Source organism: Plectropomus leopardus, chromosome 18 (genome assembly GCF_008729295.1).
Source record: "Plectropomus leopardus isolate mb chromosome 18, YSFRI_Pleo_2.0, whole genome shotgun sequence".
Taxonomy (NCBI): domain Eukaryota; kingdom Metazoa; phylum Chordata; class Actinopteri; order Perciformes; family Serranidae; genus Plectropomus; species Plectropomus leopardus.
The window spans coordinates 23,258,487-23,330,575 of record NC_056480.1 but is presented as its reverse complement, the minus strand read 5'-3'; the positions used below and the strand labels follow the sequence as shown (position 1 = coordinate 23,330,575).

The 72,089-nt window shown below is 41.5% G+C and overlaps 1 protein-coding gene across 1 annotated transcript; it reads right to left on the bottom strand.

The window, feature by feature from the left end:
• Positions 1–23,804: 23,804 nt before the first annotated feature.
• foxo6b (forkhead box O6 b) lies at positions 23,805–71,757 on the bottom strand. The gene is made up of 2 exons (XM_042506654.1): positions 70,301–71,757; positions 23,805–26,195 (listed from the first exon to the last, which is right to left on the bottom strand). The coding sequence occupies exons 1-2, from the start codon at positions 70,796–70,798 to the stop codon at positions 24,534–24,536; spliced, it is 2,160 nt and encodes a 719-aa protein (XP_042362588.1). The 5' UTR covers positions 70,799–71,757; the 3' UTR covers positions 23,805–24,533.
• Positions 71,758–72,089: the final 332 nt, after the last annotated feature.

The window sequence follows — 72,089 nt, the reverse complement described above, 5'->3', positions numbered from 1 at the left end:
TGAGTGCAACATTCACAGCCTATCGGTCCCCAAACTTAGGGAACGGCTTGCTGTTGCTCTCAAAACAAGTTGGAGGTGCTCGAAGTTATGGAAAAAGCAGGTGACATCACTTACACTTAATGATGCATAAAGCAGGTTAGGACATCTTCATCAGGAAAAACTTAAATAATCTTATGTTTGCAAAATGTCCTCAAATAGAAGCTGGACAGGACTGTGTGTACAACTGTTTTTAATGAGACACTTCAGCTCTCATCACTGGCTATGTTCGATTTTGAGGTTAGGTATGGTGAGGATCCTGCAACTATCCAATTCGGAAATCCAGCTCTAAGGGGAGATTCCTATTGAAATTTCCACCTGGAAATTTGACAGCACTGAGACTGAATTAAAACAGTAAATTTGCAGGCCTCAAAACCAAAACAATGAGCTTAAAGAAGGTAAAAGGTACCACAGAGCTGAGGGGACCTGCGCGGTAAGCCCATAATGCTCTGTGTGGTTGTCACTATGAGAAACACCTTTCAATTCACACACAATCGTCTCTGTTTACATAAAAATAGCGATTAATGCAGCTTTAAGTTATGCAGCACTTTAAAAAAAATCTACATCCTTTTTGTTGGAGGCTTCTTACTGGCACAGTATTTTTGCTGAAAGTCTTTATTTGACTTTCCATCCGTAATGTGTTATTCGAAATAAATTATCCATTTGTTTCCACTGAAAAGGTGAGCCGGCTCACACTGCCTGAGGGAGTCTCAACCTCGGGAAGAATTTTATTCATATGGAGAGCTTTTGACTCCCAAGATGCTCTGGATATCCCCCACCTGTGAGACCCACCCACCCAGAGCCATTCATGGGGGTCAGAAGGACAAATGAACAAAGAGAAGAGTTGAGTGGAAATCAGCCTGCTTCTATCTGTGGGTGGGAGGCTGCATGTAATCTGTAGCTCTGCCAAGAGGAGGGTCCACCACCTCAACTGGTGTCTGCTGTGTGTATGTGCACATACGTGTCCATGAATATGCATGTGTATTTGTGTGTCTGTGCCGTGGTTACCTCTGAGGGAGACGGCGGTGCTGTCGGCAGGTTAATCCAGCCCTCAGGCAAAGCATCAAACTTTCAGATCAGGGAATCAATAATTCAGACAGCAGCTTGTCAGGATCTATCACAGAACACAGACTGAGAGGCAGGCAGCGGCACAACAAAGGCGCAGAGGTACAACTCACATACATACAAATAAAGCCGGACACAGACTCACTGCGTAATTGCGCGTTACGCTTGCCACAATCACAGAAACGTAAAGATAATGCTCAAAAGCAAGGTAACATACGAAAATTCACTCACACATCAAGAGCCATACCTTGAATTTGAACCCGAGAGATATTACAGTACGTGTTGGGAAAACACTGATTGATGGTCAGAAAAACTTTTTGATTCCCAAAGATCAGAATCAAAACTCATTCCAGACTACGGCACGTCACAGATCCACTGCTGTGCTTAAGATCCACCAGCTAGCCCTTGAAGCATATACCACCCCATTAATATGGCCGTGGCACTGTTGTAAATCCCCTGCAAATCAGAGAAACACAGCAACAAACCATGTCTGTTTAGTGTGCGTTGTGGGGGAGTGAGCTGGTAGGGGGTAAGAGAAATTGAGGGATATTTTAGCGCGTGGGTGTATAATGGCTATCAGAGGTGACTTTCAGTGGGATCAACTCAAAACACTCGCATACAAACACACAAACAAGCTTCTCTTTTTTTTTTCCTTTGCTCACACAGCCACAGACACAGAACATTAGCTTATACAGATAACCATATCAAATGATCATGCAGCAGCAACTAGCAACCTCTGTGGGTGTATGTGTGTGTCAGAGAGAGAGAGTGAGAGTGTGTGTGTGTGTGTCTGCATGAGGCAGTCATGAGGCGAAAGTGCTGACGCTCAGAGACATTTTCTTGGAGTTGAGCGAGCCCCTGCAGGCCTGGTAACCTTGAGTTCCATGCCGTGTGTTTGTGCTTGTGTCTATATAAAGTGCAACCAATAGCAGCTCCCCTCGCACCCACAGGTTGTCACCAAATTGTAACCCTTTACAAAGAGGCTGTGACCTACCTTTTTAAACATAATGATGGCGGGGGGTAATTGTGATTTTCATCTTCAAAATCTTGTGTTCAGTTTCATTTATTCACTAAAATCAGTCTAAAACATGTCCCCTTACTGTTTATCCATCAAAATCCAGAGGAAAGAAGCTCAGAGTTCATAAAAATGTTGATAAGCTCACCTGAAACGTATTTAATTTTATGTACTAACAGTTGTATTTACTGCTTTGTTTTGGTGGGAATCACCAGAGGACACGCAATATATTATCATCACGATACTTCAGCCACAATTCAATATCAGTGTGTTTTTAAAAATGTTGGGATATGCTGAGTATTTTTGATAACATAGGCTATGTTGCAATATTGCCATTTATTATCTTTTTTCAAGTGCAAATTATGTCACTAACTTCACCAGCTGTTTTATCTAATAAAACCAAGTTTTCAGACTGTTCATGTCACTTTAATCACTTTTATGCAGCAAACTATCCAGCATACTGAAAAAAATGAAAAACTGTTTTTAAATCATACTTGCCATCCATGCAGTGGTAGGATATTGGCATGTAAAAACATTGTGATAGTAAACTGAATCAGTTTTGAAACCCTGTCCTAAAAGACAGTAGATTTTAACATCAGAGAAAGTAAAGTCTTATGCTAATTTTACATTTTTTTCACCTTCTAAAGGTAAGAACCTCCCTTCAAAACTCGGTGCCTTAATTCAGTTCAGAATCTCAAATCCAAATGGCTTCGATCAATAGAAAAGGGGGTACTACTTCCGGACTCTTTCTTCAGTCCACTGTGTTCCAAACCATTTTCTTATCAATTAAGGTGTAGATAAAACGTTTTTAAAAATCTGCAGTCCACTGAATTGTATGAAACATAACAAGGGTCACTGTCTGACCAAACAAATAAAGTAAAGCAAAGTGTGTGGGAGGAAGAATACCCTCTCTGCTGCAACACTAGTCTCTGGGAAACCCATCATTATCCACAATGCTGTGCAGATGCAGAACTTTTCAAATGAAACAGGCTGTAGAGACTCTTCACGTAATCAAGTGGTGAAGTGTGCGCTGTCTGTTAGTGCCTTAGTTTGGTGCTTCACCATGCTAACGTGAGTCTTTTTCATGATCAAATTTTCTACAACTTAAACTTTGGCTTGTAATCTTTCTATTACGTCTATTAAATCTAAAATATGCCCAAAGTCTTGCCTCTATTAAAGATGAAAATTGGATAACTCGTGTGTGCACATGGTACACTGTCTGCATGCTGCGCTAAGTAAAAGTAGTTCTGCCTTTTCTGTTCAGTCAATGTAAAATCACAACATCTTTAAACCCATCGGCTATTGGTCTAACGATGAAAAAGCTAGGCAAGAGCCAATATTTTGGGCTGATCCATTGTAGCCAGCGGATGGACTTCCTCTTCTTTGTGCAAATGTCTGCATATGAATGCAGACATTTTTTTTAAAAGCTAACTCGTTGTCAGACAATCGCCCATGGCTGAAAGTACCAAAAAAATACGGTTGTTTTTTAATGAGACATCACTGCGTTTCCAGCCTGGATTGTGCCACCAAAATCGTATATTTCCGGCCAAAACATGTTTTTTTTCCCAACTATAACCATTTGTGCCTAAACCATGTCAACCACAGCACTGCTGAAACATAAAGTTTGGATGTATCCCCTACATAATAGCATTGAAATGAAACGTGTCTATGGTTTGCGGAAACGTATAACACCAATATTTATTCTTGCAATTAGGTTGACATTTTAGACAATACTGTGCTTCCAACTTTGCAGGAGTTTGTGTTTGTTTCTTTCCTGTTTCAACATGGGAAGGCCTCCTTACAAAAGGCTAGGTTTATAAAGAAATGGTTTTCTTAGGTTGGTGTTGAAGAATTTGACTGCCTGTTCAGGGAGCCCTACCTAACAACTTTGATATGAGCATTGAAATAGGTATATGAGGAGCCAGACCTCATCATCCAAGACCAGTGCTGGACCTCATGAATGATCTTGTGACTGAATGCGGGCAAAACCCTGCTGCAAGGTACCAACATCTGGTGGAAAGCCAAAAGTGGAGGCTGTTCATATCACGGTTTTGGTACACACTCAACAATCTGAGTTTAGATTTTCAATAAAGGAAGTTAGATGCCCTCATAGGCTAGTTTTGGTTGTAAAGTGTGGTATTGCCATATGTTTGATTGTTTTTGTTTGTTTAAAGAACTTTTACTTCATTGTGTCACCCTGCTTTCGATAGCTGCAGCTCTCTGGACTCAAGATGAAGAGAGTTAGAAAGAGAGAGAGAGTCAAAGTGAGCAGAGGAGAGAGAGAGATAGAGAGAGAGAGGGACCAATCTGACCTCAAGAGGAGAGGCAGATAAAGAGATAAAAGGATAAAGAGGGATGAGAGACGAGATGGAGGATGCAAGAGAGGAAAAGGAAGGAGCAGCCTGCTTGCTTCCTGTGTTCATCTATATTTCACAGCACTTTCAATTAGTACCAGTGTGGCTGCAGAGCGGCCCAGAGAGATAAAGAGAGAGAAGGAGCGAAGGAGGTTTGCTCCAGGTCACTGTGGCCTGGTAATGGCCTCTCTCTCTCTTTAAAGGTGTTTGCAAACACAAAGTCTGTTTGCTTTGGCCCGGAGCAGGGCATGAGCTCTTGGTTTGTTACATCTACATATTTCACAGGTTATTATTACAATAACTTCAAGCACGCTGGAATTTATCAAGAGAAGCCACATGGAAAAAGTCTTTTCGTCAACTGGTTTGGAGAAATTGGTAGAAGGAATTTTTCTGGGGGGAACTCCATCTAACAAACTTTTTCACTAATCCTGGTGCACGAGGAGGTCAAGTTCAAAGTACAAACAAACACAAGTCTCTGAAAATGATATTAAGATATGGTAGGAATTCATTTTGAATAACTTTGAAAACTGTTTGCAGCTGATAGTAGAAAGACTTTATGCCCTGAGTTCGTCTGATGCAGGTAGAAGTCCTTGACAAATGTGGGCCTCATCTTCCATTTTTGTACATTTTGTACAAGTTTGTACAAGTTGAGAGCAGTTGGTGTTTAGGTGCATACTTGTTTTCTAAAGTTTTAGGAATACACCTACTCCTGCCAAAGTTAGATTAGAAGATAACCATTATGTTTAGTATAAAACTGAAGCCAGGAGGAAATTAGCTTAGTCTAGCTTAATGTAAAAACTGGAAGCACGGGTGAAAGACCTCACTTAATGCTCTCCAAAGTTCCAAAATATGCCTACCAGTAAATTTACTACTTGGCATATCGTATCTCATTTGTTGTTATTATATTTATTTTTTAAAAATGAGAGAAAACAAAAAAAAAAAATCCAGAACGCTATATTCATGATCATAAAATTTAAATGATGCTACAGGAATAATATATAATTATTCTAATTTTTTTAATCTCTATTTCATTATCATTTCTTCTTGTTTTTTTACAATTCCCTTTTTTCTTATTTTTAGGTAATTATCTTGTAAATGTATTTTATTTTTCTATATCTTATTTGATTTTATTTTTTACCTTTTTCTTGCTCATTTTGGGCCATGTCTTGTTAAGTTGCTCACTGCCTTCTCCCCATCATTTTGCAAGAAATCCAACCAGTTTGTTCAGGTTTCAATGGCTTCAGGCCAAATTGTTATTTCTGTGGTCTGAGACAATCCAAAAAATAATGAGTTAACAGAGAACTCTCCCCCAAATCTAAAAACTTGACTGCTACAACTAAAATTTAGACAATGGGCATAGACAATGAATGGTGAAGGATTATATTGATGGCACTATGAGCACCCAGGGGAATGTTCTGAGTAAATGGGCACATTTTCTGTTTCAGAAGTGAGAGCATTACAACAGAATAAAAACAATGAAACCAAACATTATGTGGGTCCAAAAATCTATCTCCCATTCATTGTGTATGGAGCAGCTTCAGACTTTATGACATTGCAAGCTGGAAATTTACCTCTCTGGTTTCTGGCTTTAGGAGAGTAGCTCATGTTCACAAATATTGACTGAACTTTCCTGGGCCATGGATAATGTACTGGAATTCTTCATTAAGGTGGTGTTCCCCTTTCAGAACTTAAGAGGAGGTTACTGTATTGAGAACTCAGACCATCTGTCTCATTGCATCATTTGATCCATCAGTCTTAAAAGTATCAATGAGAACAGTAAAATCAAGCATACAGTCACTTTAAAACTACACTCACTGCCTGTGAGTGGTATGCCTCTGCCAACCATGCAAGTTGCAGTTTACATCCATGTCTGTCCAAACTCATATGTAGCCATGACAGCAGACAGTGCTTCAAATACAGATGTTTCTATTAAGAAGCTAAACAACTGAAAACATGGGTGCCTCACACACATCTTCAACCTGCCAGCACGGAAGATCTATACAATCAGCACAGTTTTAAGGGGGACAACCAAGATTAGTGTCACCAATTCAGTATCTGACCAAATGTCTCCCCTATTATTCCTGAGATATGGCATTCAATACTGGACAGTTTGGGAACCATTATAATGTTACAATGAAGTTGACCTTTGATCTTTTGGATATAAAATGTCATAAACTCATAATCTGATTCTATTAGACATTTGTGGGAGATTTTTTAAAAATCAGCATTTTAAATTTGTGAGTTATGGTCAAACAACATTTGTAGCCTTTGACCACCAAATTCTACTCAGTTCATTCTTGAGTACAGGTACTTGAGCACAGACATTTGTGCAAAAAATAAATAAATAAAAAAAATAAAATCCCCTCAAAGTGCTCCTTTAGATATCGTATTCACAGGAATTAGATGCATGCATGGTCATACTTACCTTGACCTTTAAACTCCCAAAATCTAATCAGTTCATTCTGGAGTCCAAGTTATTGTTTTTGCCAAATTTGAAATAATTCCTTTGAAGCAATTTTTAGATATTGCGTTCACAAGATTGCATGCATGGTCACAGTTACCTGAACCTTCGAGCTCCAAAAATCAAATCAGTTCATCCATGAGTTTATGTGGATGTTTGCACCAAATTCTAGATATCGTGTTCATGAGACTGTTACGGATGGATGAACAAAAAGAAGACCTGAAAAGGCATGAAAAGATGTTTTGCAGTGCTCCCTGTAGTGAGTCAGATCAGTCACACCAAGCACACTAAAACTTACATCTCACCAAGGCCCACTGTATGTCCAGTTCTGTGTGATCATTGTGCTTATGGCCGGTTGAACCCCTCTAGAGTCAGAAACAACTGGGCTCAACCAACTAAATACAGAGGAGGCTGTCAGCCAAATGACAGGCTTGTTGTCAGAGCAGATCAGAGGTAGTGAGGCAGCGCTGATGCTCCCTCATCTGACCTGTCTGAGGCTGCAGCTACCTGCTCCGACTCCTCAGCTGGATATCAATAAGATCTGAGCATCAGCAGGGCTTTACTGTAACCACTCACCTCAGTGACACAATTCCCAATCAGACAGGGAGGGAAGAAGTCATCACTGAAATAAAACCATGTTGTTTTTGTTAGAATACAACTCTGAGGTGACCTCAAGGCTAAGAACACCAAGTTGAAACATTTACTCCTGTGGAGATGGTTTCCTTGGAGAGAACAAACCAAGCTGAGACCAGAAAACATCTTTACAGTTTGAGATGGACCGCATGCTGGATGTCGTGTCAATTTTTTTGAGCGGGCTGGATGAAAGACTTTAGTTTTACAATGAGCCAATTTTCACACTAAGCGTCTTCAGTCCATCATCAGCAAGTATGTTTCATTTAACCCTCTTCTCTGCTTTCTTTTGTCTTTGAGTTATATTTAGAACTTTTTAGTTTGCAAAATGAAATTGGCAAATCTCTGTTTTTATTAGGCTTATTAGAAAAAAATAATAAAATTACAAAACAAAAATCTGTGTTAAAATCTGACTTTAAAATTGCAGCTGCAAACACTTTTTAGTCAAAACATTGCTTCTACATACTTAGCGACTCATAATCATCAGCTTATCCACATTTTTCTCACATTTTTTGCACCTGTGACAAAATTATTTTCTGAGCTGTCAGTGTTGCAAAAGAGGCCAATTTATTGTAACCAGTGGTAGTCAGTGTCCTCTTCTGGATGCATAATGACATGAAATTGATCTACTACTTAAAAAGAAAATGATGCAAACAATGAAATGGAATCATATTCGCAATGAGAGATATGCTGCCTTCAAATGGAGCTTGTGTGTTTTTGTTTTGCACATGGGAAGTGAAGTATACTTTATGCCTCATATACAAGTAAGTACACTCATGAGAACAGCGCTGCTAGATGGCTGAAAACAAAAACATATGTCATGTAAAGGCTTCTTTTTTCAAGCAGAGTCTGCAGCGATGCTAGCAGCCCTGTGAGCCTGTAATGCTCATTTAAAGAAAAACAAAGAATTAAAAAAAATTAGACTTTCGCCTGATAATGGAGCTAGATTCACCCTTTAAAACCCGGAGCAACATCACTTTTCTTGCAATATTTTCAGAAGCCTTCCATAAGTATTTAAGCCTTGGGTCACAAATTGGTTCAATTTCTTTCAAAAACATAGAAAAAGAGATGATTGGCAACTTGGTGAGAAATATTCCACAAATTGCAAGATATTACTAGATTCAGAACTATGTATTTAAAAAAAAAAGAAAAGAAAGAAAAGCTAGGAAAATTTCTAGGGTAAAAAAGAAAAAATATATTTTATCACTACAACTATATTCATAATTACCATAATAACATAGTTTAATTGATGTTTTGGGTCATTTCCTTGTTTGTTGGTTTTGTTGTTGTGATTGTTTGCATTTTTCTTTTTCTTTCTCTTATTTTCAGGTAAATATGTTGTAGTTGTTTTTTTTGTTGTTTTTTTTTTTACAAATTGCTTGTTAATTAGGGGCTCATTTCTTGTTGAGGTGTTGTTAAGGTGCCTTCCTTCCATGCTTTTGAAAAAAAAAAAAAGTCAAATTCATTCAGGTTTCAACGGGTTAAAGGTCAGGGGATCAAAGCGACTGAGATAAGTCTAAATTCTTGCTTGTGTTGGACGTCGCTTTGGATAAAAGCGTCTGCTAAATGAAATTGTAGAATTGTAGAATTGTAGAGATTGACCATTCATGGCACAATTCAGATGGAAGCCAAAAATGTTTTACATCTCACCATGAACTACCATACATATACTTTCTGAAATAAGGTCCCACTGTGGTCAACCAGAAGAGGAGGGACTTTGTGTTTTGATGGCTTCTGCCATTTAAAAAAAAACAAAAAAAAAAACATCTGTGTGTCAAAACTCACGAACTATCAGATCATTTTCTCTAACAGAGTCATGAATACGACAAAAGAGGGACACTCTAATGAAACCGTGGACTCTCTGATGGCACCAGCAGGAACATGAAACATGGGACTGAAGACATGAAAGAACAAGAATTAAAAAGACCTCTGAGTCCTCTTGGGCCTCGTTGGCACACTTCTGGAAACCACTGGAGTGCTCAGTGAACTGGTTGGACTGGGGACAAGGGGAATTAAGGTTGCATGGGAGAAAAGACCATTGCTGCTGCATCCAGCAGCTGTTATCTGGCACCACCTGTTTCTCCAGGGAGCCAAGGCCTACAGAGAGGGGACAGCAGCCCTCAGGCTTAACCCCGGGCGATGTATGTCAGCCATATGCCCGGCCTGCTGCAGGGACCAGTGTGACTGGGAAAGAATGACTCCAGTGTTGGGGCTGAGACAGAGAGACACTGTCATGAGGGGCTGCACTCTGCCTGACAGCTCGGCTGACGCCAGGCTGGGTCAAACCCAGGCCACGCAGGACGAGGGGCTCACGCTCACCCCCTTTCAGCACTGTGGTCGACCAATTTGATGTCAAACGTCTCTACGTTTGATAAAAGCAGAGCCACGGGACACAGAGTAGAAGATGTGACTGCGGGGAATGACGAGGAGTGACGCATCAGGAAATTAATTAAGGTGGGGAAAGGAGTGAAGCACCTGCCTCTGGGCGTGCAGAGCAGAGCAGCCGTCTGAATCAATGAAGCTGTGCTCTGCTCTCTTTGACCAGCCAGCCAACCTGCGGCGGTTAGCAGCATATGAAAGTGTAATGAGACGTCTATCGCCTGGCTCAACATCACTCCCTCTGATTCAGGCTAGCCAAAGTTGGATGGCAAGACTGATATGATAGCGCCGGCTGACACCTCAGGAATTGCAGAGATTTCACCCCCCCCCCCCTTACAAAAAAATAAGAGAGCAGAGTCTGGAGGCGGACAGTGTTTTGGGGGAGATGATACCTCTGATAGATGCAATATACCTGCCATCCAATCTAACACTCCTCCTGCTCTCTCCTCCTGCCTCTCAGGCTCAGTCTGATACTGCAGGTTTCCTCACACATCCACTTTTAATCAGCGGTGGGACAGAGAAGAATCAGCATTCATCACACCATTTTTGTGGTATGTTCGAGTTATGTTTCATGCAAACCTCAGTTTGCGTAACACACACACACTGTTGCACACACTGTGAATTATGAGCCGGGAAAAAAAAAAATCTGTGATTCTTATTCTGTTTAGTTTGTCTCCATGTTTGGTGCTAAATGCTTTTGGAGGTGTTTTTACACTGTATTTCCCAGAGATCATCAGTCAGTCAAATAGTTTGAGCTTTACCATTGATGAAGCATTAGAGACATTCTTTACTGTTGATTTTGGCTATCCATTTATGCTAATCACTACTTATTCTAAAGAAATGGAAAATAAAAGAAATAAGTTGCAACAGTCTGTAAGCAAGCAGACACAGTTTGAAAAACAGCTGGTGAACATAGTGGAGCATTTAGCAGCTAAAGAGATCTTTCAGGAGTTGATGGAGATAGAAACTTATCTAAAAGGAGAGTGAATATTGAACTTAGATACACTATATACAGATATTTTAGACCAGGCACGTCTGAAGTCCAGCCCAGGGGTCAACTGTGGCCCTAAAACCAATTTTAAATGGCCCTCGGCTTGGCTTGAAAATATTCTACATGTGGCCAGCCACTCAATATTGGTTGTTCAAACAATATCACTGAACAATGGCAAGACTATGATACAGTTTGCAGATACGTATCAAGTGGGAACTATGCAGGCAGAACTGATGTGTTTTCATAAACAGAGACGAGTAAACACACAGTTACCAACTGGCAGACATTTCCTGCTAGGTAGCACACATGGCCCAGGGTTCCTACAGCTTAAACAAAAGTGGGATTTAAGACTTGCCTGGACATGTATCATCAGAGAGTTAGCATTTAGCTGCAAGGATAAAGGTGAGAGGCTGCGTGCATACCTGTTGCCTTGTTGTCTCAGCCTGGAATCGTGTACCATCATTCAGTCAATTTGCTCTCCGTGAACTCAACGTTGCTTTGCTTCAGCACTCTGTTAACAGGTCATTTTTAGACATTAAACACACCGACAATAACTAGAAAACAAAACTTTATGGGAATAAAAAAGGAAACTCCACCGTCCTTCTTCCTCCTGGCACTCAGAAAACATCTCCTCTCAACTGGGGCTCCACACCTGATCTGAATCATCTCTCTTAATTACTTCCACCCACCCTATATCACACTCACATATTCTCTACCTCAGGATAAGCCCAAACCAGCCAGCCTGACAGCCATGCAGGACAGCCAAAGATCAAAAAAGGACAGTGACAAATGTCATTTTGAACTGAACTCTGGGGGCAGCCCTGTTGCCAGAGGAAAATGTTGACATTGCACATTTCTGCAAACCATAAATGTTACATCGCTTGTTACGTATCATATCAACATTTTTAAAGTTAGGTAGAAAATGAGGAAGAGGGGATGGCAGATGGCTTGACATCAAGATGAGATGTCAAGCTACAGACTACTGCAGAATACTGTTTAAGACCAACAATCAACAAAACCGGTTTCTTTATAGCGACCAAATGGGGTTTATGTTGTTCTGTCGCTTTATTTCCACCAAAGATTGTGCCAAAAAGTGGCTGTTTTTTTTTACAGAAACATCACTGTGTTCACAGCTGGGACTGTACCACAAAAATATATAGAGATATTTTGAGCCAAAGCATGATGCTATATGAAACAAATGTAAGATATCTGTAGTTTGTAGACATACAATATCGACATATATTCAGGCAGTAGGGATTGCAGGGATTTTTTGAAGTCATTGCCAAATTCAGGAGGAAATACAACTTTCACTGGTTACAGGTTAAATTACAGTTAAATTTGTTATTAAAAGAGAGTGGAGCTTTAAGAAGACTTTCCATTAGAGATCAGATGTATTTACTCCAGAATGTACTTGGGTCAGAAAGATCTGAGGTTGTTAATCACTTTAAAGTCGGATCATAAGCGAACCACCATCGTGATGGTAGCTGCGAGATGCGATGATGTCACTCTTGTTTGCCCAGTTTGATCTTCTCTGCCCTCCGCTAACACTCCTCTCTCGCAGCTTTTCCATCATCTGATATGGTGTTTCATTGATCTGTTTTCTCTCCTGCATGCTTTGGCATCTCAACATGGAGTCAACAAGAAAAAAGTCCCAGGGGCAGTAGAGAATGGCTAGAATTAGGATCGCAGGATTCAGAGTGCGTTACAAACCAAGAAATTATATACATGCAATCAAGCAACATACAGTTTCACAACATGGCAGTGACTTACAGGTCTCACACAAAATATCCTCTTACATCACATATTGGAATGGTCATCAGGTGTTTGACTGTCTGAGCAGGTACAGGAACACAAGTCAGTCAAGTGAAACTATTAAGACAGCCAGCAACATGATGGTGTAGACGTGCTTTCTGAATGGTTCAATATATACTTGTGTTTTTGTGCGTTTTTTATACCAGCCTAGTTGCCAGAAGGAAATGTTTGCATTGTACATTTCTACAAACCAAACATTCACCACATTTGTACATTTCATACGTATCATAAATGTTTTTAAAGTGACATAGTCAATGAGCGGACTTTGTCATCTGGCGATGGAGGAGGTGGAGGAGATGGTGGAATAATGAGATATGATTTAAATCAGGGGGGAAATGTCTGGAAATGTATGTGTCTAATTCTCTCAATCTTGCAAATCAAAGCACTGTCTTGATGTCATTTTCTTGTGTTTTTTTCTTTTCTTGTTTTTTTGTTGTTGCTGGTGGGTACTTTCTTCTTTCTTTTTTTGTGCTCATTTTCAGGTAATTTTCATGTAACTTTTTTCTTGTTGAGTAGCTTGTCGCCCTTTTCAATGTTTTCAAAGGAATCAAACCAATTTGATCTGTTTTCAAAGGGTTAAAGCAGACACAAATAAATTTTAAAAAATGTTTAAAGTGACATAAAACAAAATTTTTGCAAAGTAGTTACTATCGACCACTGACTTAAAGGAACATGGGCAACTTATTAAATATCATTTATTTGATGCCCAACTCTATTGACTTTTGTATTTTACTCATTACATGTACAGGACCATCAAAACTTTTGTTTTCACAATACGTCTGCTTATGTAACCTGTGCTTCATGATTGCCAATAAAAGCCCTCCTATCCCTTTGTGTCCCCAAAGCCCTCCATCAAAATCCTAGTACTTTACTTTGTACATAAACAGATGATCTCTACTTGTAAAATAAGGGCGTTGCGCTGGGATTATGACAATTATCACATGTAAGACAACAGAGAGTGCATACCAATGAGCAGCTGCAGACAGCAGGCAGGCCAGAAGGTAATAACTGGACAAATGATTTTTTTTCCCCACAGAATAACTGTCAATAGTATCTAAATAAAGACACGCCTAATAAATTTCATTAGACAAAAACTGGGACACCAGTTGATTAGCACCACCCGTGGTTTTGTTTCTTCTGTGAATTAAGGAAATTAATTAATAAAAAGAAAGACCGAAATGAAAAGATTTTTCAGAAAAACACTGAAAACATTTTGGAATTTAAAATATCATGAGTGATCGGTGAGGCAATTGGGGGATTTGGGAGGATTCTTAGTCTCTGTGACAGATGCAGGGAGAGCTTTTTTTAACAAAGTCATTTTATAAACTGCATTATTAAATGAGCTGCTTGTGAAGCATAACAAAAATTAGATTGGGAAGACCACCTTTCATGCTTCCTTACATTATAGATTTTCCTTTTTCGCTTCCAACTCAATTGGCTGAAAAGGTGTTTACTATTTTCTGTTCATCCAACCAGGTTTTGACACAGCCTTTGAGAACCAATCATGTTGTTGCTGTTAAAATATGTTCATTTTTTGGGACGCCTGCTCTATCCACTGAGCCACCAGGCGCCCCAAAAAATGAACAGATTTTAACAGCAGCAACACGACTGGTTCTCAAAGGCTGTGTATAGAGGCTGTGTCCTCGCCGCAGCAGCCACAGGTTCAACTCCAGCCTTGGCCCTTTGCTGCATGTCATTCCTTCTCTCTCCCCATTTCATACTTGTGCTGTCCTGTCAATTAAAGGCAAAAATGCCCAAAAAAAATATCTTCAAAAAAAAAATATGTTCATTTTTCTGCTCCTGTCAGCTGTCATTTTTGTGTCTGAGTGATGGAAACCACCCACCTCCACTTCACTTGCCTCCATCAGAGGCGGACACCCAGTGGGTCCTTCCACTGTGATCATCAGGAAATACACTCTGAGATGGATTTGGACCAGCTATTCTTAAATGTGAAAGTAGGCAAAATGGTGATTGTTTAAGAGTTTCTAGTACATTTCAAGTACTTGCAGTGCAAGAAGACCTAAGTAAATTGTGTAATGTTACACACTGGAGATAGGTGAAACCCTGGTGTGTCTATTAAAGAAGGGTGCCTTTGGCGTCACTATATCACACACTGAAGGCTGTGATAAAGCGACGGGATTTGATGCCCAGCAGATGAAAACGGGCTTATCAATTAACAAGACAAAATTTGTACTGAACAACAGCTAACAAGCGGCTCCTGATCACATCCAACCAGATTTTTCATTTCGAGTCGTCCTTCACTCTTTCACCACCACCAGCATCGGAGACATATTCATGTCTCTTACCCCTGTAAAATAATGATGTCACGATGGGGTCTAATTGCTCACATATCTCTCCAACTTTCTTCATGTGCACATTAAGTCTAATTCATTTTTAATAGCTCTTTAAGCCCTTCTTTCAATTACTCTCTACTGATTTAAAATTACTTAATTTGACTGTATTATTTTTAATATTAAGAGCAAGTTGGGTGTAGGAGGGAATGATGATGAGGAGCAGAGCAATAAAAAAAAAGATATTCCTATTTGCATTTTGTGCCCTCCAAACCTTCACGTATGTTATGCTAATGTCTTTTGTCTTTGTTTTCCTGTAAATAAGACCTGTAACGGTGATAAAATATGAAATATATATATGTTCACACTGAGACTGACCCAGACACATTTCCGTTCGAGAAAAATCTGTTTTTAAGTCATCCCCCCCCCCCCCCCCAAAAAAAAAGTACCAATCAACTTCCAGATCAATTAGCATTCAGTGTCAAATCTCACACAGTATGTACTAAGCCCGAGCTGCATATTATTGAGGGGGATAATTGTTGCCTTGCGGTGGTTTGAAGTCGCCGGCTGACTGACTGACTGCCACTGATACATACACATACATGAACAGTAATTACTAACGAGCACATAAAGACACATAAAGAGTGAGTGACACTGATAATTAACGCACATGCAACACATGCTCTCGTCTTTCTTGTGCCTTTCAGAGGGGCCCGTGTACATCCCAGTCAGAATAATCCATCTCCATCATGTCGACACAGCGCTCTGTCTCTGAGATTGTCACACTCGCTAATTACTCTTTAAGATAATCAGCCTGTGTGGCTGGAGATGCAGCTCCCCTCCATGGCTCTGTCTTCTCGGGGAATGAGAGGTTTAATCTGTGGCGAGATCAGAGCTACTGGGAGCAGGAGGAGGAGGGATGGGAGGCGGATGGAGGGAGGCGGGTGGAAATGAGAAGGAATTTGGGCATCTTAACAAACTCTTAATTACGTTCTCTATCCTCCGCTGGTGGCAGGCGTAAATGGCGGTCCCCGGGGAGCCTCTGATCCACTTTCTGATCTGCAGAATTCACAGCCGAGCTGCTGATCAAAAAGATGGAGCGGCCTAGATGCTTCAAACACATGGGACCTTTTTCCAGCGTGGGACTCGTAGCTTGTCATTGAGCGGAAGTTTGAATTGTTGAAATTCATGCTCAAAAAAGAAGAAAAAAATAAAAGCTCAACTCTCTTTAAAGACAACTAGGGGGGAAAAAAAGAGAATTTGAAGAGAAACAGGGAGTGTTCAATGCTCCATGAATTGATAATGAGCGTTCATGCAACGTGCTGAAGGCGTTTGTCCCATATATGAGGCAGAATTCATTGGAGATGACCTCCACCCACATTCTCGCTGTTCTAATATACCAGGCGCAGCTTTGATGTTTGCCATCAGCTGAATCCCTGGGGAGGCTCTGCTGTAATAAACCGTGGCAGTGAACGCATTGCAACGCACTCGCCAGCAGGAAGTCCCATCAGCCCGTCCCAGTGTCTCTCTGGGAGCTGCATGGGGTCAGGAAGCCGCTGAGACTGGATCACGACACATAACTGTACAGTATGTCCGCTGACCACCAGTGTTACATCCTCTGTGGATGAGAAATTAAATATAAATAGCAGGAAAAAAATGTCGCTCTGGAGAAATGCTTGTGCTTAATTTGATGTTTTTTTTTAAAGTCTGCATGCCATGACCATGACAGAAACTCATTTCTGATTGGCTGAAAGTGGTCCATTAAGATTGCATAACGGCTCACATTACACAAAGCCTTGATGCACAGTTTGACCATTACAAATTAATGCACAAGGTGTATTAAACTGTAAAAGTAACCATAGCAACAATACTTCTGTTTGATAATTCACACTGAAACTGACCTTCATTAACCATCAGTTAAACTAACAACAATGTTCTTTGTAAAAAATGTGATGCCTTACTTGGATTGGCCATGGCACAAGTCTGGTTGTGGATTCAAATGTGTCCAGATGATGAAGATGAAAAAAGTGTCTCTATCTCACCTTTTATTTTAATATCCCAGAGATTTCAGTTTAACGGTATGATATGCAGAACTTTCCCAAAAAAACTCATAAAGAAATAGCCCTTCTCATTACTTATGAGAGTGAGTGTGTAGTGGTGTTTTTATCTGCATTTATCAGCCCTATGCCTTTATTTTCTCATATGCACAGTGCACAGGTGAAGTTGGGACTTGAAAAAAAGGTAGTGACCAGGTGTCAGACCATAATCAGCACGCATCCAAGAGAAAACAATGAAAATCACATATGCAGCACTAGAAAATGCAAATACAGACAATCTAAGGTTGGCTACTAATTTCACTTTTGCTGGTGAGACAGCTGACAAGCAAAAACCGACAATCCCTGCACAGAATAGGCTATGACTAGACTATGATTACAATGGTGATAAACCAGTTGCGGTGCATTATGTTTCTGAGGTTCACGTGAAAACAAAAAGTGCATGAAACCAGCCTACACAGTGATGTGATTGTTGAAAAATGTGTGTAGGTGGTCACTAAGAGTAGTTAGGTACCTGATATCACTTCAGTTTCAACAACCTACCAGCTCAGGAGAGGCAAACCGGGCAAACTTTTGGGACCTCCCCAAAAAAATGTGAAAAGGGGTCCCTGATAGGCACTACTATTGCCACATTTTGAAATATGTAAAATACACAACAAATTGCACCACCATTGCCCCAAAAAAAAACAGAAATGGTAGCTGGTAAAGTCAGCTAGGTACCTGTATCTATCGCACATCAGGGCCTTAATGGGCTTTACTGCCTTGGGCCCCCAGAATCTAGGATCGCTCCTGCCGAATAACCTCGTAACCAGCTCTGTCAGTTGGCATCAGTACCTTTTGCTATGACCATAAATTTGACTGTTATTGGCTGAATTTGCATTACTACATGCAGATACATCAAGAGAGTAATTCCCTTTAATTCTTCATAAGCTGTCAGAAATAATATCTATAAGAAACGTAGTAAGTTTTTGGCCCTGGGTTTGGTTTCCCCTGGCAGGCTCTTATTTCTTGGTTGAGTATTGGTGGAGATTGTTTGATCCATACAGATCTTCAGAAAATACTGATGACTAGAAAACTGTGTCCCTCTTTGTGTTTTTTTGGGGGAGAAATGGCATTTTGACGTGTAATTACAATCTTTCACTAAAAAGACGCTAGAAATTAACGTTAATACGATAAAGGACAGTATTCCTTTTTAGTCTTCTAGTAAAAATACAAATGCAGTATCATTTGTCATTAAGTGAGAGGTCTTTATTGATGAAACTCAATGGGATTTCAGTATATGTGCATTAAGAATACAGCTATGTAGTGAGATTTCTTTTGTTAGACTGCAATTATTTGACTTTTTTTTAAAAATAATTTGCTACTTATTTACAAAACCACACCAATGGACCCTACACATTATACAGCACCATACAGTTCATGCAGATTTCATATATTAGCACTATCAGCCCGTAACCTTTGTCACATCACAAAATTCCGCACTCTGTGAAATACGGGGTCGTCTTTGAAGTGACTGCAGGAGAACACGGGATATTAGGGAGAAAAAGTGCATTAAGATGCTTGGGTTGTAAATATATATGAGAAGGGAGAGAGGGAGAGGGAGTGTAGGTTTTTAAGTTGCTGTCACTGGGCTGTCACCGTGTCTGTCAGAACAGATCCATCATGGCTCTGACACGTCAGGCTTCACATTTGCATGGAGTGCAGCAGGAGCCCGTCCTTATTATGCATTCTGTCTCACACTAACCTTCCTCTCTCTACCAGATGAACTAACTAGCATCCGAGAGGCATATTTTATACAGCGGCATGAGCTGGGGATGATGGAGAGCTGTTATTGGCTTCTGACAGTGTGTGTGTGTATCTGTGTGTGTTTGGCGCTGGATGCCGCCATCTTCCCAGGTGTACAGGGATCAGCCATCTTGTCAGGTGAGCTGCTGCTAACTAACCATGTATTACTTTGACTTTCTCTCTGCAGGCTCACGCCACACACAGAAACGGAGGTGAGGGGGCGATGAGGACACAGCCATGTGTGTACGTGTGTGTTTGTGTGTGTGTGTGAGTGTGTGTCACAGTATGGCGGTGCAGATGCAGTCAGTCCCTCAGTGAGAAAGCCTCCGCTGGGACAGACACAGCTGTGGCATGGCATCGGGTTGCTAACGAGCCTTATCACACAGGCGCTAGACTAGGCACACACACAAACAAACACACACACACTAAAACACACTAAAACACACTGACACACACACACACACCCTCAGACAGTCCCAAAACTGAGATATAGGGCGATATACTGGTGTGTTAAACTCCCCATCATACACACTCTAATAAACACACGTGAACACACCCAGGCACAAAAACACATGTGAAAAACACATTATCTACATACACTTACATTATCTTGTAAACACACCCAGAAACACACAAAAAAACATACACAAACATGAAAAACACAAACCCAGAGATACACTACACAAACAGATAAACACAAATCCATGAACATACACACACATATTGTGAACCTTTCTATAGAAACATTCATACACACACACACAGGCCTCACTCACACTTTCATGTACACACACAAACAGATGCATACACCCCCACACATACACATAATGATGCATCTTGTGATATATCCCCATACTGATGTTGACTCTGTGATATTTTAGCTCCTGTGACTGCTGTCAATGAGAGAGGTGATTTTCACAGTGTTCCTGTTTTTGTAATTTTGGCTGATGTGCAATAACAAAATTGTACTGGTAAAGTTAATTGATGGGTTGTAAACAAACCTTTATTTTGGCCTAATTTAATCTGAGGAGTAAAACGAAGTGAATGATAAAATCATCTGCCAAATTTCATGATGTAAACGTCTGTCACAGCTTACGGGTAGACTGATAGTTCTGCACGAACACCTTTCCACCTTTCAACCTTTATCTCCAACATTTCAGGTGCACTCACTTTCACTTTAACCTCAAAACACGGCGGTTTGATAATCTGATCAAACTGTTGTCAAACCTCAGCCCGTGTTCCTGGCCCCATAACTGTAGCAATCTTACTGTGTTTCCAGATTTCGGTCAGCTGCTAAAAAAATCAGACCTGTTGTGATAAACCAGAAACTTTTCTTTTTCCATTCATTCTAACTATAGGCTATGTTTGCACCTTATTTAAATAATACTGTGATTCTGATTCATATTGTAGTTTTATTATTGTTTTTTCTCTCTCCATCTAAAATATGTTTATCTATCTACCTATCTACCTACATACTGTATCTATTGATCTACATATCTATCTGTCTATTTGCATATCTATCTGTCTATCTTTTGTGATTTAATGTATAAAGCACTTTGCTGGTTTTGATAAGTGCTGTAATAATAAACTTTATTATTATTATCACATTTTTGGCCGTCATATGCCATCAAGGGGGTACTATGATATAAAAAAATGTTTTTTTTGTTATGCTTGTTTCAAAAGAAAAGGACCACAATACATTGACAAGACATTGAACTAAGATAATACCATGTCTATGTAATTTAACCGTAATTCCTGTCTTAATTTAATTAAATACTCATTATGAATGCAGAAAATACATCTGAGGGTTTCCTTTGTTGCTTGTGCAGCCATCTTGGCGGTGATTTATCATAACTCTCACTTTGAAGTGCGCCTCTGAAAAACTTGGGCCTTGTAGCGTATTCACGTAAAGGGATCAGGACTACCTACCTTTAGGCATGAATGCTCAAAATGAACGAGAAGCGCTAAGTGGAAGGAGCAAAGGGTGCTTTGGGATTGAGCCTTAATATGCAGGAGATACAGGGTTTCCACTTGACAGCACTGCACATGTGATAATGTATGCAAATAACAAGACACACACAACAGAAAACATCTATGTTCTTGTTTGTTTTTATTTTACGGTCACCAGATGAGCAGATACATCATTTTAGAAAAGAAATTGATATTTGCAAAAAAATTATAATACAATTTTCTCAATATAGATTATGTACAGAATGAAATGTAGTCAAACTGAAACAGCATTCTGCCTCTCCGTCGTCGAGAAGACAAAGCAGTGAGGCGTCTGAGCGGTCCTCCGTAGACCCATCTCCCTAACCAATAAATATAAACTGTATATATTATGTATGCTGCACTCATCCAGGCATGGACAATACCAGGGCAAGTTAGTTCTCAACAATATTCCCTTAATCATTTCTTGTACATCACTGCGCTACACACACGCACACACACTCGCACACCCACGAGAAGCTTGACACACAAGTGCACACGGGCCAGAGAACAAATTACAGTTGAGTTACAACAATGGGCCATCTTAACTCATGAAAAGGAAGAAGAAAGCAAAAGAAATGTGCATGGAAATACCCGTCATTGTCCTTGATCAGGAGGGAGAAGTGGCTTTCTGGTCAAAGCTCGCTGGAGCTGGCTGAGTAGCACTTGACATTTGGCCTGATTCAAACAGCCAATTCTACAGAAAGCTACCGAGCTGGAAAATCTCTCTCAGTCTCACAGATCCTGCCTACTCATGTCGCTCCCTCCCTCCCGTCCAGTCTCTCTCTGTATCTATCTACCTTTCTTCTCTCTCTTGTTCCTATTTTCTCTATCTTGAATGGGACAGGTGCCAGGACGAAGGTTGGCGAGTGCCCCCTTCCCCTGGTGTCCCTTTGGGGGGAATGAAGAAAATAAAATGCACACGAACGCTTCTATCCATGCTGTATTGAAACAGGACAGACAACTGCACAATCACAGAACGAGCACAAGAAAAGACGACAGCAAAGTAAAGCTATGGCCGGGACGGGGGCGGGGGAACGCTTGTTAAAGGGGATGCTTGAAGGACTCGAAGGACGCTATAAGCGTGCCACTTGCCAGCCGCTTTACCTTGTCGCTGGGCATCACCTCTCAAAAATCACCCTCCTTGTTGTTGGCGGGAGGAAGAATTATGACTTTGCGCCGATGAGCGAATACACACACTTGCATAAATCATCCATCTTGTTTGGCGGTTAATTACTCTTGTTTACCCTCCGAGTAACCTCGGGATGGGGCGGCGTGATAGGAGGGAGCCTGGGAAGAGGAGATAGCACCAAATAGTAATCTGCTGACGCTGTTCATCAGTGTGCAATTCGCGGGAGTAAAAAGCACATCGCGGGCTTGAACCTGGGTGTTAGTGAATTAGACAAGGTTACCTGGGGTCTGAGGACGGCAGCTCCATCAACATCCTGGCCTGACCACAGCTGCTCGGTAAGCTGTTCTGGGGTCAGCCGGTGAAGGAGCCACGCTGAGGCAGCCCAATCAGAGCGCTCCTCAGGATGTACAGCAGGCTCTGATCGTTGCTTATTTCATTATGGGGAAAGCTACATAAATCCACAAAATGGAGAGGAAGAGGCACAGAGGGAATATTTGCATTTCTCCTCTCCTATCATCTCCCCTCCATGCCCCCCCACCTCCGCTTCAACACCACCCGCTTCAATCCCTCCCCCATTTAGTGCAGAGTGACTTTAATCATCACTTTCGCCAAAACACATTAAGCCGGTGTGTCCGGAGTTGAGGAGAGAGGGGGGTGGGTTGAAAAAACACAGAGTGGCGCATTAGATTTGCAATAGTGATGCATCACTCTGGCATTACTTTGGAGATTAAAGAAGGGACGTTGCATTTCATTGGAGTGGCGCTGATGGTTGCCTGATGTATGACTGTCCTCCTGCACTGAACCAAAACAGGAAACACCAATGTCCACCGCATTGTAAAATCTGACAAATTGATCTCACTTAAAATAATCTCGGAAACCGACTAAAAGAAACATAACTATTCATCTTTATTTATGTTTACTAATTGTTAAGTTGACTTAAAATGTAGATGTATTTATTTAATTTTGTGAAGTTGTTGCAAGTTAAAAATGACAAATGAGTGTTAGCAACTTCATAAACTAAGTTAGTCTGACTTGATCACGACAAAGAGGATTTTGACGATGATGAAGTTAGAGGGTCTACCAGTTCTGTTTTGTTAACATGTTAAATGCTCTGAAATCGCAGCAAAACGGCTTGCTTTCTTTAAAAGACATGCCAAGAAGGCAATGAGAAACATAAGAAATGATCTGAAAAAAATTCAAGAAATTAGTTTAAAAAAAAAAATACAAGTAAAATCACCTGAAAATTACACAAAAACAAAAAATGGAGAGAAAAGTGAAAAAAAAAAACAAGGAAATGACCTGGAAAAAATGCTTTAAAAAGTACTAATAATTCTGTAGCAAATATCAAATTATGATACTTTTTTAGGACATTTTTCTCTAGCTTTTCTAAAAATAATTTCTTGAATCCACAGATATCTTCAAATTTGCAATACATTTCTTGGCAAGCTGCTCATTTCTTTTTCCCCCATGTTTTCAAAATCAAATTGCTCAAGGTCAAAAGGCTTAAATACTTGTGAACGGTGTCCAGACACAGCACAAGAAAAGTGATGTCACTCCAGGTGTCATTTGAAGAAAATACAAATAAGATTGACTAGTTTGCAACCAGCAGAATACAGATACATATCACAGTAAACTTTGTTTTGTTTGTTTGAAAAGACTGATTCAACAAATCATGCCATTTTTAAGTTGCAACATAAAAAAGTACATATAACTTAATTTTAAGTTGATTTACCAATTAGACATAAAGTAAACATAAATTAAGTCTTCTAGTTATATTTATTTGCATTTTTCAAGGTAAGCAGTTTCCTGGGTTTTTGTTTGTTTGTTTTTAAAGTAAAGTCAACTTGTCAGATTTTACAGTGCAGGGAAGAGAAGTCACACTGACCCTGGAGATCCCTTTCTTTCTATCCATCCATCCCTTTAGTTTTTATTACCTTGTCTTCTAAAAACCTCCCGTTATTTTCTTCATCCTTAAACCTCAAAGCCTCCCCTGTCTTTTAACCCCCAATCTGGGAGCACCTCTACATTGAAAGATATTTATGCAGCTGTTTGATCATGTTCTCAAGTCAAAAACAACACCTCCTTTGTAGAAGGAGATAATACTGTAAAGTGGATTGCATACATTAAACTTAAGCCAACACACAACGTGACTTTGCCTGGTCTTTGTGTTACTGCATCTGTATGGAAAGGATGGATGTAAAGTGCTTGAGAGCTTAGGACAAGCAGGACGAGATTGGGAGGAGACCATGAAAAACAAACGAGAAAAAAAAACTGAAGGGCATGAACAAGTGGGGCTTTAGGACTGGGCGCATTGGGGGCAGGTTCAATATGGAGACAGAAGGCTTTATAAACAGGGGGGGGGGGGGGGGGGCAGGATGTAAGGGTGTACAGAGTCCCGAGGAAACAAAATGACAATACGTGTTTTGTTCTACAGTCTCAGAGAATCACAGTTAGTCAGTCCAAGGGTACACCCCACCAGCAGCCTGCCCCAGTGGGTGAGCTTTCCGGTCATGTGTCTTTCCAAAACCCCTTGGGCCTGGGTTCACCCTGGCACCCAGCTCTGGTTGCTGTGTGCTGGTGGAGGGCAAGCAAACGCCCCCAAGCTCATGCCCATCCCCATGCCCATGCCTTGGGACAGGGAGCCGTCAAAGTTGAAGTCCATGCTCTCTGTGTCCATAAAGTCATTGAGCAGGATGGAGTCTACATCGCAGTCTAGGCTGTTTGGGACGTTCTCCATCTCCAGGTTGGCAGCCATTCTAGTGTGGGAGTTGTGCTGCTGCCCCTGGTACCCAGCATTCCCTGGCTGGTGGTTGTTGTGGTAGTAGCTGAGCCAGGAGTCGGTCAAACCCTGATGGTGAGCTCCGGGATAAGGCTGGTGACGGGGGTGAGGCGCGGACGCCAGGCGGCAGGGATCTTGGGGAACATCCAGGACGCCGGCAGGGTTGGGCGGCAAGGATGGCGATGTTGGGAGGTGTGGCCGGGGTCCGTAGTGGTTGGAGGTCTTGAGGCTGTAGGGCTGCAAGATGTCGGTGCTTACCCGCGGGGAGAGGGCCTGGGGGTGGGGTGCACTGTGCATAGGGTTATGCATGTGACTCTGGCTGGAGCGAGGGTTGTGATCATGGCTGGCTTTGTTACCGTGCTCGTGACTTGGACCGTAGTCATGGGCAGGGTGCGGCTTGTGGCTGTAGTCGAGGCTGGCTTGGTGTTTGTGACCCTGATTGTGGTTCTGATGGTGGGTTGTGTTTTGGTCATGGACTGAGCCGTGGCCGTTGTGTAGACTGGGATTGTGAGCGTGCTCTTGGCTGTGATTGTGGTTATGATTGTGGCTGCGATTCTGATTGTGGCTGTGAACGCCATTGGTCCCCTGTGTCATGAGTGTGTCCCGTCCTTGGCCCAGCACTGTGTCTTTGCAGTACGGAGGACCTCCGGTGAGCAGACTCTGCAGGGCGTTGTTCTCTGAGTAGCCCCTCATTGGGCGCTGAAAGCTGACTGGCTTGTTCTCCTGGATGGTCTCCATGGGAGTGTGATGCCGGAGCATGCCCATGGAAGGCTGTCCGTACATGGGCCCGCAGTAGGAGCCCTCTGCCTTGGGCCCAGGCACGTAGGGGTAACTGTTGCATTTGATTTGCTGCGACTGGGGGTAGCCACTCTCATCTAGACTGATCGCCCCCGTCAGGTCAGTCAGCTGGGGCAGTTCCACGGTCGGGCAGTGGCCCCCGGTGCCTAGGGCCGGGGAGCGGGTGCTGGTGGGGCTGGGGTACAGTCGAGGGGAGGCTGAACAGGACAGTCCACCCTCCTCTGGTTCGTCAGCTTCTGCTTCAGCTAGAATCGGGGACAGGCAGCCACTTAATGTGGAGGCAGAAGAGGAGGTGCGAGAATGGAGGTCCGTCCAAGTGTCATACTCCTCACCTGCCATGCCCACACCTCCTTTTCCAGCTGGACTGCCATGCTCTGGAGATCCTTGCATTGCAGGTCCGGCCCCCTGACCTTGACCCCGTCCGATACCTATGGCTCTCTTGCGGCTGATGCGACCCTTGGTCTTTAGGTATCGGGTGCCGTTGTCTATCGAGGCCGCCCGTCTTCTGGGTCCTTTACCCATCTTCCCTCCTTCTGGGTTCAGCATCCACCACGAACTTTTCCCCGTGCCTTCATTCTGCACCCGGATGAAGCGACTGTGCAGGGACAGATTGTGTCTGATTGAATTCTGGGAAGAGAGATGGGAGGGAGATGGTTGGGGAAAGGTAGAAGGAGGCAGAGAGGGAAGAAAGAGAGAAAAAAAGAGATAAACATTAACACCCAAAGGAACATTTAGGGTTAAATAATCATTTCTTGAGAACACAAAGTCATTTCAAATTATGGCCAAACTATCAAGGCTGCGACGGCAAGCGAGGAAAAAAGATGGATAAAGAAAGAGAGGGAGACGGAGGGGAGAGCAAAGAGGGCAGGGAGAGTGAAGGACCAATCGATACCTCCCCTGACCAGCCTCTCCTCTCCACACGCGCTCACTGAGTCATAATATGGACATGGGTGCAGCCTCCACATCAAACCATCACCAAGGTTACAGAAATGAATCACGCGAGGCAACCCAATCACAGACAGCCCGTATCGATTGCAGGGCCTACAAATATGAGAGCCTGAGATCCAGCCAGAGACGGGGAGGGAGGGAAGGAGAGGGGGAGCGATTTGGCAGGAGAAGATCTGGAAGAGCACCAGAATGAAAAAAGAAACACTCACAAATAGAAAAAAGATAGAGGGGAAGTAAACTGGGGGGAAGGAGGATATGCTCATTTAACCTCTTTTAAAATCATGGCACAATTAACATGACCGTAGGCTACGACGGCGAGATATGATGAAGTCTTCATGCGAGTAGCTTTGAAGACGGACAGATGCGCCGGTTGTGGGTGGGTGTGGAGTGCGGCAGTTGGGGTGTGTGTATAGGATAAGCCTCTCCAGACCCCTGTTAAAGTGTCTGAGTGACGGCTGTATGGTTAATCCAGGGCTCCGCAGCAGCATTTGAAGCCGGTGCCAACCTGGAGTGAGTTGATGAGATCTAAGCCTGCCTAAAGGAGAGCTTAGCAGGGATACACATCATCTCAGCTGGCCAAGTTAGTCTAAGTACAGCATGTTCATCCAAATCTTCCCTGCTTGTGTCATTATTCACACTCTCTCCAGCTTTACGCCTTCTCTTTCTTTCTCTTTTTCTGATCTTTTGGGAGGAACACCCCCCCTTTCTCAACTTCAACCCTCTTCCCCATGCGTGCAGTCACACACTTTTCTTTTTCCTCTCTGGAGATATCTATCTATTTCTGCCTTGTTTATTACCTGCACATAGCTCACAATCTCTGTCTCCTGATATCTCGAGCCATTCTCTATCTTCATTCACTCCCCGCCTCCTGTCCAATTTTCCTGCTCTCAGCCCCATTCATCTCCCTCTCTGTGTCCCAGCGTCTCTTGATCACGACATTGCTCATTCTCTCTCTCCCCACCCCACATCCATCCCGTCATCACCTTACACAACTTCCATCCTTGCCCCTCTTTCATTCATTCATTCACAGTGAAAGGCAAGTATTGGAAACAAACAACAGGAGATGCAAATCTGTGCTCAATGGGGGGCCCGGCTTACATTTCACCCTTGAGCGCAATCCATACAGTCAGCATATGTAACCCCCTCTTGCCCCCCCCCCCCACTCTGGCAGCAAAAAGCTGCATGGCTGCGAACTGGACAGCCAGCTAAAAGAGGTGACGTGCTTTGTTGTTGTGTTATCTGAAGCACAGCATTCAGAACAGCGAGTAATATGTTTCTCGCAAAATGTTTACAGGGGGAATTTAGCTTTAAGTGGGTTTCAAATCAGCCCTGCATCCTACCTACTACTATTCTCATTCATGTAGAAACCCTAAAAACACTCCCATCCCCTCAGCAGGACTCCCTAACAGGTAATTTCGCTGCATCCTCCACTCAAATCACGCTGCTTTGACTCTTCACAGACGTGGAAATTGGATAGGAGAGATGTATTTATGTTTTTCTCCTCCACTAAGAGGGGTCCTCCCCGAAACACCAGGTCGGCAAAATTGCACAAGCTTGCGATGAAATAAGCCCAACCGCACTTCTCGGCCGCGGCGTGCTACAGACTTTATCAAAGGCAAATTGAACGATGACGCCGTGTGAAAGAGGCCGCCGGTGGAGGCGACCCGCATCAGGTGATCTGAGAGCGGCGCCCTGACAGGTTCCTCCGCAACATGACGGCTCCGGCTGGGCGTAGCCATGGCAACAGAGTAAACCAAAAGAGGGAGAAATGAAGAGAGGGGAGGTGATGGTGGGGAGGGGAGAAGGGGAGGGGAGGGGGGGGGTGGCTGATGCTGTTTGATGCTGCAGGCAACTCCAAACAGCCTTTTATCTGAGTCTGTCAGATTCCTGCTTCCAATCCACCAGGGAGGCTCAATCACCAGTAGTCCCAACGTCTCACTACCTGTACCAAGCTGTGATTAGCAGTTGCACGCGTGTGTGTGTGTGTGTGTGTTTCTGCGTGTGTGTGTGTGTGAGGGGAGAGAGAGCTTCTGTACAACTACCAGAGCAACAATTATACCATAATAGTAGACTGCTGTTCCTTCACCTGCTGGTACATTGTATAGTGCTATAATGTGGCAGCTCTCTGCATTGTCCCTTTATATATATATTAAGACTGAACTGCTATGGTTCTCAGGCTGAAACAGACATTTTCTAGCGATATAGCTAATACTGAAAATTTAATGCTGATATTCAAAACCATCAGCATCTAATATTACAGTTTCTATGCCCAAATATGGTGATCATTGATTGTCAGCTCCATTATCTTAACACAGGAGTGCAATAATCATTAACACATTGGAAAAAGACACATGGAGCTATGAGAGGACTCTTGAGTCTTTTAAACTTGATATACTGTTGCTCCATAACAAAGCTCATTCATAATTATGCATGTGAAATCTGATCAACGTCAATCAATTTAGGCTATGGGCTTTAATAGTAAGAAAATAAGGATGCAATCGATCAAACAATTTTTTTTTATTACAACATTTATTATGTTCTTTCTACTGTTATTATAGTGTTTTAATGAATTACCAATGAGGTTCAACATTTGCTGTTTCTTGCGGTTTTGTTTCTATGCAAAATGATCAAGTCCATGTACATTTAGTTGACAGTTTATAGTTTATTTGGTACACCTAGCTAAACCTAGGGATGCACAATATTATTTTCACCTCATTGGCCAATACTTGTAAAGTAAAATATTGGAATGGCCAACATGCTGATTTCTGCCAATATCACTGTACAATTACGAGAGAGTATGCATATTAGACTTGATGGTCTATAAAGTATGTGTGTGTATATACATGCATATATATTGAGTTTGTGTGTGTGTGTGTGTGTATATATATACATATATATATATATATATATATATACACACACACATATACATATATATTGGCCAAATGAGTTGTTAAATATTGGATATCAGCAAAAACTCAATAATATTGTGCATCCCTAGCCAAAACTAATGCAGTGTAACACAACAGTCCTGCAATAAACCTTCACTTCAATCATATAATCATAATAGGCTTTTGTTGGAACTGTTTTAGAGAGGTGCTGATTCAACTGTACGGTCATTATAGAGGCTCTGGTTTGTGGTGCTGTTGAATTGTATTGCGTAATAATTATTAAATATCATATAATTGTTTTGTCCACCCCATTTATGTCAATGAGGACAGGCTGAATAACAGAAACACCTTTCTCAACTTACAAATAAACAGAATTGAAGCATGTTCTGGAGTGCTACTGCACAGACTGTTCATTTATAAATGTAAATGTAAAAGGACAAAAGAATGTTTCTTGCTATAAACCACTTCCTGTGAAACCAACTCTTCGGCTGCTTTCAGATTAAGATGTGGGATATTGCGTTATTATTCAGGTTTTAGGGGCGTTCTTTAGACATTTATACAGCACATGCATATATGCATCTCAGTTGGTTACACACAAACTCTTCCGTGTTTACAGTCAGCTCAGTGAGTTGAGCCATCGAGCCAATAGTTTTCAAGGCTATGGAAGAGATGCATTTAAAGCCCAAAAGTAAAGCCCACATTTCTGGTTACAGGAGAAACTCACATACTTTAAACATTTTATAGTATTTGGATCAACAAGTTTTTGGAAATGCACAAATATTGCAACGCTGACCTCTTCCAGGCAGTGGTTGAAGGACACAAAGAGGGAGGCTTTGAAAAATATCCAGTTTCTGCCGTTCCACTTTTCATATATTGGCGTGATAAACGACATGTTAGGGTATGACAGCAGAGTTTGCACGACTGCATGTAAACAGGAATATTAGTGGGATATTTATTTTCATATTGCCATGTACACAGCTTGGTAGAAATACTGTCTTGTTTAAAATAAGGGCAAAAACTAGAATATTTTTTGTGTATAAACTGTTGGTTTACTTTTAACCAAGACCACAAACATTCCCTAATTTTAACACAGTAGTTAAGGCAAATATGGCAACCGAAGTCCTCCAACCTTAACTAAATAGTCATTTTCAACCAGAACCACAAAGTTGCTCTAACTCCAACCAAGTTGTCATTGTGCCCAAGCCTAACCAAATCTTAACAACAGTGATGTGCCATCTGAAGACACTTGGATTTATTCACCAGTGATCTGAGATCGTGTTGATTACGGTTGAGGGTGGTTCAAACAATGTATTTTCAAGGACACTGTGGCTAGATATGCATGCAATGGGAACAAATCTAAACTAAAATACAGGTGATATGCTGCTAGACATTGCCAATTGAGAACATGACCGGACGATTTGTTTTCAGTGTTATTATACGCTGGCAGAGCTGCCAGTTGCCGTCAATTGAGAACGTGGCCAAATGGAAACTGTTGCATCCGCATGATAGACTGCTGGACGGCATCAGGTTGAAACACTGCTGGTAACTATGTAATATAGGGAGCACGAAAGTCCCTGTAGGGTGGGCGGGAAGGACAGTGGATGGATCCAACAAACCCCAGACATTCATGTGAGAGTCCAGGGTTCTCTTCCTGTGTAAATGTAAAGTTTTTTCTACACCTTACCATGCGCCCCCTTCCCTTTGTTGACATCCTATTGTTGGTTTCCATGTGCTTTTGTTGCTTAAACATAACTGTTATAAGCAGAAATATGTAACAACTTGGAATGAGAACATATTAAATAGATGTATAAAAGAATGTTGTAATCCTTTAAAGAATAGTTACTAAAAATGCCACCCTTGGACCAATGGCAGCCCTCAGAAACATTTTCTGTGGCTCACAAACATAGCATAAGAAGTAAAAATAAAGGAACCTCCTGATTGTCGTTACAAAGGGGCTTTATGCAAAATTTAGAGTGTATGCCGGCAGCGAGCAGCTAATGGTGCTAACTCCATAAACAGGGCTATACAACGACAACAGTGCTGACAGAACTAACAGTGCTGGCCAGGGGGAACCAGGAAGTGGTCGCTAGCTTCTGTGACACTACTGTCCCAATGTTTGGGATAACTTCTGTATGAGCGAACGCCAAAGCAGCCATGGGCTTGCCAGTGGGATAACACTGCTCTGAATGTCATATACAGAGCTTTTAATGAGTCTAGCATGAATCTAGTATATCAATGTGACTCTGGTGCAGGTCTGGATCATCACATGTTGAGGGAAGGCTGAGTGCCTCCACGTTATCACAGCAATCAAAAGCTATATAGCAGGAGATGTCATTGATTAGCACGCTGTCAGCCACAGAGATGGAACCAATCATTGAAAACCTCCAGCGTAGTCTTTAGTTGGAATGAAACCTGCAGACTCTCAGCCCTCTGTGGCACATAGCTGGCCATCCCTGCCTCGATGTATATATTAAGTTGTCAGAGAGAGTGATTCTGAAGAGGAGATGCCTGTTCCCCCTGCTCTCAGCCTTTGCCTCTCTGCTAATGCAGGAGGAGATGGACTGTTGCAGAGAGAACGGTGACTGAATCTGTCCTTACATCCACCCTCCCTCCTCTTCAGGGAACACGTTGCACTGTATCCAGCTCCACTACTGTATATTATACATTAATAGTGACTGAGTTTGACCCTGACACGCTGCTGCTCTCACTGAGTCAGGGGATAGTCAGTCCAGTGGTTAGCTAATGGCCCGTGGACACACAGATCTGTCTAAACATTGAATTCTCCCTCTTTTCCCTTTTTCAAAATGCCAGACCAGGCAACAATTTATGACTGGGTTTGAGCACACTGGTTAGTGCTCAGTATGAGCATAAATACTGACTTTGAACTACGTTGCATTGCATCACTCTATATTGCTGTATAATTACAGCTGAACATTTCAATATAACCATATAATGCAATTTGGATACTTGGCATCAAAGTTCATTTTTGATCTTGGAAATACTCTGTCCGGACAATCCAAACCCAAAGTATATTCCCAACCTTTATCCAAAGCTTTCAACCATATCACATGGTCTTCATCAGTTTTGATGTTCTCAGCTCAGTAGTTGAATTAATCTACAGGACTTTTATAGCTTTATATATATATATATATACATATAAAATTACAGCTCACCCTAACCCTCACCATAACTCCATCAATCATATCTAGGCCATATGATATGGTTGAAAGCTCAGGAAAAGAAACAAAAAACAAACATCAAAGAAGTGGGTCTTTAGTTGTGATTTTGTGATACTGTAATTTAATAAAGTTGGGCAACTCATTGGCAAGAATAGAAGATTTGTATTGTAAATTTCTGCAGACAGGTTACATTTGTAAATGTCAAACATAATGAATCATTTTCAAAATGACGTGGTATATGAGCTGACTTTGTTATTGGGAGGTTGAGTGAATGGCGGACGGCGTGATGCCTACCAAGTTGCAGGCCACTGTTAGCAACCAACAAACATAAAAACCGGTTGAGGTTTATCAACTTGTTTCCACCATCTTTTTTGGCTAAATGTGGGTGCCTTTAGTGACCCATTACTTTTTTTTCCAGCCAGGATAGTACCAGAAAAAACTGTTGTTGTTTTACGAAGACATTGCTGTGTTTTCAGCCTAACAGTGCCACAAAAAGCCAGTATCTGAAGCCAAAACATGATCACACGGTACCACACTGATTATTTCAACATATCCACTATACAATTATGCACAATTGTAACATATCTGTGGTTTGTAGAAATGTACAATGCCAGCATTTTTCTAGCAATTGGGTTGAGTCGGGTGACTCAAGAGTCTAAATCGAAGCAACAGAGGCCAGAATGTCCTGACTTTTAATCTGTAGTCAGAAGAACACTTCCCATAATGCAACAGCTTTACAGCATTAATTATTTTTTCAGTCTTTGGAAAGCTCACTCTGAGCTCCCGTTGACAGTTTTCATAGATGAGTAAATAAAAACCTCTTTGTAAAACTGGTGGATTGTCCCTTTAACATAGGATAACAAACAGAGGATGGATAGACTATAAGGAACATGTGAACAGTCGATTTGAATCCAGTACAGTCAACAAATACGCCCTTTGTTTCAGATGAAACGCGGACATGTTGATCCCCCTCTATATGGCTGTAGATTATGTTCCACTGTGAGTTGCTGTTATTTTGTGCACCTTCTGTACATACATTTTATCGAGCCCCTGTCTCCAAACAGCCTTTTAAAGGACCAGAAACTGTGTGTTCTCTTCGGCAGGGTGCTGTGAGCCCACATCCTCCATTTCAAAATGACAATAACAGAGCAATGGCTAATTTTCTAAATTATTATTATTTTCAACCCCCTTGTCCCTTTTTTAGTACGGGTTAGCTAGGTAACGCTAATTACATCTATTGCAAATTATCCAGTTTGTGTTGCATAGCAACGAGAATGATGTAACCCTTTGCACCCGTTTTTCCTCTTGCTGTCTCTCTGTTTCAAGCAATTCTCTCAACGGAGCTTTGTGTCTGAGCAGAGGAAAGCCTCCTATATTAATTCCACAATACTAATATCAAAATACAGTATATCTGGACTTGTCACAGTATAGAGGGAAAACATTTCCACAGCTTGTGTCAGACTGTACAAGGTGTGGAAATCATATGTAGTGTTTTGTCAACTTTTCAGTTCAGGCAGCATTGTACACACGCATGTAAACAAACGTCACCATATATGTTTCACAACTTGACACATGTTCGCCTCGATGTGCACACGGACTTGTGCGCATCTGGCCCCCACACACACACCCCCACCCCAAACTGGCAATCATACTTAATCCCTCTCCAGCCTGAGTAATCCCCGACAATCCAAGGCTAATCCTGGTTAATTCTGGGCACTCCTCAGCAGGGTTTCACCCTGAAACCACAGAGACAGGGTGGGGATTGGTTGGATCATGGTGATTGAGGCTGGGCGCGGCGTTGATAGACGTAATTGGTCGGGCAGTTACTGGGAGCCAAGAAAAACAAGCACAGGTTTTCACAGGGTCTTCAAAATACGTCCGGATTGACCCCCAGCTACGTCACGCCTTACTGTTGTTGCTGCTTTTGGTAGAAAACATGTTTTTTACCAGTGCGGGTTAGCACATAAGTGATATTACAAAGCAGGCCTAAACGCTAATAAAGAGCAGGCACTGTAACTTTGTCAGCTTGCTGACAGGGGCTAGAAAAACCTTTTCTGTATCATTAAATCCTTTGAAACCTGGATTAACATCATGTTACTTGTGCTATGTTTAGACACCTACCTTTGAAATCTGAGCAAATTAGTTTGTTTTCTTTTGAAAACAAAGGGAAATACAAGGTATTAGCAACTTGGCAAGAAGTGTTCCACATATTGCAAGAAATTAGTAGATTTGGTAAAATATCTTTAAAGAAGGAAGGGGAAAATGCCAAAAAAAAAACTATATTTACAACAATCATTTAAAATCTAAAATTGTTTTACAGAATTCCTTTTATTATCAAGCACCTTTTGACCCGTGTAACTTCTTTTTTTTGTATGTTTGTTATTTAAAAACTTTCTTTTTTTTTCTTCTTTTTCACTGTTTTTTTCTCTACTTTTTTCAGGTAAATTTCAGGTAATTTCATTGTACTTTTTACATTTTTTTGGCCAATTTGGTGGTCATTTCTTCTGAAGTCACTCATTGCCTTTTACCTATGCTTTTGAAAGACATCCAAGCAGATTTGCTCATGTCTCAAAGGGTTAAAAGACTGGAAAATAAATAAAACTAAAATTAAAAACACACCCAGGTGTATACAGTATGAGCCATTCCTCTGGTGTAAAGGGGCTTCTGAGAAGTCATTAGCCTCTATTCAATCAGCTCTACCTACCGAAGCTCCTAGCTCAATTCTTCTTAGCGGCTATCGATCCTGATTCCAAAATGAAGCACTTAAGACGCCTTGATCAAGCTGCTCCTTAATCTAGCGTTAAGGAGATTGAGACCTTTTCACCCCGTGTCTCAGACAGACTTATTACTTTGGCACAGGGGTACAGTGGCAGTCAGAGCACACTTCACTAGCACAGTCTCAGTTTGGGTTTTATAGTCTGTTTAAGCCCCTTTGGTGCAGAGCAGGCGGCAGGAACACTTTTACTCTCTGCCATTTTGAAAAAGCTGTCAATATACACAAAGCCAAGAGCGTTAATGAAGCAATATGTCACTGACAGGGAATGGATGAGGATGCTTTGTTAAAAACAAGAAGGCCTCGGGTGTTTGCGGGCTTGACTGTGTGCCTGTTCGATTGAGTTTGCACATGGAATCTGCAGGATGTGTGTGTTTGAACCGTCAGTATACTCATGAGAGCGTGAAAGCAGAAGCAAAAAGGAAACTGATTTACCTTCTGCTGCAGCTCTGTCAGCAGCAAGACGGGGAACAGGTTGCAGAGGAGTTGTGCTCCTGGACATTTTTATAGGCTGCTTTTACCTCTCTATCCTCACAGGAGGAGAAGTCTCTTGGAGGGGATTCTTTAGAGGATTCAGTAGAACATCATGTAGTGGATTTTATAGTGCTTTCTGCTTCACATTTTAAAGAGCCCACCTCTAATTTATGACGCATTCCACGGCGCATTCAAGAGGAGTTTTAAATTCCACGCGGCGCTCCCATAGATGTGGTCCGGCACAATCCATCCGAGTGTTGTGGGGATTGTTGTACGCCGCCTTGTTGAGAAGTAGTGGGACTAGGCAAATCCGTTTTCTCCCCTTGCTCAACCATTATTTATTAATCCATTTCACACAGCCAGGAGTCATTATGCACGGTCCTGTCAATGGGTATCTCTCTATGCCGCGCATTTATTTGATAATAAGCAGGAGTGGGGGAGAAGATAAAAGCGCTGACTGCGTTCATTGTGAAGCATTTTCTGCAGGCGGGGAGACTTAAATGAGAGCAGCCAGCTCTGTGTGGGAATGGGTCTCGTCTGCTAAGCCTGTCTGGAGGCAATCGATGGAAATTAGTCAACGCTAAAGATTCACTTCCTGTGACTGATGTCACGGGCAGCGCTTGTCTCTTTGAAGGGAAATAAAGAAGTGGGAGGCTGAGGGATTAATGGGGTTGGAGAAGGTGTGAGCATGCAGAGTTTGGGTGGGGGCTAAGCTGGGGAAAAAGATGCTTTTCTTTTGGTGGATTGCGGGAAAATAATAGGTCAGGGAATCCAGATGAATGCGGTGTAGCCAGGACCGTGCAACAAACACACTGCGTTGGTTGTGTACTGGGGAGCAACAGCATTGTACAATCAGTTAAAATAAAGATGTACAGTCACACTTTTATAACAACAGCGCTGCTGCTACTGTTACAACATCCTGACCAACACAGAAAGCTACAAATACTGACCTGTCACTTATACAGTCTTAAAAGTAACTGAAATGCTTTCTTTTAAACGTGTTTTATTTACTACAGCACCAGAAATGCCTCTTTAGACTTGTACTGCATAGCGGAGTCTTGCATCAGATTGGGTATCTGGCAGGTATACCTGGCAGATAACTTGTGGGAATCTGGTGGATGACTCACAAAAATAGTGATTTGCGGGTGGTATTTTTTCTTAATTTTCATTTTAAATTAAATGAGAATAATTACTTCATTTAATGTTTTATTATTTTAATCCTCTGACTGCTGACTATCCGGCAGGTAACCAGCTGGGTAAAAAAGGTGATTTGTGGGTAGTATTTTGGCATAATTTTATTTATACGTTCAGTTTTGGGTGAAAAAAAGAACATGCAGGTTTGGTTGCAGACGTTGGATGATAAATATATTAAAATAAAATGAGAATAATAACTATTGTATTTTAAATTTTCACCTTTCATCCTCTGATTGCTGACTTTATGTGTCGGCTCTGTCTTCTGTGTCTGCTCTTTCGATACGCGCCACAAAGGAGCATCCTGCAACGGGTCAGGTACCTGGCTGGTACCTGGTGAGTGACCTAGAAAAAAGGTGATTTGTGGGGGGTATTTCATCATAATTTTATTTATGGTTTAAATTCTGTGTGAAAATACAGGTTGGATCATGGGTGTTGGACGATGAATATAAGAAAATAAAATGAGAATAATATAATTTCATGTTTTAATGTTTTAATTCTCTGACTGTTGACTTTGTGTGACTTTGCTCTGTTTTCTGCATCAGCTATAATATAAAAGCCACTTCAGTCAGCTGCATTTCTAAAACACGCTTTAACTGTGGAGAACATGCAAAAAAATATATTCATTTAAATTGTATTTTCTGAATTTCTGTCATTCTAAAATATATCACATCAGTTTCACATGTATGAAAGGTCCTAAAATTATCACTTTAAATGTGCTGCCTTACTAAATTGGTTAAGCAGTGCATGGTTATGATAGGATTTGCGGTTTCAGGTCAGGCTAATCAGGCAGGATCTTTTGTTTGCTGGTCTGTCATGTAATGTGGAGTAAATGGACCCAAATGCAGAAAACAACATGCATCAGGAACTCAAAAAGATTGCTCTATAATCTGAAGGAACAGGAACAAAAAATCACACAAGCAAAACAAGGATTCATCCAAGACTGAACTGAAAACCAGGGCTTAAATGCAAACTAGACCAATGAGGGGATGAAGTGCAGGTGGAGAAAAAGCTCAGGTGAGGGGAATAAGGTGATGAGGCAGAAGAACAGGCAGGGAGCTGATTGGAAACTTCCCTACCCAGAAACTGGGTAGGGAAAGCCCTAACGAGGCTGATGCAGGACAGGTGTGTAGCTGGGTGAATGAGAGAGAGGCAGCACAGGAACAAAGGAGGCAAAAAACACAGTAAACTGAAAGCTAAAAACCAAGAAAACACAGTCTTCTTAAAAAGCTGACCATTGGCAAACAAAGACAGACTGACTGATAAAGGCAACTTGTCTTTAACACTACAACAAACTTCACAAAATTCTAAGGAATCACAAAGCCACCATGGCTTTTGTCCTGTAGACTGACACTGTTGTTTGTTTTGTCAGCTGAAGCCAGCGTATAAGTACTGCAGAAAGTGAGTATTGGACCTGTTTAAAATACTCACGATCAATACGTATCCACAAATCTATATTTTTGACAACACTACAGTATTTAGGAGCTACATAAAGACCCACTTTCTCTCTTCTTTCAAAATTCTCTGTTACGCCATGCCTTTAAGAACATTGCATGGTGTAAGGAGCATTTTAAGAAAAGACTGAATGCTCTAATTCAGCGGGTTAAAACAGACCCTTTGAAGCTGGGATTACGCTTGTAAGGTTGTTTGTAATTGGCAGGTTCTTTGAGTCATGATGGTCTTACAGACAACAAAAACCTTCCTTTTACTGCATGGAGGATGAATAGTGGTGTTTACAGTGGCAGCAGCAGTTGTACACTCGCAGTGGCTGTGACAATACGATCAGAGTTAATGTCTCCAGCAGTTGTGCTGAGGACACGTCTGAAAGGTGCACCAGTTAACTTCTCCTCAAAGCACAGTCGAGGGACTAGAGCCAGCCCTCAGGCGACAGAAGGCCTTTCACTTCCCTGTACTCCCTGTGGAGCTCCGCAAGCTCCAGGGAGGGGGGAGACAGAGAAATGAGGCAGACAGGGAGGGGAGAAGACGGGTGGAGAGAGGCAGGGAGCGAGGCGTCGTCTGGGGCTAACCTGAGAAAGGTGGATGGGAAGAGAGCCTGAGGGGCCAAAGGCGGACAGCAAGCCCAATCCCCAGCGGAGAGAACTCTAATTGGAGCTGCCGGCCTGCCGAGGCAGCCTCTTCCTCTGCGGATGGACATAAGGAGCCGAGTGAAGGCGGAGAGCCCGGGGGCGGGAGAAGAGGGCAGATAAAAATAGAGCCGGCAGATTAACGAGCATCTGAAAGCGGGGCAGGGGATCGGAAAATCCTCCCTGCGTGCCAGAGATGCCCAGTCCTCAGGCCACAGCCAGCGAGAGTGATGGACCCAGAGTGGCCATGAGTGGTGCTTCCTTCCTGTTGGCTTTCCTTACATCACGACCACCAGGGAGGAAGGAACACCGTTATGTCCTGCTCCTGGAACTTTGCTTACATTCTAATGAAGCACAGTAGTAGTCAACTTGCTGAAGAAGAAATGCAGTAAAATTGGCTCCGGTGTTTTACTTTTACTTCATAAAAGATGTATCTTTAAACTAGAATTACCGTCTTTCCTCCCCCAACCAGTCATGTTGCAGTTTCCATCCAGACACATATGTAGACATGACAGAAAACAATGGTTCAAACATGGATGCTACTGCACAGATCTGTACAATCAGTGCAGTTTCAAGGTGAACACCCAAGATAAGTGTCAACAATTCAGTATCCGCACAAATGTCTCCCCTCTTGGTCTTGACTCATGGTGTTGAAAAATGACCAGAAGAGTATTTTTACCAGATATTATGATGTCACAGTAAAGCTGACCTTTGACCTTTTGGATATAAAATGTCATCACTACATCATTTAATCTATTTGACACTGGTGTAAACTATTGTCATGATAAGAGTAAGAATTCTTGAGTTATGGTCTGTTTTGCAAGGTCACAGTGACCTTTGAACAAATTCTAGTCAAAGTGGGTGTCTGTGCCAAATTTGAGAAAAAAAAAAATCCCTCAAATTGTTTGAAACATAATGTATTTACAGTAATGCCATGGACGCATGTATACCGTGACCTTGACCTTTGACCTCTAATCAAGTTGACTTTTAATCAAGTTGAACTAAATCAGTTCAACTAGATCAAAAGTGGACGTTTATGGCAAATTTGAAGAAATTCACTCAAAGCATTCTTAAGATATTGTCACAAGAGTGGGACAGACACAGGGTCACAATGACCTTTGAGCTCCAAAATCTGAGCAGGCCATCATTTAGTCCAAGTGGACTTTTCTGCCAAATTTGAGAGAATTCCTTTTGCAGATAAGGTGCTCAAGAGAATGGGACAGACATACAACCAGTAACCAGCGCAGATGCATAAATATCACCATTTCTTTCAAAAAGTCATATATGTATGTAGTTACGCTACATGCTGTGTAGTTTTCACTATTGGTAAAGGGTTTTCATTAGTTGTAGTAGTAGTAGTAGTTTTTTAAGCTTCTTTGCTTTATATTTTCAGCCCTTCTTTGCTAGAACATACAAGCAAGCTGTCAAATGAACCAGAGGATTATGCACTGACTATAGTTCCCATGCAGTAATTAAATAAAGTCATATTACATGGTGTTATCAAGAGTTTTAAGAACAATTTTTCTAATCCAGCCTTTAGAAAGTGATAATGTTTATCATCATTTTTCCATTTTGTTTTTAGCTGTCAAACTACTTTACAAGGCAAAAAGCTAATGAGTGAGCCCTGTGAACTAGTTTGAAAGCTAATAACAAAAGAACTCAAGGGCAAACTGCACATATTCTCTATCTGAATGGATGACTTTTTGGCTCATCTTAATTTAGATGGGATCATTTCATATTATTACTAACCATACTCTCTACAGTGCAGATTTGTGCAGCCAGTTTCTGATGCAGTATTTATATGACAGGTGCTGCTTGTGAAACCTGAAAAACTGTGCAAATACAGGGAAAAATCCCTTCAATTACAGTACGAAAAGTAAATGTAGTTTGTCACCTCCACCTTTGACTCACGCTCATAAAACGGAGTCACCTCCACAGCTGTGATTTCTATCCCTCCCCTGGGAGCTTTCACACGCCAGGTGGAGCATCGTGACACCTATGGGAGCCAAAGGAGAAGCTGAGAAACAGGCCTGATCACACCTGCCATCGGGTCTCAGGAGAGCACCACCCACCTCAACACTCAGCTGTCACATCCATCCACACGCTGAAGCTGTGCGACACCTCCAACAAATGCACTGATCCACAGTCAAAAGCTGATACACTGGCAGAAACACGGGCTGAGACATTCTGAATGGCACATTAATAAAAAGCAACAAAGGCTAGATTGACTTGACAAATTGGAGAGATGGGAACATACTCACGAACAGCCACACAACTTGTTACAGGAATAACAACTATGTCTTATGTTCAAATAATGAGATCGACCTTTGGCCTTACATCTATAACTTAGAGAGTTTCCAACAGAACACTGTAGTCTTGAACGAAAAACACCCCAACAGGTGATCAACATTTCTTCAAGTGTCTGCACCTCAATTAAAGGTTAGTTTGATTTAATCCAAAGTAGTGCTGAAAAGCCACTTCATCATGGCCATGAGTATTCAACACTTTGTATTGAATATTCATTATCGTTTAAAAAAGGGAGCTATTGTTGAATATTCAGATCTTTTTCTCCCAAACTGCTGCTTGATTAAAGTATCAAATACCAACTTGAAATTACTACTTCAGCAGGGAACATCACCAGCCTATTAGTCAGACTGAATTGCCATTGTGGTTCACTTCATTCATTCAGTCTGACATTGTGTTCATGTAAGCTGATTTCTGTTTAGTTTTATTCTGTTTTGCTCAAACCAATAGTGACAAAATCGCCTTGCTTAAGTATTTTTTTTACGAAAGATACATGGCATTTATAGACTTATAGGTTGGTGTTACAATAACTTTACCATCTACAGCCGATGGGAACATTTAATTGATCCTAACTTAAAACAAAGCTAGCAAGAGGAGAATGCTCAGACTGTATCAGCTGTCTGCTAGCTGTGGCAGGGAATGTATGTATGCTAGCTAGTGTTCTGGCAGGAATTTGGCATAACGCTGTGAGGAGATGAGCATTCCTAAAATTAGCATTTTCATTACACTTTGCAAAAATTGATCACAATTGAGGGTGATATAGCCTTCACAACCCTAATCATACACTGTAATTTTCCACTTACAGCAGCACCACTTGGACAAACCACACACAGAACTGCAGCAATACTAAAAACAATGGTAATAGAAATGGCGAATTGTTATTACTTTTGCCAATGATTATTTTGAACTTGGGTAAGTGGTTGCCTGTCATAGCAAAGCAACTTTTTGAGGGAGTGGATGGGTGGGTAAGTTCCTCAGGGTGGATACTTGTAAGTGCTATATCGTAAGCAACTGGACCTTATTTGCCTATTTGGTTTGCCTAAACAAGCCTGCAAATCCCAACCAGTCTGTTAGGAACTGAAGAAGCCTCTCGGATGAGAAATGAAACCTGTTCAAGAAACTCAATCAAGTCCAGCTGCCTACGATATAGCACAAGAATTGATACTACCTTATGTTCACTTAAGCTTAATTTTAGCATCCGTCTTTCCACTGAGTATGTCTTTCCGCAAACTGTGGGTTTGTCCTCTATCTTTTACAGATTGTTCCTCCACAAAGGTATTGTGTCAATAGTTGGCTTCAGCATAACCGAGTGGTTATTTCCAGAAGTTATGGTCCATTGGTAAAAAATAACAGGGACTGGTTTTTGCCCCCCATTTCTTACATTTACCAGGGTGTCACTTCACAGTCAGTATGGAGAAGAGGAATGCTTACAGCAACCATTGCTCTTTAAACATACATTCAGCATATGAGTATTGTAGTAAGATGGAAAAAAATCCAAAATAAGTAAGATTTACAAAAACCTAAGAAGCTGAATAAATCTATTCCACAAAAACAACAGCCTTGAAACAGCCTTCGACAAGCACAAACATCAAACCTATTTTCATTGCTAACAGATTGGAGATGTGCAATTCAGAGGTCACCACAGAGACCTTACAATGAGCTCCAATAGCAGGATTCATCAAAATAAAATCCACACACAGATCTGTTTGGATCATATTTCACTGCAACCTGTTTGGTGTGTCTCTATTCATCATGGATCATCATTAGCTTCATCTTTAATTGCTTCTCTGTAACCTGATACCTGCTTTGGGGCCCACACTCATATACCAAAGCTGGACAGGAATGGTAATGATGGTAAATTTATGAGAAGAATACACGCTCATTGCCTGCAATGAATACTTCATGAAATCGTTTGATACAATTAGTACTTTTTTTTCTCGGCCACCTTTGAATACACTTCTCAAAAAATTCACGGGACTTAAGATTGATGATTTTTCCCAGTAAATAATTTTGCCAATTCACACTGTCACACTTTTTGAGAACTCAAATTTCTTTCAAGAGAAACACACCTCTCATCAGATGTGCTTGTTTGAAGTATGCCAATTTTTCAAAGGGAAAAAAAGTCAGATGCTCTTCTCTGTGTGATGTGTGTTGACTGTCATTCTTCCACGACAAGGCTATACATTTTAACATAGTGGATACAATTCAGAAAAACTGACAAGAAATTGACACGGCTTGAAAAAGAAATGCTATGAAAAATGCTATGCATATTCACAAACTCTAACTTGAGCAGAACTTCTAATGCTGTATTATTAATTGACATCACAGCAGAAGTCAAACCCCACTCTGAAAGTGTTCGTATCACCCTTGCAAAGACAAAGCCACACACACTAACACACGCACACACCAACACACCAACACACACACACACACACCAACACACGCACGCACGCACACACACACACACACACACACACACACACACACACACACACACACACACACACACACACACACACACACACACCTCTTGCTTCGCTAGCATGGCATGCTGGGCCGGCTCATTACTACAATGCCAAGCTACTAGTTGCTAAGGAGACCTTAGGGAGAGGGAGGGTTCCTGTTGCCATGGTAGCAAGCCTGCATCCTGCCAACTGTCTTCCCCCATGAGACATGACCATCGTAGACAGAGAGAGAGAGAGAGACATGGGGAGGAAAAGTGAGGGCAGAAAGAAGTGAGGAGAGAAAGGCTGGGGGGGTATGGGTAAGATGTTGAAAGAGGAGGACTTGTAAAGATGCCTGCAAGGCAGCGAGCTCATCGGAGAACCACAGAGACTGTAGAAATAATGCGCGGGGAAAATTGATGGGGTGAGAGCAGAAAAAGAGGGAGACCTTGAAAAAAACAAAGCCCCCCCCCCCTTTAGAATGTGCTTTCCCATGGCTAACACGGTCGCTGCCTGGTCGACCACAACTAGAACCAGGCGTTGACAAAGACGCCAAAATGACGCTAAGTACCCCGGCCCAAAACCCCCTTCTTGACTCCCTCACTCCCCCGCCCCATAATGCCACGCATGTCCCCGAGTGAACCGCCCGCCTCTCAGCTTTTACTACTCGAGCAGAAGATCTGACAGGGCTTTTGGGCGAGCGTTCACAGAGCCCATCCGTCATGGAAAGAAATCTGCTTTGGTGAGAGTGAGTGGTATTGAACGACGAACGGGAGGGAGAGAGGAGAGAGAGCGAGGGAGAGCATCTGGGAGGGATGAGCGGAGAGAGATTAAACTGATTGGGGAGGTCATACGAGGCGAAAGACGAGAGAAGAAGTCCTCAGTCTCAAATTCAAATTAGCCTTATTGGTTTCCAAGGACACTGAATTGTTTCCATCCTCAATTTCTTTCTCTGTGTCACTGTCTCACCCCCCCCCCCCCCCCCCCCTCCTCCCCCCTCCCCACGTCTCCTTCCTTTTCCTCTCTCTGACTTCATGGGCTCTTATTAAATCATTTGTTTCATTGCCTCGGACTGGTACGTCACTTTGAGGAGCACGTGTGTCAAGGGAGCCGAGTTGCAGAGTTTCAACATATTAACACCTAAAGGTCTTACCTCTCACCACCTTCTACCCCTCTGTACTGCTACTTGAATTGAACCCCAGCTGGTCAAGGTATAAGGTTTGGGAACAGGCTGGGTCAAGTTGCAAAATTCCCATTTTGTTGCACATTTGGACTTGGGCAGGTTCAAGTTTATATACAGATGTTATTATCTCTGCCAAATGTAAGTCTGGAGGGGATTGTATGTTTGGTCGTGTGTGTTGTTGTGCATGCGTGTTTGTGTCTTTCCGCAGCAAATCTCACACATTACTAGACCCATTAGCCTAATATTTTTTTGTGCACATTTATGACTGTAAGGTATAAAGTCCTGAAAGGGGATTTTTTTCTGTCCTGTGCACACAACTTAATTATCTGCTCCATGGTAAGCACCTCTCCTGGTTGCAGGGATTCAAATTTTTTCAAAACCTATATTACTGACTGCAATGTTGTATACCACCACTGACAGCTCACTCCTCATTTGTCTTAACAGGCTAGGAGGGGCCGCAGGTAATCAACAACAGCTTCAGTTTCTTATCTTTTTTCCGCAAAGTACAAAAAACTGTCATCTTTGTGTTGGTGGATTCTTTTGTTGCCATTTTCACTTTTAAATTGATATTTTACATCGCAGGTGTTTTGGAATTGTCCAAGGTTTGTCTCGATATAGCTTGTCTACTCTATATACATATACTCTATATACCATGGTAATTTAACCTACATATTGTCTCCCCTTCATTCCACTGCTGCTATGCATAAATACTGGACACACAAACTTCCTGTTCCACACCCACATGCCCCAGACACACCTGGTGGAGATCTGTACTCTGAGTTAAGATAAGAAACATCTCACTTTCACACTCACTGGTTGTGCCAAATCAGTGGTGTCCATGTGCGCTCAATCCTACTGTCGGACAAAATGTTAATATTAAATGACACTGCAAGACCCTAAAGATTACGCCTAATAAAGCACAATGCCAATGTTTTTACATTATATGCACATGACAACTATGCTATGTTTAGGTAAGGGAAAAGGTATGGCAAACAAACAATGGTAAACATATGGATCATGGCAATGGGTGTATATTTTTTGTACTACAGCATTGTCTAATGTGAATGAAATTCATGGATGCTGGGCTGGTGTGTTGCAGTTCAGGTACTGTAGATTTGCAATGTTCAATGGGACCAGGGACCTAAGTGTAGCCAATACACTGCATCAGCCTTGTGAGCTAATGCAACAGAGCTAACAATCAGGAAGGATGACATCATTCAGAAACTTGATAAAAGGGAGCTTCGTAAAATCTGTAATGATTCTGGGAAACATCATAGTCTTGTTGTCACAACCGCTAAAAACCTCACCAGACTGGAGTTTTGCTTCATGGACCAAACCCGTCAACTCTCACATAATATAGATTTTTGACTCAGACTTGGGCTGTCGTGTTGTTTAAGTTTCAGGCATGGGTTTAGGTTTGGTTGTTTTCAAAGGTAATTCACACTTTCTCTCTTTTTCTCTCTGCCTGTGTAAAATAAAGCCATGAGCCGTTTGTTGGGTTCAGGTATAACATTAAGCAGTACCAGTTGGGTTCAGTTGTATTTGGTCTCAAAGACTTGGGTACGGGCTGGGTTTAAGTCTCAGGCCATTGCCTGTGTGGCTATATACTGTGCAGAGACTGTCAGACCATCCTGATACAATAGCAAGAAAATTGGTAACTGGCAACTCTACAACTCCCACTAAATGGACTGGACTTTGTTCTGCTCTGGATTACATCTGTGCGATGAATCAAGTTCATGAGGGAGAGACAGTCTGGCTTTAGCACAGGGCTGTTTTTCATGTTTTGGGCTAGACCCCTTAGTTCAAATTAAAGGTCATGACAAGTGATATTTTAGATAGTCTGTTTCTGACTTTGCATCAAGAGTTTGTGTTTGAACATTTCCTGATTTAACCAGGAAATTAAGATTTTCTCAGTTTTTGTGTGGAACAACTTGACTGGCCTACACCAAGCCCTGAACCTCAACCTCATCCAACACTATGGGATGAACTCCAACACCGACTATGAACCTTATCACCAAACGTCAGTGCTGGACCACACTGTGGCAGAATGGGAGCAAATCTCTGCAACCGGGCTCCAAAATCTAGTGGGAGATAAATGGTCATAGTTAAGGAATGACGTTTTCAACAAACACTAAAGGCAGTGTTTTTTAGAAGTTAGAAAACCTTTGTCAGTCTGAACAGATCATATCTCTATGTAATGTAAAAAACAAAGACTTTGGCTTGAGTTGGGTTTGGGACTCCTATTAGGCCATACTAGTCGGGTTCATCTGGGTTCATCCAGGTTCATCTGGGTTCATCTGGGTTTCAAGACTCAGTTTGAGGCCAGTGCGGAACCCTAACACACAAACATACACGCAGCGCAGAGCATATTCCCCACATACTTTTGCTTCCAACCAATTTCGTGCAACGTGCGAGCATGCTGTAACTGTCCCAACCAATTCAAAGCGATCTCCTCTCCCCCCTCTCTCTTTCTCTAACTCTGGTTTTGATCACTCTTCCTCTCTTTCTCTCTCTCTCAGTCTGTTTCTCATTGCGAGGGAATGTGGCGTCTGTCTCATTGTCACAGACGCTGGGAAACAAGAGGCATCATCACCCTCATCCTCATCTGATCCTCTCCTCTTCCCTCACACACACACACATACACAAATTGCACAGACACACACACACTGCACAGACACACACAGCACAGACATGGCTTTATTGACTTATTCATGCATGGGTTTGTTTCGGGGGCAGAGCTCCTGTCTGCCAGTCTGACAGACACCCCGTGAACCCTCGAGACTCTCCTCCCTATCTTTTTCCCCACACACACACACACATGCACAGACACACACACGCACATTATCCCATTCCACCCACCTCCCGCCGCTGAGCCCCCCCTAACCTGGGCATGGCATAGGGAGTACTCGTAGAGCAATTGGGGTTCACTCAGGTTTCTCCTCCATCGTTTCCCTCCTCCTCCATCGTTTCCCTCCCCTCTTCAGTTTCTACTTCTCTTTTCTTTCTTTGCTGGGGAGAAGGGAAAGGTATGCCCACATTTCCCAGAACAAAGACAGCCCAATTAAGTCAGTTTGAGTTAAGGTCTGTGTGGCAGAGAAGGATCGGAAGCGAGGAAGCTGAAGAGAAAAAGCGACGGCGGCAGCGAAGGAGCGAACGGCAAGGAGAGGGGGAGAGAGAGGCAGCCTAACGAACAGGGAAAAGAGGGGGTAAAAAAGAAGCAGAAGAAGAGAAAAAAACGAGGAGCGCGAGTCACTTTGTAGCGGAAGCGGGTCGACTTCGTTTTTAGCTCCTCAATGGGAGACTATGAAATATTAATAACTGCTCCAGCCATATACTTCAGAGGCCTATGGTAAAACTTAAAGTCTAATGAGACGCTGCTCATGAATTGCTAATGGGGATGCTGGAATGTGTGTTTTTTGTGTGCGTTTGAGTGTCTGCACATGTGTGTGTGTGTGTGTGTGAGAGTGGGGGGGGGGGTCAAGCTGAGGGGTGGAGTATAACAGAGCTTTCAGTCTTTCAAAGAGTAAACGAGAAACTTCATTAGAGGCTTGAAGTTCTTCCTCCTGCACATCTAAGCGCCGTCGCGTTTTCTTGAACTGAGAAGTAACTTCACTGTTCTCGACAGTCCGACGGCAGCTAACAAAGTTTGAAATCGTCCCGTTAATTGAAACAAAATGGAAATGGATTTGTGTTTTCGTGGGGTATTTTTTTTTGTGGGTGTCAATCTATCGTAACATCTTTTATTCATAGTTAGACTTGGATGTATGTTTGAAGGGCAGAAGGTGCTACAAGAAGTAAATGTTTCCTTTAGAAATTTATTCTTCTCCTTAGTCCCTCCATGCTGCCCTTCACCACCTGCGACTATCAAAATAAAAGATATCCATAAACTTGCTAAATAAAACTTTATTATGTATAATCAAGCAGCAGTTTTTCACACTTGTGGCCCTTTACAATGAAACAGTTTCTACATGTGAGTCAATGGGAACAGTTTCGCTTGCTGGTGTTGTAAGCAGGATCACCAAAGAGGGACTTTTCCCCTCTAACCTCACATTGCTTGATTAACTGTTAAAGGTCTGAGATGGCAAAAATAGTCAGTATTTCCCAATAAATCAAAGCAAAGGTTAGAAAATGAAAGTCTACAGCCATGCTAGCAGCCCTTTGAGGTTGTGCTGGTTTCTGCTGTGCTTTAAGCTAAATCCTAATGTCATACTCACAGTGCTAACATCCTGATGATTAGCAAGTATGATGTTGACTGTGATCACTTTTTTGTCTAGCATGCTAGTATGCTAACATTTGCTAAATAGCACTTAATGCAAAGTACCATAATTATAACGGACACATTATAATTTTGACCTGATGATGGTGCTAGATGTCAGACTTACACTGAAATCATTAAAAGCAGCCAAAATGTGTCAGACAATATTTGGTACTACTTTCTAAAAAGTCACCAGAGGTGGCACCAGGTCATTGTTTTGCGATTCAAAGCAAGTCTCCAATCTTGGCACATAAGTCCTAAATCAAATCCAAAGTCAAGACTGACAAGTCCCAAGTCCTAAGCTTAAGTTTTGAGTACTAAACAGGTCATAATTCACTCTGAACTAATTGTATTGCCATTTTAACAACAGAGTAATAAATTAAAGAACATTAAATTTACAAAAATTACACATTTTTAAAATCTGCATTATGTTAAAACAATTTGTTGTAGTTGTTGCTTCTCCATCAGTAATTTTCAATCCAAACCTTTTGAATACTGCAATTCATTTTTTGTTGACATAGCTTTTGCACGTAAACAAATTTTCTTCGTATCATTTTCATAATCAAGTAATTTCAAGTCAAAAGGCTTAAGTCCAACCGAATTCTGAATTCACTCGGTGCTGAAGTCCAAGTCAAATTGCAAGTCTTTTTTGAGTTTGTCAAGTCATACCAAATCTTAAGTCATCAAACTTGTGACTCAAGTCTGTCTCGAGTCCAAGTCATGTAACTCCAATCTGGGTGGACTTTGTAATGTAATTTTAAGGGAGAAGGGTCTGTGCCTTACACTTACATTACAAAAGGTTGTAAACAAAACAACAAAAGTTGTAGCTAATGGTTATATTATTGCATTAATTACCAAGGCTTTATGGAAATACTATAAGCAATTGCTGAGAAAAACTTGACAGTTTGAAAAGAATCTCCATTTTGACCATTCTCTTTTCTCCTCCAGCAGGACACTTTTTTTGTTTTTTTAGCTGCAGAGCATCTGGACCACATCCATTTATTAACTTTTTATTAATATTTACAACTGCAGACTTGATGGATAATTAGAAAGTGAAAACTTGTGAGTATTTTTTTAATGATTAAGCTATTAAATACTCACCAGCAAGAGAGATTTTTCACAACCTGGCAACGCAACATTTGCTGATATTAATGGCTTATAACGGAATTATAAAGTATTAGTAAATTATTCATTCATAAAGCCATTAGCTTCAACTTACAGACCTTTTAAAGTGCGCAATAGAGAGTATTCTACTAAAAACACTAACAAAAAATAACAATTCCTGCTCAACTACAGCATGCTCTGTACTCTGTACTGTTCCTCTCTCATGTTGGTCTCCGGCCCAGATATTTTGTACAGCAGTGAAATACCTGGTCGAATCTCTCGGTCTAATCTGTGCCAGAGCCGGCAGGCCACAGAGAGCCTTGCATAACCCTGGCTGAGTGTAATGGCAGGGCTGAGCCATCAGCTGGGGGATTGTGGGCCGTGTGCAGGCTGGGACTGAGGGGAGCCCAGGGGTGTCGCCCTGCATCACAGTGTTGCTTACTGACCTAATTTCTTACCTCCCTGAAACTCCCCTGGCAGGGTGCTGATGTCGAGATGCTGAGGGAGGACTGAACCCAGCAAGCCTAGATAAATTGCTATTTTATGAAAAATCGAATACGAACAAGTCAGTGTCTTCCAGTGATATATAATAGATTGATTGTAGAGTTGATCAATACAACACTGGATGTCTTTGGGAATAAACCAACCCTGAATTGGTTCAAATAAGCTATTTTGATCAGATTTCCATATGCATGACTGTTTATTATTAGTAAGGGCCAATTAGTAATTAGGAGCAAGAGCAGCGGGAGAATACCAAGTTAATGCTTGAGCACACTCTCATGAAAGAATAGAAAGATTTTCAGTTATTATTTTATTGAGAAAGTAGGCTATATCCACAAGCTGCAATTTGGAGGTGTTGCTAAATATGTGAAGTGGTGACGATTTATTTCCGAGCACCGCTGGAGTGTTTTCTGCCTCATCTCACATAGGCTAATGTGTGCATAAATACATTTCATATTGGAGGGAAAGATCTCACCTACCAGCAGGTTTTGAAAATGTTTGGATCAGTGTCGGCGATCAAAACTAATAATAATCAAACCTGCAGCCAGGTGTGGAATCAAAAGCGAAATTTGAATCGATGCAACATTAAAAATGGGAATTAGTTGTGTTTCTGTGAGACAGGTTGAAGTGAATGAATAGTTTGTTTTCTGAATGCAGAAATGTGAGTTGTCAGATGTTTGTTGAAAATGCAAAGTGATAAGATAAGACTATTGATCCCCGGAGAAGAATTCACACAAGAGACAGGCTGCTTTTTGTGATTAACTAATCAGTCATTTGGTCTATTAGAATGGTAACACTTTAAATCCACCGATTTAAGATTTTTACACATTATATGAAAATAAGAGTTTTACATAGGCATAGAATTTGGGGAGAAATGCAAGGGTCATGTGCTGCTTACTATTTAGAACATGAGCATTTATCCCCTTAAAAGCATTTACTGTATTACATTTAGTTTAATCAGTAGACTAAATGCAATACAGTACAACTATCTTCTGGAAAGTTGTGTTTTACAAACCCATCGTGTCCCTCTATACTAACTGCTGAGGCCGAGGCATATGCCGAGCTTATCATGTCAAACCTGCATCATTATCTGTATGACTAATACATTCCCATCTCTATTTATTACATTATTTCTTTATCAACAAAAAAAAGTTTTCTGCCTCAAGCAAGCAAAAAACTATTTTGCATCACTGCGGGATTTTCACTGAAATGTGCCACTTTCCATTCAGCCTATCTAATTCAATATGGTGTCATTTGCATAAAAATGCATGGATGGTAAGTCGGCTGCTCCATAAGGATTCCATAGATGAGTGCTCTCAGTGGATAACGTATACTGTGTGGTCTATATGTGTGTCTGTCATCTGCTCTACATGTATGTCTGTTGACATGTGACTGAACAAATGGGCGTGATTTGTTTGTGTAGATCTATCTATCTCGCCGTGAGTGCTTACGCAAGTTGGCGTGCATGGTGCATGTGTGTCACACATGCATAGTAAATATGTAGCGTTGGGATGTGTAGTTCATTACTCTGTGTGAGTGTGGGTGTTTGTGTGTGTGTGTGTGTGTGTGTGTGTGTGTGTGTGTGTGTGAAGGGGAGGAGGGGTACAGCCTTTCCGCATGAGTGGGGCTGTCAGTGGGCATCAGTCAGCCAGGCAGCGACAGGCGGAGCAGATCATTAGCAGAGACGGAGAGGGAAAGGGAAAGAGAGGGAAAGGGAGAATGGGGAAGGGAGAGAGGGAGTGCAGGGACAGAGCGGAGGGAAGGCCTCAGCACTGCGTCTTTAATATCCGTCTTGCAAGAATTACACAGACAGGCCTGTGTACTGCTCAGTCACGCAACCACACCGCCACCACCATCCTGTTCTCCTCTGTCCTCACATTAGCTTCATATCTGTGGGTCTCAACTGCCATCATATCTGTCAATATCTCCAGAGTGAAGCTGCAAATTGATTTTTTTATTGTATGATGATAGTCAATTATACTCAAAAAGCTTATGGCAAACTATGGCACATTAAAACTGCCAAAGTGACTGCTCACAATTTTGTCAAATGTACAAGAGGGCATTTTCACAAAATTCTGCCTCCTCAGGACGGGTGGGACAATGGGAAAGGTTGATTGGGACACCTTGTTCTGGGGTTAAAAAAAAGCACATAATTTAAAAAGAAAAAAAAAACATTGTAAACTTGAGCCGCTAATAATTAAAATTCCACTTGGTCACACATTTCTTCGAAAATAATTTTTTAAAAAAAGTAACCAAAATTATTGGTTAATATTGCACACTAAAAGCAGCAACACCACAATGTAAAAAATAACTTATAGGGGTACTTTTGCAATTTACCACTGCACTTTCATACAGTTGGCCACTTGCTAAACACAGACTTAATTGAAGCAAGAGAGGTTAAGATATCCTGACTATAAGACCCTAGTATGGATCAACCACCCAAAACCCAGGATCCTACAATTCCCACAATGCAACTTGACAGTGTAGTTAGCTCTTTCCTACCTGGTAAAAACAGCTGGGGTTATTTTCTCAGACAGTTCCCCCAAAGCCACAAAGGACATGAATTCAAGGCTGTGAGGACTGACATTTACATGAAAACTCATACTTGTGTAAAAATCACATTTCCCTTTGATAAGTGAAGAAGTAGAGAGTAGCATAAAGTTCAGTACAAGTACCTTACAAGTTTTCAGTGGTGTAATGTAACAAAGAAATAATACTTTATTACAGTACGTAGGAATTTTTTGGTGTGTTTGTACTTTACTTGAGTTTTTATATTTCTGTCAACTTGCCTTTTTACTCCACTACTTTTCCTAAATAAAATGTATACTTTTCTCCACTACATTTCCCCTTGGAATCACCAAGTTATCTGCTACAAAATAGGGAAAGAAGGAGGGAAGAAAGAGACAAATGGACGAATAACGGAATGGGAGGGAAAGAAAAACTCGATTTTGTTCTTTAAATCCTTCAAGCTGTAAAATAGACCTTGTTTTTCTTCAAGTGTAATGTACATTCCATGTCTAAGGTGGTGTACATGTTAAAAAGATATAAACTTTCAATTTCAAAATTCTGACCACTTGCTTCTTTATTACCACCATTTACTTGTACCTTTACTTTCATTACGTAAGTAAATTTAATATTCAAAAAAATACTTTTGATACTTAAATACAGTAAATATCTGATAATTTAAGATGTTTACTCAATTTGTATTCTTATAGGTGACTTTAACTTCTACCAAAGTCATTTTCTGTTAAGATATCTGTATTTTTACTCAGGTATGGTTTTCAGATACTTCATCCACTATTGCAAGTGTTGGTGGAAAAAGTCTGGAGATCTTTTATTTAAGCTAAAATAGCAGTGACACCACAAGTACTGCATGAAAAATCTGATGTACACAGCATTTCAATGTTTTAGTGAGTTGACATGAAGCCAATTCTTATATATTATTTGATATTTAAATTTTAAAATGAATCATATTTCATCATATGTTTTGTTATGAACATCTTTAGTGGTAAACTAGTAAATAAATAGTACTTCTGATTTAGGTAAAGCACTTGAGTGAATGTATTAAGTTACCTTCCACCATTGCTTTCTATTAGTATAGCATACCTAGGTAACCTTATTCTTAACCACAGCCAGTTGAACATGGCACTAAGTCCTCACTGGGCCTCATTACAAAAATATAACCTGCCACAACGTTGACTACTATGGAAAACACCTACAAAAAAGGTGCATGATGTTTAGTGTGAACATGTTTTAGCAGGCTCATTATGTAAACAGGGTTATGAGGACATGAGAAATGAAGCATACCTGTGTAATCTGATAAAATGTCACATGAGAATCAATTATCGTGTGTTCTCAATAAATTAGCGGAAACTCCAAGCGTGCTATCAAATAAGATATCACCTCGGGCATATGTAGCAACACCTAGTGATGACAACCTGCTGCAAACTTTGACAGCACTCTATGAAACGTTTTTATTTCACGCCATGCTCATGCTAACTAGCTCTCTATCCGTCCTCTCTCGTGTACACTGTATAGCAAGACCTTGTTTAATTCCGCCACTCTCCTCCACATCTCAACTGTTTTGCATTTTGCCCTTTCATCGTTCGCCGGCTGGGCCTATAACTCATCTTTTAGTGCTGCATCTTGTGGTGACCACCTTCCACTCAACAACACCATTAAACAGGCAGATTAATGCTGCTATTAAATCCACACATCGACTTCGGTGGCACTCATCAAAGACAGTATATATGACTAGCGGTATCAAGGATTTGATGAAGTCAGACTTTCAGAGGGCCAATAAATCAGTTAGCGGGGCGCAATCTAACACTTCACAAGGTAGAGGCTGACAAAGGAGGGAACAGATACTGGACTCATAAGGCTGAAAATGAGCACAGCAGACGGGTGTACAGCTGTGCACACATTTAACTTTGTATACTTAAGTAAAGAAACTTTGACCAGCTCCTTGGCATGATATTTGTGTGTCACTAGCATGGCCGGATTAAGCTATTTCGGGCCCTGGGGCCAAATTTTGTTTATGGACCCCTACTGATCCCCCGTCTACCACTTTCTGTGCATTGTGTGTACTCTATTCCGGCTGTTCTCATGCACTGTTCATACGTAAACGTACAAAAAGTAGTGCACCAGAATTTGTTTATAACACACATAATTTAAGAAGGCTGCAATTACATTGCCAATGCACTAACAGGAGCAAAGAAACAAAGTAGTATAAAGAACAAAAAGTCCATATAAGCAGGCTTGGGTTTATGAATGGGTCAAACAAACACATGACTTTTCCCCACGGGACCAATGTTTGTGTCCAGTGTGTAACCAAGTATACTTTGAGTTATTTTAAGGTATGTCGTCACCATGTTTCTTTTGCTGAACCCAACCTATGTAACTCAACTGGCTTATAACTAGAGTAACTTCACTTTAAGTACGTAACATGACAATGCCCAACCATGCTTCTTTTACTAAACATATCCTTTGCAACTTTACCTGCTTAAATCTAACTTATGTATCTTTACGTTATGTGTTTAACATGACGTGGCCATTCATGGGATGCTTATTTGTCAGAACCATTGTAAGAGGTTATGTTGCTGTGTTGCATATAGTAAAATCTGCATGGCAGCTTTATTAACGACCAAGACACCCAAAGACCAACTTAAATATTTAAAATAACAAAAGACTTTTTACCAGATTTTGACACAGGTCTCTACACAAAATCAGCCAATACTGCACAATCCACTTTACTCGATATTGTACATATTGTGTGGTTCAGATTCCCAATAAATCTGCAATAATCAAATCGCCCTTGCCAGTTGACATGAAGTGAACCTTGGATTTGTGAAGCCCCTGGGGGTTTTGGTTATTAGAACTTATTCTTTCATTGCTGATTCAAGTGATTACACAACAGCTAACACTGTAGGCCTGTCTACATTCAGCCATCACTGCCTTGTTGAAATCTGATTTTCCTTATTTGTTGATGGATCTGTTGACCAGACATCAGAGACACTAAAATGCCATGCTAGTGGCCCATAGAGACTGAAGTGCTCATTAAAGCCAATGATATGAAAATGCTGGACAGTGCCAACAGCATTGTAATGACTTGACAATTCTTAGAGCAAGATTTTCTTTGTGATCATAAAAAGGATAGAGCATTGGTTGGTGAAAAACAAGGCACTTATCATATGTATCATAAATAAATGAAAAAAGAATTCCATTATTTATATTTCTGCCAGTTAAAGTATTACATTGTGAGCTGTTCTGCATGTGGTTTGTCCAAGTGGTGTTGCTGTATACCATTAGAATGCTTTTTTTCGACTGCTGTGGGTGAGCTCAATTAATGTCAAACACTGTACTGTGTCTCTGATTAATTACTTTCAAACGTATTAGGCGGAAATGAAAAAATAATAAGAGGGTTACAAAGGCTATATGTGTTGTAATCGATAATTTTAAGAAAGTTATCCTCTTGCAATGCTAAATTCCCGTATTCCTTTAAAGTCCTGCATTTTTCACTTGCTAGCGTTACGTTAAATTAGGATCTTGTAATATTCCCATCAGTTATTGTAACACCACACCAATAATAACCATTCACATCTGTCAGGACATGCACAAAAAGGTAACATTAAAGTCAATACCTCAAACCCCAGACCGCCCGGCAGATTCAGTCCCCCCCTGTGTTGACTCCATGGCTACAGCCTTGACAAAAAATCAAAAGGAATTGTCTTCTTTGGAACAAGAAAGTGTTCAGTAAATTGCAAACAAATTAATTTCTAGCTGTCATGCTTAAAAATTTTAAATACACTCATTGTCCTTGAGGAAGTGTGGCTCCTCTTGCTGCACCACTCCGAAATGTTATTTTGAGTACAATTTTTATTCACCACAATCAGCAATGCTGATGTTAGATTATGGGATATCTTACGGTAAAAAAAAAAAATACGATGAGGTGGCTCTAATGGGAAGCTAAAAGAGAAAAGAATTTGTGTTCTTCGTGACATAGATGTGCTCAGTAAATTTCATAGCAATCACATTGTGATATTTCATGTGTACAAAACAAAGCCTGGCAGTGGCAGCAAAGAAAAAGTCACTGGCCAAGAAAAATTATAAATCAACCTCTGGAGACGACTTATCATTTTAAAGCAATTAGCACTTGTTCATATTTTGCTCTATTGTTGAGCGAACAGCCAGATAAACTCTTAAAAATCTCCATCTGAGCTGGCACAGACAAAAAATAGCTAGATAGCTACATGCAACACATTCACAATTATATTTTTTCCCTAAATTAGCTGCTGGCTGATAGCCAGGTGAGACAGCCAACCTTTCCCAGGCAAAAAGGCAGTGTTTTGAAAGCTAAGAAACCACCTTTTTTCTGTTCAGGTAATCTAATTGGACACAGATCAACCTTATCAGAAAATTCACTTAACAGAATTGACCTCGCAGCAGTCTTTTCACTTATCTGCTTGTGTTGTTAGCTTTATATTTACCCATTGTTTGGGTACAGCCAATTTTCAATGTGCCAGAGGTGCTGGTTGACTCAATTGGAAAGCCTCAGATGTGGCTCAACATCGAGCTGGCTCATCTTTAAAGTGAATTCACCTTTAAGAGAGTCATTTTTAAAGCATGGCAGTCATGAGAGATGAGGGCCTGCTCTGTGGGAGAATAATAAATCAAGCCCTTCTAGTGGTGACCAAACATACTGTAGACCTTATGCTAAGCTAGGTCACTGCTGGCCACGGCTGAAATATTATCCTCATAAAACTTTGCAGCACATCTATTTTCTCTCTCGAAAGTGGGACTACAATACTCAAAAGTACATCTAAATCAAATAAATTCTACCAGACGCAGACTATTGTGGATTTAAGTGCAATTTCGGTCGCGGAGCGGGCTTAATCTATGGCCACAGATTTAAATTCCTTTTAACGTGAACTCGATAGAAGCCATGGTGGAGAGACAGAGGATGACAGGACAGAGTTTAGAATACAGAGGAAGGGGGGGGGGAGGAAGAGGGGGGGGGCAGAGACAGAAAGAGTCTGGAGTTTATTCGAGGCTAGCTGTCGTCAGGCGCGGCGTCAGCCATCACATGGGCAGAATGCTAAACGCCAAGCTCTGAATCCTGACCTATTTTCATCAGACTGACACAGAAATCCACTGAGAGGCCGTCTTACGCTTCTAACCTCTGTCTGCCTCTCGGACCGACCTCAGCAAGCCATCACACACACACACACATACATACACACACACACACACACACACACACACACACACACACACACAAATTTCACAATACCATAATGTAAATCTGCTTAGCTGTGATTTAAAGCAGTTTAATAGTGTCTGATTAATAATCTCCAAAATGACTAGATTGTAAATTATTTCCCACTCAGCTCCAGCTTGAAAGGCTTTTATTGTAATTTGTCCAAATATGCCGTTAGACTGATGAATATTCATTAAGTGTGATACTGTTCCCTGACCCTTCTTTGTGCTGACAATAGACAGTAGGCATGTTCTTTTTCCGTGTCTGGGCTCGACTTGACATCGTTAGCAGACACCTTCCCGAGTGCAGCAACTCCTCTAACAGACTTTTTTTTTTTTGTAACAAAGACAATGAGCAAATAAAACACAGCCAATGATTCGGCTCTTAAGGCACTGATGGCTTTCTTTTCAACCTGCTTTTATCAACTATGATCAAAGTGCAATTACAGACAACTTTAATGAAAATGGATTAAATTGCCAGCAAATGAATGTGACTTGATTGATGCTGAACATCACCTGAACATGACTGAACTACACTGAGAACAATACGCATTAAGGGTGATTGATAGTACTGTAAAATGATGGAGTGAGGCTTTTCCCTAATATGCTCTGTTATTCTTTACCTACTGCGACCATTCATTTCCCTCAGAGTATTTAACCTTTTCAGCAGCTTTTGGCAATCAAATCTATTTTAATACTCTATTTCATATCTCACATGCTTCTTTTTTTAGCGTTTTTAGCTTTTATAAATTGACTCCAGCATTGGAGCTCATGCAAATATGCCTTTGTATTCTTATCCCAAACCAAGCTTAATTTTTACTGTCAAGTGTTTAAAATTGGATTCACCAAAATCCATTGACTGCCTATATGAAAGCCTCTGTTCTTGATTTGACCATTGGCGTGAACAACACCCCTACAAATAGCAATGTAGGACTACCTGTTCTATTCCAATTGTGGGCAAATTTCACTAATAAAAATATAACCCAAAGGTAAATAGAAGACTTTCACACCACCAAGCTTCAAGCCCAGCTGTTGGAAATAACAGCGTTCAACAAACATTCAACCTGCTTAACATCAAGGCCCACTGACTACATACGGGGCAGTGCTGATGCCAAAAAAATCAAAGTTGGCGTTGGAAATTTCTGCAAACCATGGATACATTAAATTTGTGTATTATTATGTGGGATATGTGGAAACTTTACAATTTAACAATGCTGTGGTTAACCTGTGGTTAGGTTTAGACACAAAAAACCCTCAGTTAAGTTTGGGAAAGGGTCATGATTGGGGCTTAAAGACCTGGTATTGGTGTTAATATTTTTATAGCAATATTTCAGCTGGAAATGCAATGATGTCTCTAAAAACAACTGCTTTTCACCGCAATACTGTGTCACTGTAACCAAGTTTTTCATTGCACCATTTTGGCTGAAAAGACAGCGATGTCTCAGTAAAAAACAACTGCTTTTTTGTGGCACAATCATGGCTGGAAACATGGGTATATCTCTGTAAAAAACAAAAAAGAAAACACTTTTAATGGCACTATCCTTGGTGGAAAAAACTGTTATGGGTCATTAAAGAACACATTTGGTATAAAAAAAAAAATCCCCTGGAAACACAGTGATGACTGGCTAAAACATAACCTGTTTTGTTGTTTGTTGGTCTCAGCAGTGGTCTGCAGCTTGGCAAGCATCTTGCCTAGGTTTCGCCATCCACCATCGCATTCACCTCACCATGACAGCTCATAGACTTTCACTTTAGAAACCTTGTTATGATTTGTATGAAATGTACAAATGTAACCTATTCATGGTTTGCAGAAATGCACAATGTCTACATTTTCTTCTGACGATGTGGTTGACTTCATTCAAACTAAGTAAAAGATCCAGTCAGCTGGATTCCCACATTGTCTAGTTTTCTTTAGTCCAGCAAATCTCTCCAAAACAAACGCAGCTCTACTTTGAAGCTCCCTACTGAAAAAACGTCCAACTATCATGAATGGATCAATTTGAGACGCAAGAACACCAGCTCCAGGCAGATATCCGACTTCAAAATTGCAAGCTACAGCCCACTGTTGCTGAAGCTTCAGAGTAATAGAAGAAGCAAAAGGCCCACATGTTCAGCAGCATCTGAAACATTTGTTATTCACATAAATAACTTCTCAGCATGACGAACAAATCCTTAAGAATAATCTTTGGTAGCATTTTGCATTTGCGTTCTGTGACTAAATTGAATCTTGATTGTCTGCTACAATCACCTGTGCGAGAGATCTCTGAATAGTAATAGTAGCTCACGATGAAACACTGGGCCATTATTTAAATGCCACATAAGTCTGATAATACTTGTCAAGCAGTGGCAGTTCTCTTGTTCTTACATGCCCTCCTCACTTTAACTCCACAGAAAATTTGGGGTGGAAAAGCCGCGATCCGGGTCATCCAGCATGGCGCTGAGAAGTTCGTTCTCCAGCAGCATTAATCACAGAGCCGCTGTCCCCGACTGATTACCTCCCATCAATCTTACTTTGCTGAGCCCTCCAAAAGGAGAAAGCCCTCATGAAGATCTGATTAAAACTGTAAGTGACTCATAATAGGAGCACATGCCTGGCCTCGGAGTCGATACCCTGCGATAGTCATAAGCCCTGAGTGGGATTTATCCACTCATCTCCAAATGTCCGTTCACCTGTTCACGTGAAGATACTGGCCTGGTGTCAGCGAGGGGACCTGGATAGTGGAGATCTGTGTGTGTGTGTGTGTGTGTGTATGTGTGTGTGCGGTAGTCATTTGCAGCTGCAGACAGGAGGGGGAGTGACTTTGAGAGTGTCTGAGAGGCACATCCTGCCTGCAATTAAGGTGGAATCAGAGAGAGATCTGCGCTGCCTTGATAATGAGCCTCATCTGAATTATTAACTAGAGCTGTACCCCCCGGACCTGGACTCCCATCAGGCCTAGCTATACAACAACAAGAGCAGATGATGCGCGCACACACACACACACACACACACACACACACACACACACACACACACACACACACACACACACACACACACACACACACACACACACACACACACACACACACACACACACACACACACAATCTTCAGATCCATACAAACCGCTATCAAACCCATTTTAGCGTGTGCAGGAACTCAAAAACTAATCCCATTTGCAGTAAAAATAAGGGCAACACTTTACTTGAAGTGGTGCTCATAAGGCATTATAAGGCATCAAAAGCCCATTATAAACACGCAGTGAGTGCATGATGATTTATTAAAATTGGTGCATAGTATAATGAGCACAATATGCAGAAAGTTAGGGGTTGAATACTTTATGAAGCAACTGTGTCATTAATCACATTAAAATTTAGAGCAATTTCAGATGCATGATTACATTATTTCTGCAATTCCAGTGGGATCGTAATCAGTTTGGGGGCTGCTGTGAGTTGATGGATTGGGATTGTCGGGATGACTGTATTTCTGAAGTAACTCCCTGTGTGATGTATAACTTTCAAGGTTATCGCCAAATGTGAAATCGAACATTTGCGTGTGTATGTGTGTGTGATTTACATTGTCACTTGCAGTTTGTTGACTTAATGATGGCAGAAACTGCAAAATCGAAGAATGACTTTCAACAACCTTCTCACAGCTTTTTAGTATCGCTATACCAAGGTTTTCATGTCCTTAACATCAAAGCATGTAAACTCAACATATTTGCTCACCATTTTCCAATGTATGCTATGCAGTTATTGATGTATTTTTCCAGGCAGCCATTGACGTCCATTTATTTCCTAAGATTTCACTGAGAGCATAACATATGCAAAGCTGAATATTACTAAGTGTTGGATCTTCCTATAGGCAACATAGTCAATCACCTAGGGTGCCATCCAGAGGGCAGTGGCAAAAGGGAAAAATCCAAAAGATAATAATAATAATCCAAATATATAACGCTAACAGTCAGTCTAGTCCTGGCAATGCAGTTAATGTTATTATCAGTGAGTGATCATGACAGTCAGACCATGCCAACACCTAGGTGTGTATGCTGTTGACATTCTGCCGCGTAAATTTACTGCGTTACATGCATTGTGTCTTTTCAGAAATGCACAGGAAATGTACAGTTTCTGCCTGTAAAACAATGTTAAACTCAAATGTATGTTTATTTTCTTTTGTAAAGAAAGGCATGTGGTTAAGTTTAGGCAAAAACAGCATGTGGTTAGGTTTCAAATAATAACCCATCATGCTCGGGCTTGATATTCATACCAGAAGCAAACACTGGGGCTACCAGGTGAAGATCTGGTTTGTGTTGGACTCATCAACCACTTCACCCAATGAGGACTTTCAAGCTCATAAGTTGTGATCCTGTGGCATTTCAAACTGACGCCATCCCAAGGCATTATGAACTGACTTTGCAGCATGAACGTGTGTATTGGGGATGGTAGAGTGCAAAAAATTAACAAAAAATGAAAAAGCGGGCAGTGCGAGAACAAAACATAAGAAGACTGCGTTTGCACATATCGTATGAATATATTGTTTACTTTTTAATTATTGTTGTTTGTTAGCTACATTGTGTATTTGTGTTAATTTCTCATTAGCTCTTGTTCATGTTTGTAATTTATAGATTATATAGCTTATATTTGGGGTTTTTTTGTTTTGCTTTTTTGGTTACTCTAATAGATTACAGAGCTCAGGGCAGAGTTCAGCTATGTTTTCTTACTGTATAAAAATGTATGGAAGTCAAAGGCTGGAGCAGTACATGAAATACAGTCATAGTTAACGGTGCTGTAAACGTGTAAATGATTTGTAGAAAAGCAAAGCACCAGGAGCAGACCCCTGATATGGTCCTTTCAGGCCTTGTTAGGAGTGAAACAGCATTACGTGCTGACCTGTTCTTGAGTCACAGTCTGACACTAAGGACAGAGGACTGAATGTTTTTTGACTCCTGCTCTGCTCATCGTCCGAGCCAGACACCAGAACATTTCGTAGCCCTGAGGTCTGGTGGACAACACGGAGAGAATGTGTGCTGGGCCCGACATTTTACAACATACCACCAGGCACAATTCCCAAGATCCGCCTTCCTGACTGACTGTTGTGTGTCTGGACTCGGTTTCCTCTCTGGAATTTCCGTCTGTAGAGTGTTTCTCAACATTTTATTCCTGCTGATTTATTCCAACTGATTGAAGTGTGAGGGCTGAGGGCGAGAATATTATGTTCTATTCCAACCACTATGACTCATTTAAGCAGTGAACACCCCGCCTCCACTGCCGGTGCATCCCTTGTTTACATCCAAGCCCTTTCTACAGATTGAAGTGATATCTGCCCGCGTTCTATTCAACTGCTTTTTGTAGCTCGGCATCAACTGACAAGACAACTGATCCGCTCGGATCAAAATCTGTCCGTCTCGGCATGGCCTCCTTTCCATTGAAGCCCTCAACGACTCTTCCCAACTGTTTTCTTTCCATTCACAGGACTGATCAGATGAGTTTTACCATAGTCTCAGATTCAACAACCAACCCCCTTCGCCTTCCAAATTCCTCTTCCCATTCCCCGCCCCCGGTTAACCCAGCGCCAAGCCCGCCAACTCGAGAGCTGCCTCTCCTTCTGCTGCGCCTTTGTGATAATAACAATAACTGTGTAGCGGTGCAGAGGGCTCTGTGTTGAGCCCGCGCCAGGCCGGCTGGCACTGGGAACCCTCTAAGCCTGTTCCACCATCTCCAACCAATTCCCCTCTGTCTCGGCTGGCGCTGGAGCATCACAGGCATTAAGGCTGCTATCAATGTGCTCAGCAGCAGGGGCCACCGCCACCACTCTCGCACTCGCTCTATCTTTTCTCTTTCCGCCTCCCTCCATCTCCCACTCAATTCTGAATCCAATTCAAAAAAGGTTTTATTGGCAGGACAAATAATACCTTGTTCTTCAAAATGTCTCCTTGCCTCCTCTTTTTTTTATCTCTGTGCTGTGCACCCTATTCTCCATCTCTATCTGCTGCGAGTGGAATCTCGGCAGAACAAGGTGATGGCCATCAGCGTGGGCGGTAATACTTTACGTGAAGTGCATTGTGATGCATTGCAAGCAGATTAGAAGCATATTAGAGGTAAAGATCCACTTTTGCTCTCAGTAATCAGGGATATAGAAGAAGGTAAACCAACCTAAAGTCAGTCTGACCATTCTGCTGGCTGACATAAATCTTTTAAAACTGAAATTAAAACACTATTTCACTGCATTTATATCATATTTACTTTAAAATACATCAATTTTCATAGCCAATGCTTACTTTGGGGGACCAGAATGCAAGAAATTAAGTGTTGGATGGTTAAAAAAGCTTTTGGTAGAGGACCCCCAACAACCCTTCTTTCATATGTGTCCTCCTCCATGTAGAAACAACATCTACGCCTCTGCCCTGAACCATTTAATTTGAGTGTCAGTGTGTGAAATTTATTTTCTATATTGTGTCCTTAAAAAACCTAAAGCGATTTCCGTGGCATGTATGCTATTTTCTGCTTAAAATCACACAATTCAATGAGTCACATTCTGTACATTCAAAAATTACAGTCATGTGACTTTGCAGCTGTCAGTGAGGATGCAAGATGATGACCATTCAGAAGTGTGAAAAATCACAATTTACTGCTCACTATAGAGTCAACTATTAAGTGTCTGTTATATAGGGAGTAGCGTGTGTGTGAACGAGGGAGTGATTTCAGACGTGTTATCTGTCTTCTGTCATCCCAGCTGGGCATTTGGATCTACTTGCAACACATGACATGCATGGATTCAGACAACTGGCACAGTCAGAGAGAGAGCATTCTCTTAATAAATTACATTTGAAATAAACACAAACTAAAACCTAAAGCTTTGGACTGCTATGTATCACTGAGTGTTACACCCCACCCTTGGGTGGCCCTATAAGGCAAACAACCACTGACCCAAAATATGCACATAAGACATAAGACCTCAAACAATCAAATCCATGAGATTTATGAACAAAAACATGCAAACAAGACAATAAAAAATCCCAAGCAGAGAGGCAGCAAGACCAGCAGTCCAACACCAGAAGCCTCTATTCTTTGCTGCAGTCCAAGAAGCTTTTTGAGCGCTTCCTTCCCCAGGCCAGGTGCACTGCACCTCTTTAGGTAATGCAGCACACCTGGGCAGATCTACACAAGTCTGTGTAGACATGGAGCTTCAAACTATTTTAGCGCCAGGGTTCAATTAAAATGAGACACCCCGGGTAAAAAGGGCAACATTTTTAACTCATAAATACCACTATTAAATTTCCCCAGTTTACAGTAAGACAATTAATTTTTGTATTACAGCTTTTCTGAAACCACATGTTTTTCAGACAATCCAAGAAAAGAAATCTAAACTAAAATTACCAACTAAATGTGTATTTTGGACATTTTCTTTCCAATAATCTGAAAGAAGATCTGTTATGGAAGCAAAATAGTCCCAAATCTCAAAATTGACCATGAGCGTTAAAAAAGTTTGTTTTTACCTCTTAATAACAAAATACTTTATGTATTAACAATGTACAATAGCTTTTTAAATGCCTTCAAATACCTTAGTTACATTCAAAATACAAAAAAATCCCAATTTTCTTTTTGAATTAGAAAACATTAGGCAGGCTAACTAGTACCTTATATGGGCCATGAGTCACAAATTGAGTATCACTGTCTTATGTTTAAGAGTATCTTCTCACTAAGTCTTTTTTGTTTTAGTTTTAAATTAAAACAGAAACACATTTCTTGAGTTTGTAAACTACATGTACAGTCACTTTACCACACATAGCAACAGTTAAGGGGGTGTGTTCAGGATAAAACAGAGTTCAGTTGCTCTTTAAAAACAAAAAACGAATGCGAATTTTCTGAAATAATAATTGATCAATGCGTGTATTCCTGCTTGTTTGCCGTGTGCTCATTATATCACACTCTGATTACAACACTCATACACCCACGACGTTCCTTTAGCATGCTGCTTTGTTAAGCCTTCAGGTAGAGTCAGTGCGCTCCTACCTGCCTGCCTGCTGCTGAATGCTGTGTACTGTACAGCCTGCAGACAGGCCACGGCTCGGCACATCCATTCCCACGCAGAGCCACTTGTGAAATGCACATAACAATGTGTGTGTGTGTGTGTGTGTGTGTGTGTGTGTGTGTGTGTGTGAGCGGATACCCCCCCGCATCACCACCACCGCCTGAACTCACTTCATATGACCAAACACCGCCTCCCACCTCGGATACAGTAACAAACATGGCCCAAACACTTGACCGCAATTACTGAGCCACAGTCGGAGAAATCCATACATAGTCATCATGGTAACCCTGCTGCCAAATGCTTAAGCAACACTGCGTGTGTGTAATGTATGTGTGTGTGGGACCACAATCAAATAAATCCATACACTACCACTGGACACGAGAAGTGTGAGGAGAGAAATCCGATCTACCTATGCAGCCTGAGCGCTTGACACTTACACAAGTGAGTGACACCTCAACAGTGTGTGAGTACAGTATATATGTGTATGTGTGTGTGTGTGTGTGTGTGTGTGTGTGTGTGTGTGTGTGTGGTATTATGATGCAGGAGAAGCTGCTGGCCCAGATGAAGACAAAGAGCCCAGCGGCTGAATTGAGCAGCAGCTCTCAGACAGGATTACACAACAGCTCTTAAAGACTGCTTTTAATAGCAAGACTGTGACTGGATCTTATTTCCCTCCCACTCATCCCATCCAACCATCCATCCATATACACCCCCCCCCCCCCCCCCCACACACACACACACACATACACACACACTCATCAGTAATGTTCAATCTAAGCAGAAACACACACAGGAATGTGTAAGGGTGTATATATATGAGAGTGTGTTTGCGAGTGATCCTGTACCTCAATACTCGTAACTGTCTCTAAAATCGCTGCCAACTGTTACAGTCCAACATGTGCGTGCATGTGTCTCTACTCTCTCTCCTTTTTTTGTGTTAGTGAGGAGTGTTATTATGATTGAATCAAGTTGTTTTTCACCACAACTTGGAGCCCCTCTCCACCAATCAGCATCCTCGCCAGACTGGCCTATCAAAAAGCTGGAACAGGGCAGCAAGTATCAAGCTGGGCATCCCTGGGCAGCACAAACAAGGCCGCGGGTATTAAGCTCAGCTTTAAATCCAATTTTAAAACCCCTCCATACCATAAAGATTGGACAGGGGTTGTTGCAGACCTTAAATCAAATGGTGATTTTATTGAGATTAATCTGCGTCTTAATACTGCTCAATTGGAGGCTGGTACGGAGCCAAATGAGATGGCCGGGCAGAGGAAAGCATCGGAGGAAGCTTGTGTGTGAGAGGGACAAATAGAAATGAGACAATGGCACTTATCATAAAATGCTGTGAGAAAAATGATAACATGACAGGAGGAGTAAATAGAGGATTTTGGATCAACTTGATGTCAAACACACAGATGGTGTGAAATGCCTGTTAATCCCACTACAACTTGTGTCCCGCCCCCCCAATGTTCCTCCCATTGCCAGGCTGTGTCAGAAAAGCAAAATACATGGGAAAGTAAAATTTCAAAAGCCAAACATAAATGTTTAACACTTTGAAACCTGAACAAATTGGCTTATTTCTGTCAAAAACACATGAAGGAATTAAAAGTTACATGAAAACAACCTGAAATTTAGCCAAAAGAGAAAGACAAAAGAAAAGAGGGAAAATATATATATATATATATATATATATATATATATATATATATATATAATATATATTTCTTGTAATTTCTTGTCACCTTTTCATGACTTCATGCAATTTATCAGACACCTCTTTCTCATTGCCTTTTTAACCATGTGTTAAAAAAAGTTTGCTCAGGTTTTAAAGGTTAAAATTCATGCGAAAGGAGATGTTCTATGTTTCAAAGGTTTAAAAAAAGAGGCTGAGTTTACTCATCACAAGACTCAGCCTTGGAAAACAATTGTCTTATGTCCGCTGTGGCTCTGGGAGGAGCTTAAAGTTAAAAAAAAAACACTGATGATGTCACACTGATGTCATCACGGTATCTCGGCTTGAGCTTACAACTTAAAAGTTTTAACAGAAAGCCTGTGTTACAAACTGAGGGTGCAGAGTTTGAAAAAAGCTGTCAGACAGGGCCTAATTTAACAAAAAATTTTAAAAAAACTATTGAGTGGCATTATGAGAATTGAAGGAAACCATTTTTTGGGGGGTGTTTCAAGCAAAGTAAAGAATAAAAGTCAGGATATCTCACTCCCTTCTGCTTTAATTTTGACAATTCTCTCTCCAATCTGTTTTTTCTGAGTTACTCAACCTTTAGGTAGCAAATTGCTAGATTACTAGAGGGACCCTTTAAATGTGTTTCTCGGGCATCCTTACGAATGTAATGATGTTGAATAGTGTATTTCTTTTATCAAGCTCCTGGATGACAGTAAATGTTAAAGCCTGCTGTCAAACATAACAAGACAAGAGTTATTTTGGCAACTCCCCCATTCTGTCTGAGTTAACATTGTGTATCCATCATATTAGTAATTCTCATTAACTGCAGTGTTGACCACTGTGGCCTTTTGATGTAACTCCCACTACAACAAAAGACCATAAAAAAAGTGGAGGCACAAAAAATCTGACTTTCCTTTAACATGTTTCTTGGTTTTGTCTCCTGTACAAAAAAGATCTGATTATAATGTGATTTACTTCTGTTAACACATAATTTACATGTTAAATCCAAGTCAAGACAGTCTCTATTAATGCCCATATTTACACAGTATATTAATACATTTCTTGATAAATTATACATTTATTGCTGAACTGCAATTTTAAGCAGCAGATCTGATTTAGAGGTTATCCAGTTTACTTTGAAATGGCTGAAAATTCAGAGAAGTGGTAAAACTTTGTCAAACATAAAGAATAGCATGGGGGAAAGCTACAGTATGGGGCTTGAAAACAAAAGACCACTAATCCGCTCTCAGAATGGGTGGTAAACTTAAGTAGATTACAGCAACCAATCTATTAGATTAACCTCATATTAATTTGAATTTAAGGGATAATCTGTAGTTACATCTGTTTGCTGTGACACTCCATGTCATCATCTTTGTTATTGTCCTTTTAAACCCCTCGCCTTGTGCCATGCTTTTCGCACAAACCCGTGCGTAATTCAACGTGCGCGCACTAGATAGCAGGGGGGGCGGGGTGCCTCCAAAGGGTTTATCCCCAGCACCCAACCGACGGCATGGGTGACGCTCCAGTCGTGGAGCTTACAAACCGGACCGGAGGCGCACTTTGTCCCCGGCGTGACCCGATAACGCAGAGAAATACTGGCTTGAAACCAGACACTTTACCGATGCGTCACAGTGCGTAATAGTCGCCTATCCAAAGGGAACCGTGAAGACGGGGAGTTTGGCTCCGTGCAGCTTCTCCCATATGTAGGCTGCAATTCCTAAATACGATGAACCCAGTGAACCTTTGCATGCTCGCCGCCCCTTTCTACACACTGTAGTGTGGAGTGACACGGGGACACGCCACTGACATAAATTGCTGGAACCAGGGGTCAATTATGTGGCTTTCAAATATGCAGGAAAGGAGTTCTGCTGCAGACACCGAGACTAAATATAGTGCAGCGTCCCCACTAAAACCTTCACCATGTGGTGTCAGAAAATTCTTTCATGTGGCCTACCTTCCATCCGGCTGAACTGTTGCTGTCGCCTTTATCCTTGAAATAAGGAACAAAGCGAACCATCCAGTCATAAATTTGGGACAGGGTGAGTCTCTTCTCCGGGGCGCTCTCGATGGCACGGGTAATGAGGTCTGCATACGACAGGTTCCCCCACGCGTTTCGCCGGGAGGACTTGGCTTTGCGCAGCTGGCCGGCCACGTCGAGCGCAGCCCCGGACATGCAGGCAGGAGCGGCCACGACCGGGGCCGGGGCGCCGGCTGGGTGCTTGATCTCCGCCGGCGCGCCGCCTTTTCTCTCGGCCCGGCACGCGGGCACGTTGTACTGCTCCACTTTGACCGATGCCAGGGCCAGACCTCGGCTCGCTTCTTCTCCCCCGGGGAAATCCTCCGGACACGGCAGCGGCCAGGTGCACGACCGCGAGCGACTGTGAGGCTCAAATTCCGAATCGATATCAACCTGATGCGCATCCATGCCGCTGTTCTTCATCATCATCAGCATGATGAGCTCCCGCTGAATGGATGTCAAAATCGGGCAAGGTCACTATCACAAAAAAAGCGTGTCAATTTTGTCGCCTGCCAGTGAGTTAAAATGCCCAAACTGGTCCCTTATACAAAGAAAGAATATTTTGTTTTACACACAGGGATGAAGAATCAGTATGAAAAAGCCGGCAGCGGTGTGGGATATTATCATTCTCCTCAGTGCAACAATGTGGCATCACATCAGGACAGATGAAGGTGTATCCGAGGCATCAACAACAGTATCAGTCTCTCTTCCATGTTAATTGCACAACACCGGCTGTGTGGCTGCATGCAGGACCAAGTGACGGTCAAACATCCATTATGAAAGCCAGACACACTTGGAGAATGTCTCTGTGCTCGCTCCGGCTGCAGCAACAGTTGATCCTTCTGACAGATGAGGTCCAGTGCAGGTTAAAAGGAAACGCTTATCAAACTCCTCCAGATTAATTGACTTTGTGATTTTCTCCACGCTCTCAGCTTCACTAGCGTCTTTCTGGCTGGTGACCGGCTTCAGCTGAAAACTCACTGCGAGCGCAATTACTCCCTTAGAAATAGAAACAGGCTCTCATGAATCATTTATATGAAGCCGTGAATTTCCAGACGAGAGAGAGAGAGAGAGGGAGAAAAAAAAGCCCTCATGGATTTGATTTGGAGCATCCTCTGTGTCTCCTCTGCACGCCGCCAGACGCCTCACTTGGTGTAGTAGATATTTCTACCTTTGTCTTTGGCTCTCCCGTTCACATGTCACATGGGTACCGACTCTCTGCCTATTGCTCTGCCTTTATACTACAAGCCTGTGTGTCTCTGAAGGCTTCAAGCCACTTAACTGTAGCCTGGAATAAAGTGGAATAAGTGCTGCTTCCATATAATTGGACGCCGCCTGGATCAAGTCACTCCCTCCAGAACAGGTTTCCAGAGGAGGAGGAGGAGGGGAGAGAGAGAGAGAGAGAGAGAGAGAGAGAGAGAGAGAGAGAGAGTGTGTGTGTGTGTGTGGGTGTGTGTGTGTGTGTGTGTGTGTGCGCGCCCCCATCCGCGTCGCATGCGCGTGTTGTGGGGGGGGGGGGGGGTGTTGATGTGCCCAACAATACAATTTCTAAAGGCAGTCATTTCTGTACAGCCTTTACAGAGGAATCCAATCACATACTTGTAGTTTATCATCACCTTTATATTCCGTTTTTTCCCCACAATTATTGCGAGTTTTGATTCAGTTATTGTTTATTAAAGATAAACATTAACTTATTTTTCCTGTTGTTTTTGTTATCGAATAACCA

What these genes read in the sequence shown, in the direction of transcription:
- foxo6b (XM_042506654.1), bottom strand. Translation starts at nt 70,798, where the DNA reads ATGCTGATGATGATGAAGAACAGCGGCATGGATGCGCATCAGGTTGAT. An exon ending in ACAGTTCAGCCGGATGGAAG is followed by an intron (nt 26,196 to 70,300) that starts GTAGGCCACATG and finishes CTCTCTTCCCAG; the next exon opens with AATTCAATCAGACACAATCT.